Source organism: Bos javanicus, chromosome 8 (assembly GCF_032452875.1).
Source record: "Bos javanicus breed banteng chromosome 8, ARS-OSU_banteng_1.0, whole genome shotgun sequence".
NCBI lineage: Eukaryota > Metazoa > Chordata > Mammalia > Artiodactyla > Bovidae > Bos > Bos javanicus.
In genome coordinates this window covers 65,346,195-65,418,283 of record NC_083875.1, presented here as the reverse complement: position 1 = coordinate 65,418,283, position 72,089 = coordinate 65,346,195, and the positions used below count along the sequence as shown (strand labels likewise).

General features: G+C 42.6%; 1 protein-coding gene across 5 annotated transcripts; it reads right to left on the bottom strand.

Annotated features, from left to right (window-relative positions):
* Window positions 1-16,998: 16,998 nt before the first annotated feature.
* NR4A3 (nuclear receptor subfamily 4 group A member 3) lies at window positions 16,999-59,339 on the bottom strand. 5 transcript variants are annotated; one of them, XM_061425789.1, is made up of 10 exons: window positions 58,842-59,339; window positions 55,372-55,545; window positions 54,232-54,303; window positions 53,173-53,325; window positions 51,541-52,526; window positions 47,798-47,927; window positions 47,165-47,337; window positions 36,859-37,058; window positions 33,942-34,120; window positions 16,999-20,284 (listed from the first exon to the last, which is right to left on the bottom strand). In XM_061425789.1, the coding sequence occupies exons 3-10, from the start codon at window positions 54,260-54,262 to the stop codon at window positions 20,037-20,039; spliced, it is 2,100 nt and encodes a 699-aa protein (XP_061281773.1). In that variant the 5' UTR covers window positions 54,263-54,303; window positions 55,372-55,545; window positions 58,842-59,339; the 3' UTR covers window positions 16,999-20,036. The 5 variants fall into 5 exon arrangements, with proteins under 5 accessions (XP_061281773.1, XP_061281774.1, XP_061281776.1 ...); XM_061425790.1 differs by lacking the exon at window positions 53,173-53,325 and having other exon boundaries at window positions 58,842-59,337; XM_061425792.1 differs by lacking the exon at window positions 54,232-54,303 and having other exon boundaries at window positions 53,246-53,325; window positions 58,842-59,337.
* Between the last annotated feature and the right edge of the window lie 12,750 nt (window positions 59,340-72,089).

The following is a 72,089-nucleotide window of genomic DNA, read 5'->3' as shown; positions in this document are numbered from 1 at the left end:
GAAAGTGAAAAGTGAAAGTGAAGTCGCTCAGCCATGTCCAATTCTTCGCGACCCCATGGACTGCAGCCTACCAGGCTCCTCCATCCATGGGATTTTCCAGGCGAGAGTACTGGAGTGGGGTGCCATTGCCTTCTCCGTCTATTGCTCCTACTTTTCCATAATTGTTTGTCCCTATTCTTCCACTCACTGTGCTGAAAGAGATTTTTTTCCTTCTAGCTGATAACATTTCGTGCAATCAACTTTTCCAATTCTACCTTTTAAAGGAATGCTACCCTGTTGGACTCCCAAATAGAACTTTGCTCATTTAGCTTTTGAGTCCCAGGTGTGAGGGATGTTAAAAGAATTCCCCCAAACCCAGACAAGAGGGCAGTTTGGTAGTGCCATCCACCTGTGGCAGATTATATTTTCAGGACATGACCAAAAGAATAACTCCCACTCCACATGCTCTTACTTAAATGTGACTTTGACCATTCTTCCATAGAGAAGTGGAATCTATGTCCCCTGCCCTAGAAACAGGTGGATTTGTGGTTGAAAGAAGCGACACTATGTGACTTCCAGGGTTAAATTATAATAAGGAATGAAGTTTCTGCCTGGCTGTCTTATGAAGCTCACTTTCAGAACCCAGCCACTAAGCAATGAGGAAGCCCAACCTCCCCGAAGGAGTGTGGCCTCAGCTACTGGTTCCTACAAAAAGAGTTATAGCATTGATAGCCTAATATCAGTATTTCCTTGATTATTCTAAAATGTGTTGAGATATTACTATTTGCCAAACATTATGCTAAATGCTCTACATACTCATTTCAATCCTCTCAACAACTTTATATAGTAACAACGATCATCCCTCCAATTTTAAAATAAGGGAAGTAACAGAGAAGTTAGGTAATTTGCTCAAGGCAAGACAGGCTGTAAAGAGGGATTCAGATGAAGGCAATCTAAGCCCAGAGCCCATGCTCTTAACCACATGCCCCATGTACAGGACACTAAACAGCTCCAGGCATCAGACCAAGCCCAGCTTTTAAAGACTATTCCAGGGTGAGTGAAGATCTTAACTTACATGTCCCTCTTCTCTTCCTCACAGCTTCCTATTTCTTCACATAAGGGCACGTGCATCTCTACCACTTCCAGGTGAAGAACATCCAGTTTAACTTTCTACAGAGAAAATAAGCATTTCTCCCAGAATAAGCAACAAAATATGTAGATGCACAATTTTGGCTGCTAAAACCTAGCCAGGACAATTTATATTATACCACAGTCGGGTTTTAGGCTAAAATATCTGTATTCCCGTTACATCATAGCTCTTCTCAAGAACAGGGGGAAACTGGTTTTATATTTGGGTAACTAAAGGGCCAGTCCAGGGCTTTAGCCTCCTGAAATGAAGGGCAATCTGCCTCAAAGTATATTCTTGCAGGGTAGAAACTATTCACAGCAACTTAATAACAGTGCTTCGCATTGGTTTTTGCCAATATGACAGGAGTATGGCAGGCTTCCTGGGAGCGCCTACAGCTCGAGCTCCAAGCCTACTATTGAGACGGCACTGAGCATTTTGATGTATTCCCACTGTAGCTCCACCTCTTCCAGCATGGATGAGAAATAGGTATTTTACTGAAAATCCCTTGGGACTAGGGGAGGAGGTTCTATATATATTGTTAAAGTGTATTTTAAACCTTAATAAAATCTGTTAAATATCTCTGTTCTTTCCCCAATGTTCCATTGTGGACAGAAGCGTTCTTTTCTCTTCAAAAATTTCCCCCCTCCCTCCAGGGATAGTCTCTAAGCTCACACACCTCTTCAGCCTCTGATTCCAAATCATCACCCCAAAGTACTGGCAGAAGTTGAAATGGGATGCCTGCAGCACTCTGGCTCCACTCAGGTGTGGCTATGAGGACAGTGTTGAGAAATCTTCCCAGCGGGCAAAACTCCAAGCAGTACACCTGGTTGGTTAATTTGCCTGAAAGAAGGGATGAACAAAGGTATTTCTCTACATTAACTCATGAGCAAATCCCTAAGAGTTTGGACTTGGAAGGAAGATGACTGGAGAACTGGAGGCAGTAAGTTCTGGAGAAGTATGAGGATAGACCTCTTTGAAAGAGTACAGAATATGATATTTGTGTCCCAGATGAATGCTAACCAAATAGCAAGATCTGTTTTGTGGATGTCAGTCCATCTCTTTCCCCAGTCATTCCTGTCCTTGCCCAAGGTATTCATAAATAAAGGGGCCATTGGCTGCAGGGACAAAGGTTGCCCATATTGCTGATCTGGTTACCTCCACTACTGGGTCTCTGACTGCCAACACTAATCAAAGATAAGATACTATTTGTCAGGTCACTTGGCATCAGACTGATTATATTGAGCCATTTCCACCATACATAGGGAAGTGCATTGTTCTTACTAAAATAGAGCCTTATTTTGGGAATGGATTTGCTTTCCCCTCCTCACTGATTCTTCCAAAAACACCCATCTCTGTATGGACTTGCAGAATACCCTCTGTACCATCATAATATCCCACAGAACCTTATTTCTGACCAAGGAACTCATTTTCCCATCACCTGGAAACAGCTCACCTGATTGAGTTATGTAATAGCCTTTTGAAGATTCAATTTAGTGCCCAATGAATGGCAAAATTTTGCTCTTCAGGGTAGATGAAGTGTACTTTCGGTATCTTTTGGTTAGGAGATGGTTAGCATGTTTTTCAGTTGTGTGAAGAATAATAATGTTTTACAGAAGCATGGTCTTGATGATTTTATTTGAAAATTACATATAGTTTAAGAAATGTGCATAGACACCAAGTTGACAAGAGATGTACTATACTGGATCGTGATATGTCAATTTGGATAAACTGAGAACTTCATTTCCTAGAATTCCCCTTTTTTTTTTGTATGAGTTAGAGTTGGCCAAGAGAGGAATTTGTGCTAGATTTGAAAGCCTTAAGTCAACCCTTTCTGAGGGTTATTTTGATCAGATGTGATGATGAACAGATACAGAAGTGCCTGGCAAGCCCATCTTGTCCTTTCCATTAGCATTTAAATATGTTTTTCTGATCTTTAAAAATCTCTTCCTTGACCTCAGGTCCCTTTCCACAGGATCCTCTCCTCTTTAAAGCCATGTCCATTTTCACCTTTCTTCTCAATCCTCTTCCACAGGCCTGTCACATTCTTCCCCTTAAAACTTCTCTCGTTGTTCTTTTCCCTAAACTCATTTCCCCCTCCTGGATTCCTATTACTATTGCATGCTGATACTACTCAAGATATATTCAGATGTCTCCTGAGTTTCATACCTGCATATCCAATGATCTATTCAACACCACCACCTGGATGATAGACAGGCAGCTACAACTCAGCATCCAGTTCAGTTCAGTTCAGTCACTCAGTTGTGTCCTACTCTTTGCGACCCCATGAACTTCACTATGCCAGGCTTCCCTGTCCATCATCAACTCCTGGAGCTTACTCAAACTCATGTTCATTGAGTTGATGATGCCATCCAACCATCTCATCCTCTGTAGTCTCCTTCTCTTCCCACCTTCAATCATTCCCAGCATCAGGGTCTTTTCCAGTGAGTTGGTTCTTTGCATCAGGTGGCCAAAGTATTGGAGATTCAGCTTCAGCATCAGTCCTTCCAATGAATATTCAGTACTGATTTCCTTTAGGATGGACTGGTTGGATCTCCTTGCTGTCCAAGGGACTCTCAAGAGTCTTTTCCAACACCACAGTTCAAAAGCATCAGTTCTTTAGCTCTCAGCTTTCTTTATAGTCCAACTCTCACATTCATACATGACTACTGGAAAAACCAAAGCTTTGACTAGATGGACCTTTGTTGGTAAAGTAATGTCTCTGCATTTTAATATGCTGTCTAGGTCGGTCATAACTTTTCTTTCCAGGAGCAAGCGTCTTTTAATTTCGTGGCTGCAGTCACTATCTGCAGTGATTTTGGAGCCCCCTAAAATAAAGTTTGTCACTGTCTCTCAGCATGTCCATAACCAAATATGTCTTGCATGTGTGCGTAATAAGTTGGTCCAGTTGTGTCTGACTCTTTGCAACCCTATGGACTGCAGCCCACCAGCCTTCTCTATCCATGGAATTTTCCAGGCAAGAATAGTGGAGTGGGTAGCCATTCCTTCTCCAGAGGATCTTCCTGACCCAGGGATCAAACCTGTGTCTTACTATGTTTTCTGCATTGGCAGGTGGGTTCTTTACCACTAGCACAACCTGGGAAACCCCAATACGCTTTATTTCCCCTCAAAACTATATCTCCTTTATGTATCAGTGAATAGCACCATTATTAACTCAGAAACCAAGCTAGAAACCTGCTACTCAGGTTTCCTGTGTCTTTTGCCTGGATTATTACAGCATTCATTTTTCCTAAAGTTCCAAAGATCCAGCTCAATAATACAACTATAATGTACCACAAAAGTCTATGGTTAATCTTCAATGTAGATCTGTATTAACCCTGAGAATATGGGGCAATAGATCTCTATGTTATGGGAGAAGTTGCAGTTGATAATGGGCTAAGATGAACAGAGGAGAAACACATTTGCACAATAGTGGACATTGGCAGTGTGTTAGACTTGATGACAATTTTATTCTTTCCGCAAATATTTATTAATTTCCTACCATGAATAGGAACTGTGCCTACAAGAGATGCTTCCAGGGAATTGAGTCACTGTGTACTTTTTCTGGGTCCTGCATATGCAGGGCATACAAAGAGATGAAAAAGTCATCATCTCTATGCTTTAAAGGGCTCTCAGCTCTCTCCATCCATGACCCATGTCAAATGATACCTCAAATGGCCCTATCTAATGCTGAGCTCCTCCCACAGACAGTAAAACTCATTCCAGGGCCTATTATTTTCAAAGAATAAATTAATTTCAGAGGAAAATAAAAAGTCAATCTAGAGACATAAGTAAGCTGTTGTCCAGATGCAAGGATTCTGGAAAACCACTGAGATTTAAAAAACTGTATGTGTGTGCTTAGTCGCTAAGTTATGTCTGATTCTTTGCAATCCCATGGACTGTAGCCCACCAGGCTCCTCTGTCCATAGGGATTCTCCAGGCAAGAATACTGGAGTGGGTTGCCATGCCCTCCTCCAGGGGATCTTCCCAACCCAGGGATTGAGCCCAGGTCTCCCGCATTGTGGGCAGACTCTTTACTGTCTGAGCCACTAGGGAAGCCTGAGAATACTGGAGTGGGTAGCCTATCCCTTCTCCAGGGATCTTCCCGACCCAGAATGGAACCGAGGTCTCCTGCAGTGCAAGGGGATTCTTTACCAGCTGAGCTACCAGAGAAGCCCAAAAAGCTGTCTGCAAGGATTCTTTTTTGATAACATAGAGACCACCTCCTTGGGACCTCAGTTAAAGTGCAAGCAATCTCAGTAATGAATTCAGTCTTGTACTCAGCCCATTCTCAGAAACTTTGGCATAATTATGAGAAGAAAACCTACTTATTCTGGGACATCACCACTTTGGGATAAATTCCTGGAAGCCATCAGAAAAGCAAATGGAAGATCTTTCTCAGAGTCTCTTCTCTGGATTTCTGAGAAAGAAGTGTTCCATGTTTAGCGTGTCAACTTGCTTTTCATTTCAGTCCATGAATTTGCCCTGTATTGAATACTTAGTTCTCCCTGTCCATCCAGAGGCCTGGGTCTCCTATGAGAAGGTAATTCAACCTTTTCTTATGTCTTCCTCATATATCATCTTTCTCTGAGCACATTCTTCATATTATTAGTCACAAAAAATAATGATATTTATATAGTACCTTACATTTCACAAAGCTCTTTCCATGTGTTTTAGTTCATTTAATCCTAAAAGCATCACAGAGAGGCAGAGCCATGAGGAACCTGAGGCTCAGAGAAAAGTAACCTAAGATCACACAGCTGTTGGATGACAGACCTCACCAAGAACCCAAATATTCTAACTCATATCTTCTTTCAGCTATTTCTCCCTATATTCATCCAGTGGCCAAACTCATTTCTAGTCCTGATCCATTTCAAAAGTATTTTAAAATCTGAATACAGCTGTGTTCATACTGGAAGCCAATGAACACTGATGTCTTTCCTGGGGACTAGCCTTGTTGTAAGGACCAGGAAGCCCCTCATAAGCCAGGACTCCCAAGACCTACTGAGAGCAAGAAAATACAGGAGTTCTTAGGCAGTGGTTCTCCATTTTTGCTACACATTGAACACACCTGGGGATATTTAAACATTACTGAAACCTAGGTTCTAGCCCCAGAGATTTATATTTAATTGGTCTTGTGGACAGTCAGGCCATTAGATGTTTAAAAGATTCCCTAGGTGATACTAATATGCAGCCAAGATTGGAAACATTGCCATAAGGCTTCCACAGGTTTACCTGTTCCTTGCAGGACCTGTGGCCTCATTCTCTCTTTTCTAAATGAATATTACATCAATCTTATATGGTTGTTGATTAAAATCTAGAACCTACAATAGATAGGATCAAGACAGAGGAGTACGAAGACCCTGGACTGACCTTTCCATAATGAACTCATAAAAAACTACAACTACATATAGAGCAACTATTACTGAAAATGACAGGAAAACTGGCAGAATGACTCTCCTGTGACCAAGGCTATAAAGAAGCCACAGAGTCTGGTAGGAGGGAAGGAAACGTGATCTAGTCGGGACTCACACCCCTACCTGGTGATGCAGAACCGTACGGGGTATCACAGGCTTGGGGATCCTCCCTATGGAGTGAGGGATTAGAGCCCCATATTACCCCATATTAGGCATCCCAACCCTGGGGTTCAACACTGGGAAGATGAAACAGTTTGGAAACCAGTGGGGCTGCCTGAGGGCTGTAAGAAACTGAGACTCCACTCTTAAAGATCATGCGCACAGACTTGCTTGCTCCCAGTCCTAGTGTGGAGGCAGCAAATTGAAACCTGCCTGGCCCTCTGAGGGCCTGCCAAGACCCCCTAGGCCTGCCCCTCACCCAACCCGAGGCTTCGGCTCCAGCATTTCCTGCTCCACCGCAGCTCTCTGTTAAGGCTGAGGCCACCACAGCTGGTGAGTGTGCCTGCACTTGGAGGGAGATGAATCAGCTCAGTCTGGCCCTGCCCCTACACAGGCTGGAGACTGCCACTGCTGGCCTGCACTTACACTGGGGAGAAAAAAACCAGCTCAGTAGTGTGGTTCCAAGCACTTTGGCTCTAAACTCTCTGACCTCAACTCAGCCTCTAACCATGCCCAAACACTGGGGACAAAGTGGAACCAGCTCAGAAGTATTAGTCACTCAGTTGTGTTCGTCTCTTTGTGACTCCATGGACTGTAGCCTGCCAGGCTCCTCTGTCCATGGAATTCTCCAGGGAAGAATACTGGAGTGGGTAGCCATTCCCTTTTCCAGAAGAATCTTCCTAACCCAGGGATCGAACCCACATTTCTCACACTGCAGGCAGATTCTTAACTGTCTGAGCCACTGGCTCAGAAGTGCCGCCCCAAGCCCTCAGGCCCCAACCAGGCTTCCAACCAAGGTGGAGATTTCCTTTTGGCTGTTGCTCCAGCCCCTAAGGCCTTGGCCCTGTCCATGATAGGGCCACAGGGCAGGGACTGCCACTGAGCCTGGAGAAACTCCTACTGACACTTGGCTCTGGCTCTAGAGCCCAGTGACTCCAGCCCTCCCTCCCACCAAGGTGGTGACTGCTGGTGCAACCTGGGGGGAGATATGGCCCACACTCTCACTTCAGATCCAGCTTTCCCACTAAAGCCACTGGAGACCCGCAGATCACCTGGGGACACCCCCCACAAATGGTCATGCCTTCAAGACTAGGATAGGTAACTGTTTCACCTAATTTCATAGAGACAAACAAAGAAAGGTAAGCAAAATGAGAAAACAGAGGCATATGTTTCAAACAAAAGACCAAGATAAAGTTCTTGAAAAAAATCCCTAATGGAAGAGAGACAAATACTGATAAAGACTTTGAAGCAATAGTGATAAGAATACTAACTGAACTTGGGAAAAATATAGATGGACACAGTGAGGAATTCAGCAAAGTACTAGAAAATATAAACAAGAACCAGTCAGAGGCTGAATATAATAAGTGAAAAGAAAAACATACTAGAAGGGATTAAAGACAGATTAGGTGATACAAAAGAATACATAAGTATCTGGAAGATGCCTGCGTGCTAAGTTGCTTTAGTCATGCCTGACTCTTTGCAACCCTTTGGACTGTTGCCCACCAGGCTCCTCTGTCCATGGGATTCTCCAGGCAAGAACACTGGAATGGGTTGCCATGCCCTCCTCCAGGGGATCTTCCCTGGAGGAGGGATCAAACCCGCATCTCTTATGTCTCCTGTGTTGGCAGGTGAGTTCTTTACCACTAGGGGCCACCTGGGAATCCTGATCTGGAGGGCAGACTAGTGGAAATCGCCTAATCATAACAGCGAAAAGGAAAAAAATTTAAAAAAATGAGTCCCTCTGGGACATCAAGCATACTGACATTAACATTCAAAACAGCATAGTGCTGGCACAAAAACAGACACAGGGATCTTTGGAACAGAAGAGAAAGCCTAGAAATAAACCCATGTACCTATGGTCAGTTAATCCACAACAATGAGGCAAGACTATGCAATGAGGAAAACAGTCTCTTCAATAAGTGGTATTGGGAAAACTGGACAACTACATGGGAAAGAATGAAGTTAGAATATTTTTTAATACCATCTACAAAAATAAATTCAAAATGAACTAAAGATGCAAATATAAGACTGGAAACCATAAAACCTTTAGAAGGAAACATAGGTTGTAGTCTGACATCAGTCTTAGCAATATCTTTTTGGATCTGTCTCCTCAGGCAAGAGGTTGGATCTCCTTGCAGTCCAAGGGACTCTCAAGAGTCTTCTCCAACACCACAGTTCAAAAGCATCAATTCTTCCGCACTCAGCTTTCTTCACAGTCCAACTCTCACATCCGTACATGACCACTGGAAAAACCATAGCCTTGACTAGACAGACCTTTGTTGGCAAAGTAATATCTCTGCTTTTCAATATGCTATCTAGGTTGGTCATAACTTTCCTTCCAAGGAGTAAGCATCCTTTAATTTCACGGATGCAGTCACCATCTGCAGTGATTTTGGAGCCCAAAAAAATAAAGTCAGCCACTGTTTCCACTGTTTCCCCATCTATTTCCCATGAACTAATGGGACCAGATGCCATGATCTTAGTTTTCTGAATCTTGAGCTTTAAGCCAACTTTTTCACTCTCCTCTTTCACTTTCATCAAGAAGCTTTTTAGTTCCTCTTCACTTTCTGCCATAAGGGTGGTGTCATCTGCATATCTGAGGTTATTGATATTTCTCCTGGCAATCTTGGTTCCAGCTTGTGCTTCTTCCAGCCCAGTGTTTCTCATGATGTACTCTGCAAAGAAGTTAAATAAGCAGGGTGACAATATACAGCCTTGTATACTCAGCCTTGATGTACTCCTTTTCGTATTTGGAAATAGTCTGTTGTTCCATGTCCAGTTCTAACTGTTGCTTCCTGACCTGCATACAGGTTTCTCAAGAGGCAGGTCAGGTGGTCTGGTATTCCCATCTCTTTCATAATTTTCCACAGTTTATTGTGATCTACACAGTCAAAGGCTTTGGCATAGTCAATAAAGCAGAAATAGATGTTTTTCTGGAACTCTCTTGCTTTTTCCATGATCCAACAGATGTTGGCAATTTGATCTCTGGTTCCTCTGCCTTTTCTAAAACCAGCTTGAACATCTGGAAGTTCATGGTTCACATATTGCTGAAGCCTGGTTTGGAGAATTTTGAGCATTGCATGTGAGATGAGTGCAATTGTGTGGTAGTTTGAGCATTCTTTGGCATTGCCTTTCTTTGGGATTGGAATGAAAACTGACCTTTTCCAGTCCTGTGGCCACTGCTGAGTTTTCCAAATTTGCTGGCATATTGAGTGCAGCACTTTCACAGCATCATCTTTCAGGATTTGAAATAGCTCAACTGGAATTCCATCACCTCCACTAGTTTTGTTCATAGTGATGTTTTCTAAGGCCCACTTGACTTTACATTCCAGGATGTCTGGCTCTAGGTCAGTGATCACACCATCGTGATTATCTGGGCCATGAAGATCTTTTTTGTACAGTTCTTCTGTGTATTCTTGCCACCTGTTCTTAGTATCTTCTAGTTACCAATTGTTCATTATCCTTATTGAGAATCAATGCTCCAGGCACTGAACTAGGCACTTACTATAAGTCTTCTTTTTGATATCTCTCATAAAGCCTACGCAATGGCATTATGATTCCCATTTTACAGTCTCAATAGAGTGCCTGAGTTCACTTGTTAAAACTTGGATTATGTCATTTTTTTATCCAGCATTGTATAGCTCAGCGCCTTGTACTGTGCCGAGCAGAGCGTAGGCACTCAAAACATGGTTGATGAATGAAGGAATAATTAAATCCCATGCCATTTCATTAATTCATCCTGTCTCTGGTTGATGCAGAGATTGTTTCTCCAGAGGAGATTTACTTCCTGGTCCTTCATTCTTCGGCAATGATTGCTCACCGAGTAGGGATTTGACGGCTCACAGAAATGTGTCTATGTTTTTTTCATTATCTAGGGCAGTGGTTCTCAAACTGTGGACCCTGGCCCAACAGCCCTGCTGTCACCTGTGAGCTTGTTAGAATTGCAAATTCATAGATCCCATTCCAGACCGTTGAATTAGAATTTCTGGGCATGAGTCTCAGGAAACTGTGCTTTAATTAGCTTTCCAGATGATTCCAATGAATGTTAAATTTGGAGAACGATGGGAAATAAATGAATTTTTTCTCTCCAGAGATTTGCAATAATAGTATAGCTTGGCTGATTGGGTGGATGGAGGAGCCATTTACGGAAATTGGGAAGACAGGAGGGAAACATTTGGATGCAGATTTGGGTTTTGTATGTTAAATTTGGAGTACCCATGGGTTATCCAGGTGAAGATATCTGGAGGCATCTGCAAGGACAGAGTAGAGATATAGATTTGGGAGTGGTGGTTGAAGCCACAAATAAGAGTGCCCAGGATAGTGGGAAGCACTGGAGAAGACGAGAACCATCAACATACCTTAAGTAATAGCATTGCTCCCCAGGTGGCTCAGTGGTTAAGAATCTGCTTACCAATGCAGGAGACTCAGGAGACATGGATTTGATCCCTGGGTCAGGAAGATCCCCTGGAGGAGGAAATGGCAACCCACTCCAGTATTCTTGCTGGGATAATCCCATGGACCTGAGGAGCCTGGCAGTACCTGGAGTCGTGAAGAGTCGAACACAACTGAGCGACTGAGCTCACTCACAAGTGTGTGTGAGTTGAACACAACTGAGCAACTGAGCTCACACACAAGCATTACTTAAGGAGGACAGGGAAGAGATGCTAAAAAAAAACAGACTCTGAGGCCAGTCATTCTTCTTTGTGAGTGACTTGCATCGGAATGTTTGTCTCATCTTCCCCTCTGGATTATAAGCTCTTTAAAGCCCGGGACTGTGTAAACTTTAATAGGTCCCTCAAACATTGCTGCACAGCCTGTGAATAATCAATGAATTCCTACCAGGATTCTGCTTTGCAGAAATCCAGTGTGATCAGAGCCATGAGCAAGATGTTTCCCCAAAAAAACATTTATATAATTTCCCAATGGACAGTGTGGCAGATTAAAAATAAGTGAATAAATAGAGGGCATCATGTGTAATCCACTGATATCTATGCTAATCACATTAATCAGAGTGAATTAATTACACCTGAAAACAGATGCAAAGTTAAATTCCTTAGAAAATCAATTCATTAAACTCACATTGGAATGCACAGTCAACAACCTCCATGTTTAGAAACTATCAGCATGATTTGTGACAACTTCTGATTTACTAACGAAACTGCTTTAAACATTTTTAAAGGCAATTACAATTACTGTCTGGCATTTGATGGAAAGAAATCTTGTCAGCATTGTCCCTCGTGTGTCAACTGTCACAATTTTCTAAAAATTTGGAGGTGAAAAATAGGCAGGCTCTACTATTTGCTAGCCTCGATTAGGGTTAATTCAATGTGTGTCTGCAAATAATAGTGTTTAATGTAATCTCTCTAATTACAGATAAAACGCATTTTCAGTCATGCTCATCACTGACAGTATTTTGGGATAAGTTAAACTGACAGCTGCTTTCTACAGGGAAAGGAAAAAAAAATAAACCTTCCTTAGGGTTGTGTTGAATTTTTGCTTTTCTTTCTCTCTCTTGGGCATTGAAATTCAGAAAAATATGAAAGTAGACACTTACGCTCTAGACACCAACTTTGAAAATCATGACACAGTCTATCTCTTGGGAATTTGATGTGGTTTCTGTCTTCCATCTCCATCAGTGAATATCTAACTTGAATTCACTCAGTAAGCATTCTAAGGGTTTGTGCTGACCTGGGCATTGTGCTAGATACTCAGGATGATTCTACCGAAACTACCCTCCACAATGGCTTCATAAGCCAAGTCAAGTTTCCTACTGTACTGAACATGAGAGTTACAGTACCACTATATTTACAGCTCTTTCAGATTTAAACTATTCAAGTCACAATACTTTCTGAAGGGTCAATGCATGTTCTTCTTCAATATCAACAGTATAGTAAGACAGCACTTTCCCCTTTGGGAACCATAAGCCTTTTTTCTATGTCTCTGAGTCCGTTTCTGTTTTGTAAATAAGTTCATTTTTATCATTTTTAAGAATCCACACATAGGTTATATGATATTTGTCTTTCTCTATTTGACTTCCTTTACTCAGTATGACAATTTCTAGGCCTACATATATTGCTGCAAATAGCATTGTTTCTTTCTTTTTTATGGCTGAATAAAATTGCATTGTGTATATATATCTTATTTATCTATCTATTCATCTGTTGACAGATGGAAAAATACAGTTTGAGCAAAGAGAAAACAAGTTGCAAAAGAATATATACATTACAATACAACTAATATAGAATTTTGAAAGTGTAACTCTAAACAATAAGTTGTTTAGGAATATATATATATATATATATGCAATGATAAACCAAAATTCAGGCTGTTGGGGAGAAGTGAGGAATATTGTTAGAGAATCATAGAGATTCCAACAGTTCTTGAATTGGGTGATAAGTTAATAGATGATTGTTATATTATTGTTTTACATGTACAAATAATTTTACAATTATTTTTTCTTTTAAATTAGTCTTATTTTTTGTATATATGAAATATTTTACTTTTTAAATCAGTTTTATTTTTCCAGTTTTATATTACTTTAGTTTCATGTAGGCTCTTTTGGCAATGTAAGAAGCAAAAATGCAAATATATAAGGATGTACTCTTATTTTTTTAAATAAGAAAAAAAAACCTAAATATGTACATATGGACAGTGAAACATATGAAAGCAGCTATGTTAGGATAGTATATTTACATGTCTTTTTTAATATATACTTAAAAACACCTTTGTATAATTCTGAACGATTAGAAACTAGCAGGAAAAAATGGGCAAGGGTGGAATAATCAGAGTGAAGAAATTAGGATTTTAGGAACAAAAGGTGGAAATTGTGTTAGGAACACATATATTCAATGTGCAAAATGAAGGCCTGGCTACTGGGAAGAGAACAACTCTGAGATTGTCAAGGACTGCCTGGTTCTCTGCTTGCTATAGCACCCCTCTTCAGGGACAAAGAAAGTAGGTTCTGGGGATCAGGAGGCCACTCTTTGTGCGTTTAGTGATCATGGTCAGAAGGGGACAGAGAGGTGACTCTAGAATCTGAAGGAGGACATCTTTGAGGCCGTTGACGACAGAGCCTGAGTGTAAGTTTTAAATCAAGTGGAAATTGGGAAGTTGGCTGGGGGCAGGAAAGAGCTGTGAAGCGTTCAATGATTGAAGTCCACTCTGAGGACAGAGAACATTTGTATTTAGAGGGGGAAAGCACAGGAAAGGAACTCCAACAGTGGAGCAGAGCTTCCGTATTACAAGGCTCTGCAGTCTAAGGCTAATGAGGGACAGAGTTCCTGGAGACAAAATGGTGGATACCTTGAGTCAAGGAGGCTGAAGAATTAGTAGGACAGGTGGTAAGTTTGACAGAAAGAGAAAATGAGGTTGTGACAGAGTATAGGCTAGTAGCTCTGTGCTTGGGTAGAGTTTCTTACCACTTGCTGATGAGCAAGGAACTCAGGGTAAATGATCTCTGTGCTCAGAGAGGAGGCAGGCGTCTAAAGACTGTTTCAGGAAGGCTGCCAGAGGTTTTGTAGCCATATAGACATGCATTCAAATCTCACGGGATGTCAGGCAAGGTACTCAACCTCTCCTAGCTCCCTTCACCATTTTCAGACAGGGGATAATGACACCTCAGAAGCAGTGAGCATTAAGTGATGTCATGGATGAGTATTTCTATCAGGATAGCTGGCACACATAACAGATGCCTAATAAGCGTTGAGTCTCCTCTTCTCCTCAAATCAAATACCCTTAGAACCCCAGCCTGGAGGATGACCAGCATCACGGCAGGTGATCAGGTTAAGGGGCTAGTGATCCCTGGGCTGACTGTTAGAGCCATGAAATAGGCTGAGATTTAAAAAAAAATAAAACAAAAATGCCAGTGTGCTTGCAAAACTAACTGAATAGAACACACAAAAGTATTGTTTATAGTAACGTCACAATGCAGTTCAGGATGACACTGAAGAGTAATTTTCTGAAGTATCTTTTGAAGGATTTTGTTCATGGTGAGGGGTGTCAGATAGTAGATGGTATAAGAACCACCCTCTTTGAAGCCTGATGAGATTTTCAACCTACTGGGCAAAGTACAGACTTTTTCAAATATTTGGACAAGATGATAGACTATTTAATACTCTCAGATTTTAGTATTCTCTGTTTTTTGATTTTGTTCTTTTCCATTTTTCTCCTAGTCTTAGAACAAAAGTTTATAAGTAGCTTGGTCACGAAGCTACCTGATAGAAAAAAAATGGGGGAGAGTGTGAAATCAGTGCCTAAGGCAAAAAAATCACATATAATCAAGATTATCTTTGAAAATAATTTGCATTATGCTTTTTATAAGCTCAAAAGTCAATGTTTAGTCAAAAGAATTGAAAGCAAAGTGTTGAAAAGATAATATTTGTACATGCATGTTCACATCAGTATAAAAGGAGGAAACAAATCAAGTGTCCATTGACACATGACAAGGTGTGATATATTATTTGTTATGGAATATTATTTAGCCTTAAGAAGGAAGGAAACTCTGACATGTGCTATAGCATGCTGAATCTTGAGAACATCATGCTAGGTAAAATAAGCCAGACACAAGAGGACTAACTCCACTCATATGAGGTACCTAGGTAGTCAAATTCATAGAAACAGGAAGAAGAATATTGGTTACCAGGGCTGTGGGAGGGAGGAATAGAGAGTTATTGTTTAATGGGAACAGAGCTTCAGTTCTGTAAGAAGAGTTCCAGAGATTGTTTAAACAATAATATGTGGTCTTAACATCACTGTACATTTAAAAATGGTTAAAATGGTATGTTTTCTGTGTGTTTTACCATATTTTTTAAAAAGTCAATCAAAATTGTGCACAAAAATAATTCTTGTGTTATCTTTGTCCATTTAACCTATGGAAATTCATCCATAGGCATATGCCCCTTATCTAAAACTAATCTTTCTTGCCTCCTTCCCCACTCAAACCAGACTTTTGTCCCTAGAGTCCCCAGAGAAAGAGCTTCTCCACTCCCCTTCTCTTTTATCCCTTTGGTCCAGACATTGACATTTGAATTTGTATGCAAGATGGTGCTTACTATATCTCTCATTCTATTCTTACAATATTTTATAGTTGAGGAATAAAGGTACTGTCAAGAAGCAGGGAGAAGTGTTTGGCTCCTAGACCACACACAGCACCTAGATGTCACAGAAAATACTTTATGTATGAACCAATAAAGAAAATCATGAGAACTCCCACATTTCTGTTTTTGAGCTATCCGTGCATTAAAAAAACCCATATTTGGAACTGTGAGATTAGGTTTGACATAAATACACTACCATGTGTAAAATAGATAGCTAATGGGAACCTCCTGTAAAGGGAGCACAGGGAGCTCAGCTTGATGTTCTGTGATGACCTAGAGGGGTGGGATGGGGGTGGGGAGGGAAAGCCAAGAGGGAAGGGATATACGTATACATATAGCTGATTCATTTCTTTGTATAGCAGAAACACAACATTGTAAAGCAATTATATGCCAATTAAAAAATATTTGTACTCACTTGGAATATATATTTGGGATATGCTAAGTCATTTCAGTCATGTCCGACTCTTTGCAACCCTGTAGACTGCCAGGCTCCTCTGTCCATCAGATTCTCCAGGCAAGGATATGGAGTGGGTTGCCATGCCCTCCTCCAGGGGATCTTCCCCACTCAGGGATCGAATCCGTGTCTCTTAAGTCTCCTGCATTGGCAGTCAGGTTCTTAACCACTAGCGCCACCTGGGAAGCCTGTATGTTTCGGCCAGTGTTGAATAAAAGTTGTATTTGCATTGCCCACCGGGGCGTTTCTAAGCAAAAGGCAGAGTACCAATCAATCTTTGAGAACTCTAACCCGGATTCTTATAAATTCTGGTTCACAAATAACTGATATCCCATTAATTTGAAACAGAAAGAAATCCTTTACATGCCTAAATGATACTTTTAGGCAACAAATTGTTAACTCCACTATATACAGTTGAAAGCAAAAGCTTCATACACTGCATGTTTGTATCTCCTCAAAGCGCCCAATTGTGCTTTGCTTGCAGGAAGTAATCAATAGATAGTTATTGAATTTAGAATGTCCCTCTTCCCAATCAGTGAAGTTTAATATATTTCTGATTCAGAATGCCTATTAATTTTTCAGCACTAGTAAGCCTTTAAAAAATCCATTTGAGATATGTTTAAGAGTTCACATGGGGTTGCAAAGAGTCGGACATGACTGAGTTACTAACACTTTCACTTTCTTCACTTTAAGAGTTCACAGCAAATACCATTATATAAATGATTAAGAAAATACCGTTAAATGAAGCGTGCTTATTCAACAGACCAGTAGCCATTGATACAATGTAATTTAATTTAATCATTTAAATCTACATTGTTAATGTACAAGAGCATTTCTTTCAAACACAATGTTAACACCCACTAAAGAGCAATGCTGTTAGAGGAGCAGAGAAACTTTGGAAAACTCTGCTGTCTGAAATGGAAGCAAGGCACTCTCCATTAACAGCTGGTGGATTCCTGATTTCTGCCCACAGAAGGCATATTAGCACTGAGAGAGCTCTCCCACAAGGGAAGATCACCTGCTTTAATTCTTTGCTGTCCTCTTCTGAGCTAGTTCGGTAATCCACTCTGTATAAACTTGTGTGTCAACATTAAGACCAAAAAAAAAAAAGAGAGCTGAATTGATAGATGACTTGGTGGGGGTTTGGGGGGCTCTCATAGTTGTAGTAACTATGGAAGACAGAAGAACACTGGCTATAATCTTTATTTTCAGCACTAGTGTCTGGACCTATAACTAAAAACTTTCTTCATTCCTTCCAACCAATCAATATCGACTAAAAAGTCTTTTCCTTAAATCCAATGGGTGTAAAAATAAAAAGTGACAGCATTTCTCTAGGGCTCTGGTTTTTTGTTTTGTTTCTCCTTTACAGACATGACAAAAAACAAGGATTAACATTCTAAGACTAACAGTGCACAAAGGGGTTATATGTATGCACAGCATTTCTAATTTATTCAAATTCAACTTGAATTTGGTCTGAAGCTACCTTGTATGAAATGTTAGCTTTCCTGATATTTAGTAATGTCTATTATGTCTGCATATAAACTCAAAAAATTACTGCAAAAGTACTACTTTACTCATGGTAAAATGTAAGTATTAGTGGTTATTTTTAAAAGCCTGTTTTCCTGTAGATGAAGTAAATTAAGTAAGAAGACCATGGAAAGAAGAATTAGGTCCTAGTCTTGATTTTGTTACCAGCTGTTTGATCTTGCATAACTCTGCCTTTTGCTGGGCCCCAGTTCTCTTCTCTATGAATTTCAGGGAGGGTTGAACTAGTTGACAAGTCAGGCCCCTTCTAACATTCCAAGATCCTAACATTCCAGATCCTATCATCTTGATATTAATATAAAAATAATCTCTCACAAAAGCTCACACAAACATAAGACAAGATCAAATATCAGAATGACACTTGGAAAAAAACATATACGATTTGCTATCTGGACTCTCCTTTGCAGCAATTAGGCAATCATTTGGCATTTGTTTGATTGTATAATTTAATGACAATATAAACAGCATAGTTTTGTTATGTTTCCTTTAAAAAGACTAAAGCAAAAACGATTCAAAGCTAACAAAAACTACTATGACATCAGTTTGACATTCAAAGTTTGTTTCTTAGCAAAATGGCCAAAGATATTTTGACTTGATACAGAGTATATATATAATATAAAGTTACTTTTAGACCTAAAAATCTTCAAACATTATTTGAATTTAGCAAAACATAAGCAAAATTTTAATATCAAAGTGCTAAACAGTACTGCCTTAAAAGTCACTGCAAATGAACCATAAAATAACCGCATGGAAAGTAACATTTATTTTACAAATGGTTAATAAAAAGACACATTATAAATATATATGTAACCTGCTATATTTATATATATATTTGCTTATTTAATTTCTAAGTGGTGTATCCAAGTTCACCGTGAACACCCCATTTAAGTACTCTGTAACTCAGCTTCCGGGAGCTGGTGGTCTTGCAATAAATACAGGCAAAGCTATTACAATATAACGTGCATACAAATGTTTATACAAATAAGGACACTATGCAACAAATTATCTCATAATAATATGGCATTAACAGTATAAACATACAAAAGGGAGTACGAACACGGAATGTTGAAACGCAGCCCACTAATTCTTTCTAGTACTTACATTCACACTATTTTTTTTTATAATAAGACTTGCCTGTTCTCCAAAATTGTCTCATTAACCAATAACAAAGATTAAATTATATATATTTTAAAAAACCTTATTATCCCTGGTGCTTACCCTGTATGATCCATTCCTACTTATTTGCATGTTCTTATCTAGGGTTCAATATACTTGAAACTTATTGAATGCTCCTGGGGCTTCTGAATGAATGCCAGTCAGTTTCTATAATTGAAGCAAGTTTAGGGAACTCTGGCAGGATTTACAAAACATGACAAAAAAGAAGCTGTGTGGCAATCCGTCTTATAATCTGAGCCCTCTTTAGGACAGTTGGACAGTTAGGGCAGGGGTCTGGATCCATCAAGAATGGCCTAAAATCTTGGATGGACCAAACCTCAGAAGGGTTCTACAGGGCAGGTGGACAGAGCCTCTGCTAGGGAAATTAGCATGTGTCATTTGCTAACCTGACTGCCTCCTTTTTATTTCCATACAAAATAAAGGAGAGTTAATAAACAAGACTTAGTAAGACAGCACTTTAAAAATTGCACTTGTATATGGAAGCGAACAGCCATTATCATTTTGCTATGTCTGATGTATAGGTAATCCTCCATCTTTCACCATTTGTTAAAATAAAGGAAGAAAGAAACTACGAAGAGGAAAGTTCTGCTTTGTTTGCACCACATACATACCCTTGATACAAGAAGTGTATTCTAAAGGGATCAGTCTCAAGACACATCCTACCCTGGAGAACAACCCTTGGCTGTTCTTGTTTTTAAATACAAACCAACTATAATTGTATTCCCCAAAAAGAGTTTTAAAACAGTTATATTACCCTTTTTTTTTTTCCTGCTGGGATAGCATTGTCCAAAAGTGCTTTGTTAGCAATTTCTTAGAAAACCCTCATGAACTATACCCACCTCCCATCCCAACCCCAAAACCTAAATATAAAACACAACCCCAACACAATACTTTGCAAGTTTTCTGGCTTTCAGATGTAAGGAAAAGTGCCAGAAAAAAAAAAAAAAAAGTCTTTCATTTCAACAGGAGCTTGTTTTCTCTCTTAAGGAAGGACAGAAAATGGTAGGTGTCCAGACCCCCTCCCTCTGCTACTTAGCAAGCAGCTGCTAGCAGATGAGGCAGCTCGCTGCTCAGGCTGCTCCTGCTCAGAAAGGCAGGGTGTCCAGGAAGAGCTTGTCGATGATGGAAGGTGGGGACACCAAGTCTTCCAGCTTCAGGTAGAAGATGCGCTGGAGGCCCAGGGTGCAGATCTTCTTCAGTTCTACCAGGGCACGCAGGACCTTGGGCTCAGTGGGCTCCAAAGCCTGGCCCTTACTCTGGTGCTCTTTTAAGCTGCTTGTGATCTTGTTGCATAGCTCCTCCACTCTCTTTGGTTCTTTTAACCCATGTCGTTCTGCAGAGGGATAGAAAAGGATAGGAAAATTTAGGAGGCAGTTACATCTTAAAAAACCCTGAATCCCTAACAGAGGACTGTGTCCTGTTCTGCCAGTTGGGATGGCATTTTACAGTCATAGTGCCCTCCCTCTTAGAGGTAGTTCATGGCCTTAAGTATCAAATGCAGCTTCCCAGGTGGTGCGAGTGGTAGAGAACCCGCCTGCCAACGCAGGAGACATAAGAGACACGGGTCCGATTCCTGGGTCGGGAAAATGCCCTGGAGGAGGGCATGGCAACCCTCTCCAGTATTCTTGCCTAGAGAATCCCCATGGACAGAAGAACCTGGCAGGTCATAGTCCACAGGGTCGCAAAGAGTCGGATACCACTGAAGTGACTTAGCAGGCACGCACACAGTATCAAACAGCACTAGGGACTGAATCTCAGTCCTGTCACTTACTCAGTGTCCCTTAGAGTCCCTTAACGTCTAAGCCATGATTTCCTTACAAAATGAAGATAATAATCATACCCAATTCAGACTTTCTAGGAGGACCAGCTTGGGAGAATAACACAGATGAAACACACAGTTCCCAGCACAGAGCCACAGTGAATGAATAACAGGGTGGTTACTATTTTGCACACATCATCTGACAGAGGCCTTACAAAAGCCCCATGAGGAAGCAACTCTTTTCAGAGTGACACAGACACACATCCAGGTGAATGAAAAAATCTTGCCATCCTGACAGACTCACTTGGTAGTGGGGGCTGTAATTTTCCATTTGTGAATGCAAAAGCTGCCCCGATACAAAGTGCATTCTTGTGTTTTCATGCTAACCAGCATTGAGAAGAATCTAGATTTTCTTTTCTTTATCCCCTCCCTCCCCACTCGCATACTCCTACTGACTTATACCTGGCACATGTTTCTCGTCTGTGAAGATGGAAAAGTCAAAGAGAAGAAGAGGGGGACCTGAGGAGGTAATGCAAGCATTTCATAATGTGGCAAGACATGAACACCAGTAATCTTATATTTTATAAAATAATATATAAAATTATCCCTATGTTAAATAGTATGATGTCTTATTTTGTATAGATGGTTAAATGGTTTTCCCAAAGTCACACAACTGCTAAGAACTGGGATTTGAACCCAGTCTTCTGAGGCAGCCTCTGTCCTCTGGTTCCAGAGCAATGTTGTATCTCCTGTGAACAAAAAGGAGCCTGACATCCAGTGCCAATCAGTTTGCTCTCCCTCAGCGTGTAGATTTCAGAGCCTCTTTCCTGAAAGAAGACGTTGGCCCCTGTTATCTCAGTCACAGTTTTCATCTCTCAGTATGTGCATGCTAAGTCACTTCAGTCATGTCTGACTCTTTGAGACCCCATGGACTGTAGCTCGCCAGGCTCCTTTGTTCATGGAATTCTCCAGGCAAGAATACCGGAGTGTGTTGCTATTTCCTACTCCAGAGGATCTTCCTGACCCAGGGATCAAACTCACATCTCTGATGTCTCTTGCATTGGCAGGTGGGTTCTTTAGCACTAGCGCCACCTGGGAAGCCCTCTTTCTCTCAGTATGCTGTGCTGTGCTGTGCTTAGTCGTTCAGTCATGTCTGGCTCTTTGCGACCCCATGGACTGTAGCCCACCAGGCCTCTCTGTCCATGGAATTCTCCAGGCAAGAACACTGAAGTGGGTAGCCATCCCCTTTTCCAGAGGATCTTCCTGAATCTTCCTAACCCAGGGATCAAATCTAGGTCTCTTGCACTGCAGGCAGGTTCTTTACCACTAGTGCTGCCTATTGTCAACCTCAAGAGCAAAAAATCTGGCTGCAAACTTGGCAGCAAATTTCAAAAGCTATAAAATGTCCAAGGTCTCTGACCAAGTAATCCCACTCTTGGGAATTTATCTGAAGAAAATGTTGAACAAAAGAATAAGACTGTATGCAAGAAGACACTTGGGGTGGCATCACCTAGAATCTAGAAAATTTGCATAGATGAACTTATCTGCAGGGCAGGAGTAGAAATGCAGATGTAGAGAACTGGCGTGTGGATGTGGAGGATGGGGAAGGGGAGGGTGGGATGTACTGGGAGATTAGGTTTGACATAAATACATTACCAAATATAAAATGGATAGCTAGTGGGAAGCTACTGTATAGCATGGAGAGTTCAGTTCGGTGTTCTGTGATGAATTAGAGGGGTGGAATGTGGGTGAAGAAGGGAGGCCCAAGAGAGAAGGGATATATGTATACATATGCCTGATTCACTTTATTGTACGGCAGAAACTAATACAACACTGTAAAGCAATTATACTCCAATTAAAAAAAAAAACAGAAAGGGATAAAGTGAAGAAAAATAGGGAAAGTGCTGAGTAAAAAACAGTATGTCCTCATAATGGAAGATTCTGGAGACATCAAAAAGGACATAAAGGCTGTGAAGCAACATGGGGAAATATATACTATTACATTAAATAAAGAATGGAATACAAAATGGTATCTAAGCTGTGCTACCACCTATGCAAAAATTATTCTGATATCTAGAGAAGGGTGAATGGAGTAGGAAATGGCAACCCACTCCAGTATTTTTGCCTGGAAAAATCTATGGACTGAGAAGCCTGGTGGGCTATAGTCCATGGGGTTGCAAAGAGTCAGACACGACTGAGCGACTGAACACACACAGAGAAGAGTGAATGGAAACAGAAAAGTGAAAATATTCATGAGACTTTCAGATCACTCTTTTCTTTTAAAATATCCAGGTTAATGGTATTGGTATAACAAACAATGTTAAAAGAGAACAAACTGGGATTTGGTCCTTTGTGAAACCTTTTCGTTGCTGTAACATGATCAAACAGTCATCCTGCTGATAGTAAATTCTATTAAATCCTGAGATATATCAAATTAGGTTCATAATGCAGGGAGAGATGCTTTTCCCAGAATAAAATACCAATCCATTGATTTAAGCTTTCCCTTCCCTTCCATGCCTCATGTCTTGCACTATATTCAGGATCCTATATTCATTATCAGAAGAAAGAAACTGAGCAATGTGTGGGCTGGATTTCAGGAGGGGGTTGATTATGGAACCCTGTAACCAGACTTTCTCGTGGCCAAACTCGCAGAAGGTGCCTCAGAGTTTTCCCTGCTCTCCAACCAGTTGTGACTGCTCGATAACTATGGCAACCATTATTTATTCAGTGAATTCAAGTGGAGATCGATACCTCCTGCCAGCTGGATCAACCCTAGGCCTGGAATTCCTTGAGGAATTCAGAGACACTCCTGTTAGAAGCCAAAGGCACCTTCTTTGTTGTGTTGAACAGCTACTGGATTTGTGGCTTCTTTACTCTTTCAAAAGGGTTGAAATAAAATTCAGTCTCCAGGCAAACTACTGCCAGCAGTCAGTAAGATTTTCAGATCTCTAGGGAGTCACTAAGTGTCTGAGACCTTCCCAATAATCTGAAATTCCTGAAAACCCCAATCGCTGACATTTTAGTTTAAGGGAACCTCCCTTTCTTATTGCAGCTTGGTAAACATGGCTGCAGAGCTGATATACAGAGAGTTCATAAATTGTAGGGGAAATTAGACATTTGGATTTTCCCCCTTCCTATATACAGATTTCAGTTTAAGATCTTTGTCCAATTAAGTAAAGCAAGCTTCTCAGTATTTCTTGGATTTTGATCTACATCATTTTTATCCAATATGTATTTTAAATCAGCTTCATGTACTCATAACTTTAAAATACAGATTCTGTAAAGAATCTGCCTGCCAAAGCAGGAGATGCCAGAGATGTGGGTTCGATCCCTAGGTCGGTAAGATCCCCTGGAGGAGGAAATGGCAACCCACTCCAGTATTCTTGCCTGGATAGTTCCATGGACAGAGGAGCCTGGCAGGTTCCAGTCCTTAGGGTTGCAGAGTCGGAATGAGCATGCATGCCCACACATATGGATTTATGTGTCATAACCATAGAATATATGAATTGGAAAGCATTTGAGTCATTTAGTTCAAACTCTCTCCTAAGACAAGAGTCTCCACTACAAGATACCACAAAGAAAGTGCCTGACACCAGCCAGCCTGGGAGTTTACTTTTACACCCTGATAATAAAAATATATTTAATAGTACTTTACATTACATTCTAAAAATTTAGATTATTTTATTGTTTTATTATTTTATTCACCATAACTCTATGAACTAGGCAGGGCAAAGATAATCTTTATTCAATGAATAAGAAGGTTAAGGCACAGAGAGTTAGGTGATTTGCCACAGTTAAAATTAACAAGTGGCTCATTTCTTTCATGCCAAGTCCAGAGATATTTCTATTCTATCTGGTTGCCTTGAACATTGTTAGAATGTCCCTTCTCTTCCTGAGATGAACTCAGCCTCCCTGTAACTCCCTCCTACTTTCTGTGTATCTAATTAGCTAATTGACTAATTGCTTCTTTCAACAAATATTTGAGTATCTGTTCTGTGCCAAGCAGCTTTATAGCCACTGGGGTTAGAACAGTGTACAAAGCAGAGCAACAACTTCCCTGGTGGCTCAGATGGTAAAGAATCTGCCTACAATGCGGCAGACCTGGGTTTGACCCCTGAGTCAGGAAAATCCCCTTGAGAAGGGCATGGTAACCCACTCCAGTATTCTTGCCTGGAGAATCCCACAGACAGAGGAGGCTGGTGGGCTACAGTCCATGGGGTCATAAAGAGTTGGACACCACTGAGCAACTTTCACTTTCTGTGCCAAGCAGTATTATAGCCACTGGGATTAGAACAGTGAACAAAGCGAGCAACAACAGATTGCACTCCTAACCTGCCTCGTGTTAGTATCTAAAGACACTGCTGGATTCCTGTGCATTCTAGCTAGCCATGCAGTAGACATCTCTGCTAGGAGAGAGAGGAAGGCAGGGAGGCAGGGAGACAGGCAGTGGGGAGAAGGGGTGGGAGGGAGGGAAGGAGAAGGTACGAAACAGGGAGAGATGGGGAGAGACTGAGTGAAAAAATGAAGCTATTTAGCTTTGTGCTCCTGTTCTTCCCTCTTCACCAGGTTAACATGTATTCATCCTGTAGATTACAGACCAAATATTTCTTCAAGGAAGCTTCCCTTTTTACTCCAAATCTAGATCTTGTTCTCCCATGGCATTTTCTCTATTTTTTTTTCCCTTTGAAGGATATAACAGGTTGAAATCAGATATTTTTTTGTGACCAGTGCCTGCCTCTTCCATTAAATGTAAACCCCATGGACTGTTGCTCACTTTCTCACTATTGTATGGTTCTTATTTGCAGTTTAACAAGATGTCCAATAATGTGCATGCACGTGAAAGTTGGAGAAGCTGTTATTACAGTCAATCCCGGTCCCCATAAGATGTTTGATACAGCATACAACTAGCATTCATTCAATCTCTGTAAATCTCACTCCTCTAGGCAGGAACTCAGCATCGCTGCTTATTCCAATTTCAAATAGTTCTGTCTTTTAGAAAGCTTTCCTTATGTTGAGCTAAATTTTGCCTTCCTACAGTTTACAGTTCTGCCTCTTAGGCCCACACAAGAAATGCCAAATCCTCTTCCTCATGGCAAGGATCAGGGGGTAAGGAAAGGAGTGATGGTACCATTAGCAGCCTCAATAAGGAAAAGTAACTTCTTTTGACTTTGAACAGGCCCTGGCACAGGCCAACTCAGTAACAACAATAATACAGGTCGAGCCAAAGGGGAAGGATAAGAGAGCACTTGGGGAGAGATGTGTGTGTAACTCAGACACCCACTAACAAACAGGACTTCCTGCTCAGAGTTCTACTTCTTTCTCTGGGAAGTCATCTCACTGCTACTTCTCATGTCATAACATCCTTTCCTGATGGGCAGTCCCATAGACGCTGAGCCCACACTGATCAGGAAACCACAAGTCAGTCAGCAACCTGTGCTCAGGCTGTAATAGTGCATTTCAGGCTGTCTTTGATTTATTAGAGCAGGTGTCTGTCTCCCCAGTGAGACCACAGATTCTTCAAGGATAAGGGATTTTATGCCTGGCACATAGCAGATGTTCAATAAATATGGAGCCACTCTGAATTAAAATAAGGTAGTTCTCAAGAATTCTGACTATCTTCTAATAATAAAGTAGTGGACTAAAAATAAATAACACAGATTTTCCTAATTTGGGACACTTTCTGCAATTCACAATTAACCCATTCATTCAAGCAATATTTACCTTATGCCAGACACTTTTCAACGCAAAAGTAATTATAAAGATGAATAAACCTCTCCCTTCCCTTAAGAAATCCTGACTCTAGCTGGAAAAGAAAGACCCAAAGAAATTGCTTAATGTGATGTGCACAAACAACTGTAGGGAAGCATCAACATTTTGGGGGACTTCAAAGGTGGTGCCAGTGGTAAAGAATCCACCTGCCAATGCAGGAGACATGAGAGATGCGGGTTCGATTCCTGGGTCGGGAAGATCCCCTGGAGTAGGAAATGGCAACCCACCCCGGTATTCTTGCCTGGAAAAACCCACAGACAGAGGAACTCGGCTGGCTACAGGCCACAACACTGCAAAGAGTCAAACATGATTGAAGTGACTTATGGATTCTTAAAACTGCCAGTTCTTCTTGGAAGTAAAACTTGTGCCATTTAGGGTAATAATAATAAAGATTTGTCTAATTTTTTTTTCTGTAAAGTACACATTAAGTCATTCAATCTTTATAAAAAACCTACATGTAGACATCATTATCCCTGTGAAAAAGGAGAAAACTGAGATTCAGAGAGGGTAAGGAACTTGCCCCAAATTGCACAGTTAGGAAGTAAGCATGGTGAAGACTTGAACCCAGTCCTCCAATCTCCAACTGCCATGACATCCCTTCTCCACTACCATTTTTTTTTTTAATATGGCCCTGCCAAATTTTACATTTAGTTTTCCTTGCAATGTAGCTGATGGCTATATGCGACAGAAAAACAGTAACCAGGTAACCATTCTGAGTGAACAGGGGAGCTCTGAGAAGACAGGTGCTGGAGGGTGTGGCAGGATCAGCCACCTACTGGGTTCTGCCATGTCACTGTTTCACTGCTTTCTGCCCCCTCCTCAATCTCAAAGTTCACATTCCCATAAGACAAAAGAGAAAGATTACAGAAAGAAAAGAATAGTTTCTACCTGATGGAAGATGTGAGTAGGGAATGAAAGCCATGGGGAACACTGATTTAATGTAGTGTCTTGCAAAATGGCATTTGGGCACTCAAGATTCTCTCTACTAGCTGGTCTAAATCTGCCTTTCCAATGTTCTTCCTTTTTAACTCTATGTGCTGTGCTTAGTCACTCAGTTGTGTCTAACTCTTTGCGACCCCATGACTGTAGCCCGCCAGGCTCCTCTGTCCATGGGGATTCTCCAGGCAAGAATACTGGAGTGGGTTGCCATGCCCTCCTCCAAGGGATCTTCCCAACCCAGGGATCGAACCCAGGTCTCTTGCATTGCAGGTGGATTCTTTACTATCTGAGCCACCAGGGAAACCCGCAAATCCTGGAGTGGGTAGCCTATTCCTTCTCCAGGGGATTTTCCTGATCCAGGAATTGAATCCAGGTCTCTTGCATTGCAGGTAGATTCTTTACCAGCTGAGCTACCAGGGAAACCCCTTTCACTCTATGGGAAATGCATTTTACTCTGTGGTTAGATCATAATCATAAGCCATAAGATAAATATTACATAGAATCAATATTTTTCCCTGAAAATTCTTTAAATTTCCCCAGAGTACAGGACATGCTGTCAGCTCTCACCATCAGAAGCAGGGAGTCCTTGGCCCACAGTGGATTCATGTCTTCTTTTTCATGCTCATTCTAAGATATAGCATCATCAAGGGCAGTAGCTTGTACTCTTTTAGTTTTTCTGTTCTTTCTACTGAGATTACATATAGGATTTAAAAGACCTACTGTATAGCATAATGGCCTATATGGGAAGAGAATCTGAAAAACAGTAGATATATGTATAACTGATTCACTTTGCTGTATACCTGAAACTAACACAACACTGTAAATCAACTATGTGCCAATAAAATCTTTAAGAAAAGGAAAAAATAAAAAAAATACATAATGCAACTCCAGCTCCTTGCTTTTCCCCAGACTGTGAAGAGTTCCGCTGCCATGCTCCTGCTGTGCAGTTTCCTCCACTGCACAGCGGAATGTCCTTCCTCTAAACGGTCTCATTTCTCGATGCCATCTGCTTGGGAAGCCATGCATGACCAGTACCTCCATTTTCCTTTACCCCCAAAGTGCTAGCAGTAATCTGAACTTCCCCTGCCCTGAATCTATCCCTTTTAAGGACCTGAGCACTCACTACCATACACTGAGTTCACTACATCAACACATATGACTTCCTAGTAGACCATACACTTTTCTGCTGTGAATTCTGACAGCAGAATTCACACATGGCTCATCTTTGCATCCCTAGAGACTGTCACCGTGCCCCACATACAGTAGGGCCTCAATATTTATTTAGTGAACAATACTTATAAAATGGTAATTCCATACTAACTTTTTATTTGGGAGGGGGCTTCTTATTTATTACAAATACTTAACTGCAACTAGATATCACCTCATTGGTATTCTATCAGAAGCAAAGTGTTTCCACTACTCCTATGTCAGAAATATAGGAGTGGTTAGGGTAGATAAAGTGAGGACGTAAAAACACGTAAAAACATGTGACAACCACAACTGTGGGGAACTTCCTTTTACTGTGCGAAAGGAGAGTGATCTGAAAAAAACCATTTCCTGCCCCACCTCGCCACCTAGTTTTTTATCAGGGCACAGAGACAGAAGTGGAGGAAGAAAAAAAAAAAAGAATTAGGAAAAAATGTCATGTTTATACAAACTACCATTGTGGTACAGATTCTTAATAACTTTCCTGGAAGCAAGACTGATTAAATGTCTAAAACCCCATTTCCTTTTGATGAGTTCTGTGTGGTTTGGAGCAGACAATCTGGGGACAAATTTTCTCCTGCCAGTAGCCCGACTGATATTCCACAATCACCTTTTATGATCAATGGAGCTTTCTCAGAGGTCAAGATTTCAGGGAAGCCCACGTTCAAATGAAAATTAATATCCATGACAAAGTGCACTGCTGTTGCTCAGGCACTGCCTTTTCTGCCATTTCCTGAAGTTTTCACACATTTCAACCCCTCTCCTAACCAGCAAATCACAGAGAGAGTTCTGAGAGATCCAGAAATGGAGAAGAGGCCTTGTTTTTCTTGTGTATTATAACTATAGCACCTGTAGCAACCAGCTCTGCACAGGCCTTGGGACTGACAGCAGGGCCTGGAAGCACCCCATCAAGGACTGGGCCCTTTGTCAGTGCCTGGTAAGTGGAGCCGAATTTCTTTAATATCTCTGTCTTTCTTCCAGCCTCTCTCCAGCGTCCTAGGATATATTCACCAAACACACTGTCTTCTAAGGCTACCACCTGTTTCCTCATGCTGCCGAGTTTGATTTTGGACTGCTAGGGTTTGTGGAAAGGGCAGGCATGTGCCTGTTTTGAGGGAGTCCCTGTCACTATCCCTCCAGGATGGAAGATAAATGGGGAGAGCACCTGTTCTGAAACCAGTTTGGCTACATCACAAACCTAGTTACCTGTCATCCTTGCTGCCACCAGAGGGAATAGATATTACTATCCCCATTTTACAGATGGGGAAACTGAGTTCAGAGAAATGCATTTCTCAGTAACATGCACTTATTAAATATGTGATCTCAGATTCAAACCTGGGGTGGTGGTCTCCAAAATCCTTGCAATTTCTGCCATGCCAACCTGCTGCCTCCCTGAGCAAGTCTCCACATAAATGGGCAGAGGCTGAGCAGCTATAGTTGGCTCAGCAGCAAAGGATCTGCCTGCAATGCAGGAGATGTGAGTTCGATCCCTAGGTTGGGAAGATCCCCTGGAGAAGGAAATTGCAACCCACTCCAGTATTCTTGCCTGGGAAATTCCATGCAAAGAGAAGCCTGGTGGGTTACAGTCCGTGGGATCACAAAGAGTTGGACATATCTTACTGACTAAACAGCTGCAGCAGCAAAGCATCTGTAACTGCTGTACACACAGCAAACTGCAGGCAGAGATGGGACTAGCACCACCTTCTCCTAATTCCTAGTCCATATTCTCCACACTGAACTGCCAATCTCTCGAGGTTGGGATTGCCTGGCACTCACATGCTGTGACCTCACTGTTGTCTATTAATTTCTACTTAAAGGGTAAAACAAAAAAAGATGTCAGCCTCAGGACCACCTCTTAAACCAAACTTTCATACCTGGACTGGCTTTTTCCCTCTTAGTCTCTTTCCTGCTAAAATCTGTGCTCAAAACCAGCTGTCAGGGTCAGTTCAGTTCAGTCGCTCAGTCATGTCCGATTCTTTGCGACCCCATGAATCGCAGCATGCCAGGCCCCCCTGTCCAACTCCCGGAGTTCACTCAATCTCATGTCCATCGAGTCGGTGATGCCATCCAGCCATCTCATCCTCTGTCATCCCTTTCTCCTGCTCCCAATCCCTCCCATCATCAGAGTCTTTTCCAATGAGTCAACTCTTTGCATGAGGTGGCCAAAGTACTGGAGTTTCAGCTTTAGCATCAGTCCTTCCAAAGAATACCCAGGACTGATCTCCTTTAGAATGGACTGGCTAGATCTCCTTACAGTCCAAGAGACTCTCAAGAGTCTTCTCCAACACCACAGTTCAAAAGCATCAATTCTTCGGCACTCAGCTTTCTTCACAGTCCAACTCTCACATCCATATATGACTACTGGAAAAACCATAGCCTTGACTAGATGAACCTTTGTTGGCAAAGTAATGTCTCTGCTTTTCAATATGCTATCTAGGTTGGTGATAACTTTCCTTCCCCAAGAGTAAGCGTCTTTTAATTTCATGGCTGCAATCACCATCTGCAGTGATTTTGGAGCTGTCAGGATAGACTTTTCTAAAATGCAAGCCTGGCCATGATGCTCCTCTCTATGGATGCCCACTGCTCTCAAGATAAACCCCAACCTTCTCATCCAAGTGTGAAAGGTTCTCCATGCCGTGCCTCACCTTAACCTATCACACCTGTCTCACTTCTCATCACTCTGGTTTTTAGACTTGAAATGTATGACAGCCACATTTTCAATGGCTTTAGCAAATTTATATTTATGCCTAGAATTCTCACTCCTTCCATTTTAGCTTGGAGATATCCTATGTTTTTATCAAAGACCAGCTCATGCTGCCTCTTTTTTTTTTTTTTCCTGGTTTGGATATATTTACATCTTAAAAAATTTTTTTTTGTAATGGAGTATAGTTGATTTACAATGTTGTGTTAGTTTTAAGTGTACAGCAAGTTGACTCTGTTATACGTATACATGTATTCACTCTTTTTTAGATTCTTTTACACTACCTCTTTTGAGATGACCATCTCCCACCATGGGTCTCTCAGCACCTTGTACCCACTCTCACATCCCCACCTTGGCACTCAGCACTTTGTATCACATGGATTCTTTTGCGTGCTCTATCTCTTCCAGGGATATGTGTTACCATCTCTGAAAATCCACTGAATTGCAGCAGAGTGCCTAGATCAGGGAATACTTGTCGATGAACTATACTCAAAACCCATTTCCATAGAGATGTGCAATGTGTTGGCTTTACTCACTGAAAGCAAAGGTTAGCTGGCTCTGGGTTTTGTGTCTGTTTTTCTAAATTAACTAAATTTCATACTTTCTAGCTTTGAAGGTTTAACTGTCCTAGGAAGAGTTGAATGATTTTAAAACTGAACTGGAGAGCTTCAGTGGAAAGCTAGCCTTTGACCCAGGTTCATTCCAGTCCTGCTGGAGTGAAACGTTTGTGCCTTCAATGTGTTTATTTTCTTCAGGTGCTCCCTTATGTGTGCCATTTGAAAGACCCCTCAATCAAATCCGTACTCTTGGAAACTGTTACTTTTTGTTTTGTCAATGGTTTCCTTGGAAGCCTCTGGCAGGGAGACTTCTCATTCAGGACCAAAGACCAGGAGGAGTCAGTTTCCACTTGGAATCCTGAGGGAACTGGTGTCCTGTTCCTCCCATTGCACACACCTTTACTCTTCTTGGCCTTCATGTAAATCATCAGATGATGAACCAGCTTAGTCTATTAATGTACTCAGACACATCTCCCTTTAGCTAACAGGAGACGTCCCAAGGAGGTGTGTGTAAGCATATTTCTGATGCATCAGAGAGAAGGGCACGTGTGTGCCCCAGGATGCATTTGGCCCTCTGTGAAATGCATCACCAGCCTAAAAAAACATGTTTTCCACAGCCAAGAGCATGTCAAGAATCTGAAACTTAATCCTCAGTCCAATGACCTAGCCTATACTTGAGTCTGATGAAAAGGATGGGAGGTGAAACCCGCTCTGGCTAGCCTCTTCTGGAGCCTCCATCTACTGTTACTACCTCACCAGGCCCCAGTTTGAGCAAGAAGGATGAGATCGAACAGGAAACTCTGAAAGTATGAAGGAGCAGAGGGGAGCTGGGACCTCAAGCAGCTACAGGGAGATGGTGTTCCCTTTCTTATCCACTATGCCTTTGTTTTTCTTTGTCATTCTGCCTTGGAATCATTTACCTCCCAAAAGATAGACAGGAAGAGACATCTAGGGGGAGAAAGGCATAGCAGAGAAGCTGAATGTGTTCCAGGCTTCTGGTTTAAACCCTTAAAGTAGTTGAGCTGAACCATTTTTGCTGTATATGAATACTCTTTTTCCTCAGTCCTCTGCCAATTAAAGCTGCTAAATAAAGCTGTAAATAAATAAATGTGTGTTTTATGTGTATGTAGTTCTTTGGTTTTACTTTGGGTTACTAGCCAAGGACTGGAGAGAAGCGAAGACCCACCCCTCTGCCCCAGAGAACCAGGCTGGTTACCGTAATCTTCCTTCAAAAGCTGCTGTAAAAATAACCCTGAAGCAGTGAGTCCAACTGCCCACAGTGACCCTGTGGAAATTTAGATTTTCATATAACTGGGTTTACTGACAATAACCAAACCCACTGGGAATCTTCTTTCCTGGAAGTTCATGACAATAAGTTGCAGCTGTGTGTCTCCTGTTTTAAACTATGATAAACCTAGTGGGGCGGAGAAGGCAATGGCACCCCACTCCAGTACTCTTGCCTGGAAAATCCCATGGATGGAGGAGCCTGGTGGGCTACAGTCCATGGGGTCGCTGACAGTCAGAGACGACTAAGCGACTTCACTTTCACTTTTCACTTTCATGCATTGGAGAAGGAAATAGCAACCCACTCCAGTGTTCTTGCCTGGAGAATCCCAGGGACGGTGGAGCCCGGTGGGCTGCCGTCTATGGGGTCGCACAGAGTCGGCCATGACTGAAGCGACTTAGCAGCAGCAGCAGCAATGGGGGACCTCTCTGGTGGTTCAGTGTAAAGAATCCCCTGCCAATACAGGAGGCGTGGGTTTGATCACTTGGTTGGGAAGATGCCCTACAGAGGGAGATGGCAATCCACTCCAGTATTCTAGCCGGGGAAAGCCTATGAACAGAGGAGCCTGGTGGGCTACAGTCCATGGGGTTGCAAAGAGTCAGACACGACTTAGCGTCTAAACAACAACAAACTCAGTGGATTTCAGCAAAGTGGGGCAATCATTTCCCTAATTTCCTGTGTTTGTGTGATAGCCAAAGCCAGAATCAAACATAAGCCAGGAAGAGAGAGAGGGGGAGACACAGTCCCTTCACGTCATGTCAGGGTGGCGCTTACCTGTGACCATGCTCAGTGCTGACAGGCAGGCTAAGGCTTGGATATCAAGGTTCAGGCTCTGCAAACTTAAGGAAAAGTCTTTAATGGAGTCGAGCCACTCCCCAAATCCACGAAGGCACTGAAGTCGATGCAGGACAAGTCCATTGCAGAACACAAACTTATCTTCAGCAGTGTTTGACCTACGAGAGAAAGTCGTCAGGGGGTGAGGATAGAGACACAAAAATAGGTCTGTTCAATCTGTCCAGTGGGATAACATCATAATGCACTGGTACCCGCACAGCTTTGGGCAGCCTTCACAAACCCAGCGTGGTGCTGTGAAACCCGCCCAGACACCCTCAATGAACAACCCTGGGATACACAACCATTGCTAGTGGTCTGCTGACTTCCCTGGTAAGCCTCAGCCCTGGACATGCTCAGAGTAGGGTGTTTGCTCTCTTAGAGTTAGAAGCAGTTTCTGGCTTGCCCTGGGATGGATGCTGGAAGCGAAGCCCAGTGCCCTATCTCTTCGTGCCATGAACATGAGACTGTTCCCTTCAGTGCTCCTTCACCAGGACTTCTCTTTCATTTTCTTAAATGTCGAAAACTGATAAGGCCCGAGGTTAGACCCTACAATTCCATTGTGCAGACTCTAAAAACGCCAAGTCCTCTCAAGCGCCAGAAATCAATCATAAACTGAACAATGATCTAAAGTAAAAAGAGTCCTTGTTTTGTACTACATTCTCCGCTTTTAACAGTGGGGCTGTAGACGGCTATTTCTCAATCCATCCTGATAGTTTATGTTATGTCCGCAGTGATCCCGTTCTTTTCTCAGGAATGGCACCCTGGAACTTCTAGTTAGCACCACTTCTCTGTGGAGCCTTGGGCACTCCTTTAATCTTTCTGCATTTCCTTATCCTTATCTATAAAACAAGAATTCTAATTGCTACCTCCAAAGAATGTTGTGGGAATTAAATAAAATAAAGAATTTGAAAGTCTATGCACAGTGCCTGAATACAAGAGGAGCCCAACCAGTGTTAGGTGTAACTAATTCTGAATTTTAGGTGGACCTTAACTTAATCCTTTAATTTTCAAATCTCTTGCTACATATTTCTCTCTCTTGGCCCATTGCACTAACATGTTAATGTCTTTTAAACTGTGTTTTTTAGAGAAATAACTTCATTCATTCATTCACTCAGCAAATATTTCTTGAGCACAAAACCAGTGCCATTCCTTGGCTGGACACTGGAGAAAACCTGATGAATAGGCCTACATGGTGTCTGCCCTCATGGAGCTGACCATGGACTTAATCCTTTGCTGCCTGCCTAATAGATAGTAGTCATATTGCTGATTCAGCTTGGCTCCTGCACATGCAGGATTGGCTGTAATTATGCTAATTACTGGCAGTCTGGTTGTAACTCCACTTTGGTCTCTCCCACAGATCCCTCCCCAGAGGCATGCATGCACAGAACAAAATGATTCAATCTCAGGGTTTAAAACCTGGACCTCAGACCAGTGGCATCAGAATTGCTAGAATATGACTTAAAAATGCAGATTTCTAAGTTAATATGTCACACATGATTATATATATTTTTTCTTTTCCCTCATATTTCTTCTAATTTTTGCTTTATGTATCTTTGTTTCTTTGTTGTTAGGTGTCTAATGGTTTACGATGTCTATCTTCTTTGTGAATTGTACATTTCATCATTAAAAATATTCATCTTTCATTTAAAAAAATTAATAAATACATAAAAAAAGCAGATTTCTAGACTTGCTTCAATGTAGATCCAAACCAAAACAGCTGGGAATGACGCATGGGAATTCGCATCTTAAATGAGAGTTTCTGGTAACATGATGTGAAACTGGGGAGTGGGTAGCAGGGAAGAGAAAGAGGGGAAAAGTGATGGTTTTTCCTATAATATTGGTAAAATGTTGGTACCATCTCCTATACTGAAAGGAAGCAAGGAAGATAGAATTTAAAATGCTACATGTGAACTTTATGGCAGAAGCTGAGATTCCAGGTTCTAGCTTTTTGAAAAATTAGTTTCTGTTTGTTTTTGATGTCACTGAGTGCGGTAAGGTGAACCAAATTTATTGATCCAGAAGCTGCTGCTGCTGCTGCTAAGTCACTTCAGTTGTGTCCAACTCTGTGTGACCCCATAGACGGCAGCCCACCAGGCTCCCCCATCCCTGGGATTCTCCAGGCAAGAACACTGGAGTGGGTTGCCATTTCCTTCTCCCTCTTGGAATAAATACTGGAGGCTGCAAAGCTGTGGGAACTGTTTAGCGCCCCCTCTGGTGTATCAGAAAGTAACACTAAATAGAAACCTGGGAGGTAAAGGCAAAGCTGAAAACACTTGCTCCCAGGAAATACCTTATGTACCATGAGAATCTTCCTGGAATCACAGAATGATGGCGCTGCAAGGGGCTTTGCTGTGTGTCGTGCTTAGTTGCTCAGTCGTGTCCAACTCTTTGCGACCCCATAGACTAGCCAGCCAAGCTCTTCTGTCCATGGAGATTCTCAAGGCAAGAATACTGGAGTGGGTTGCTATCCCTCCTCGATGAAACCTTCCTAATCCAGGGATCAAACCCAGGTCTCCTGCAGTGCAGGCAGATTCTTCACCAGCTGAGCTACCAGGGAAGCCCATCAATTGCCAAATCCAACCTTCTCATTTTATGAAGAAGGAAACTAGATTTCTGGTGAAGCAAATGATCTGCTTAGGCTCTTACAACAAGTCTGTTAAAACTGAGACTAGAACCCAGGAGAACTGGCTACCAGCCCAGTGTTCGATCCACTGCTCAGTTTTTTTAATGCCTGGTCATATTACATATGTACTTCTTGAGCAAACTTTTCACCACTGACTTAGTTAAAAATCCAGCAGGTTTCAAACTTCTTCAAAGGAAGGAGTGGACTAAAGGAAGATAAAAGAATAGTAATTACCTGATGGAAAGTCTGAGAACAAACAGCTCCAAAAAGGCTGATTCTATAAGTAATGTCTGATCTTCTTTGGGGAGATCAGTAAATCCGGGAATCTTTTCTGCCCAGCTTCTGGATACATCAATGGAGGCTGTTAGAAGGTTGTAGAACTGTTGTACATGCTCAGCATCCGTGCCTGCAGCAGCCTGGTCAGTGGGACAGTACTAGAATGCAAACCACAGAGAGCAGCGTTATCTCAGTCCAATAGGGCTGACAGCATCATTTGCTAATTGGCTCTTGCAAGATTGTCAATGCCTTCTCTTTTCAGGAGGGCTTTCTTTGACCACCAGAGCCCACTCTTAGTGTGACTGACAGCAGAAAGTGCTAGAAATTAGCATCCTCCCTGGAGAACCTCAGTCAGTGGGTTGGTGGATAAATAACCAAGCCGTGTATCCCTTGGGTGGGGTAACTACAGTTCAATGCAGGTTCTAGGACTGTCTCCTAGAGTATTCCTTTGGGACCAAGTGTCAGCCACCCACATGGTGTTTTATGTTACACTGCACATTTTATTGCTTGCTTCTCTTACAAGTCTTAGTCCTCATCCCCTTAATTTCCAGCACCTTCTAATAAAACAATTTACACTCAAAAAAAAAAGATTATCAATGCCTAAATCTTTACTCTTGGGTCCTACAGTTTATAAAAGCTTTTTGCATTCATAGTCTCATCAGATTCTCATGATAGCCCTGTGACATAAATAGAGTGGACTCTGTTACCACTTAATAGGCAACGAAATTTGCTTAAGTCCCATGAGTGCACTGGTTTTCAGTCCTGACTGCAATCATCTGGGGAGCTTTAAAAAACACTCATGTCTGGGTCATATCCACAGAGATTCTAATTTAACTGGTCTGGAATGGGGACTGGTCATCAGGAATTTTTAAAAGCTCCCCAGGTGATTCCAAAGGGCTGCCAGAGTTGAGAGTCATTACCCTAGGGGGTTGTCTTTGTGAGCCTCCAGGATCCACAGAGTCCCTAAGGCATAGCTGTCTCCAAACAAGATGTTTAATTAACCCCTGGTTCTCAAACTGTGGTCCTTGGACCAGCAGCATCAGCAACACCTGCGAATGTGTTAGAAGCAAAAATCTCCAGCTCTGCCCCAGACCTACAGAATCAGAATCTCTGTGGGGAGTAGCCCAAGAAACTGTTTTATCAAGATCTCCAGGTGAATTCTCATGCACAGTGAAGTTTGAGAATCTTAGAATTAACCAGTTCGAGAAGATGAGTGCTTACTGTTGATGGATTTCTGAGAGATAAAACAAAAAAGGAGGGATTGGGGGAGGAATGTGTCCTTGGCACGGCCCAGGCAGTAGGGTGCCATTAGACTCAGGACTTGTGGCTACTTAAATGAGTGAAAATCCTCTATCACACTAGCCATATTTCAAGTGCTCAATATCCACCATGTGGTGTAGAACGGGTTCTTTTGGACAACACTGACCTAGAGGGCTCCAGGAGAAGGAAGGTACAGGCAGGATTAAAGTCTCTACCCAGCTTTTAGCTATGCTGGTGGCCTCAGCGTTTTGCTTCAATCATTGGAGGAAAATCTTTCCTGCTTCAGGCAGAAAGATTGATACAGCAAGGTAATAATCCAGGGACAACCAACAACAGAGACTTAACAGATATGCAAAAACCTTCATGTAAATGTGCATCATTGCCTTCACAGAAACACAGCTGATGGTGCTTTTGTGTCTCCTTTCTCAGTTGATTTTCCAGGGGCATGGATTTTAATCCTTATTTTACAGATGAGGAAACTGAGACTCAAAGAAGCTCAGAAAGGCTAACAGACTTTCCGAAGTTACATAACCAACAGTGGTACAGCCAAGACTTAAACACGCCTCTGTGATTTCCAGTCCTACACCTCTGGCTATTAACAGTTCTGATATTACTAGCTGGTGGCCTAGGATAGTTTTTAGAAGTATTTTGCTTTGATCAATGGAAGACTAGAGTATACGTGTATATGAGAATTTACTCTGTAATAAAGGTTGCATTTCAAAAAAAAAAAGTATTTTGCTCTCCATGTATATATTCATTGGTCTCATATTTTGTCACCACAGTGACTGGCACATAATTGACTCTCAGTGACTAAATGATAACCATAACAAACCGTTGTTGAATATTGTTCAATGAAAGAACAGTCAGGGGATGGAGGACAAAAAGCCAAAGAGCAGACAGGTGTTGACTGTAGAATTACATAGGTCTGAAGAAATAAGGCCCTTGTCTGAACTGCGTCTCCCCTCATCCCACTGTGTTTTCCCAAAAGGCATCATGAAATAACAAAAGAAACTTCAGACAAGGTGCCCAATTACTTCAATCCTAGATTTCTCTAGGCCCCTAATTTGTGAAATAATGTAGCTCTGCTACTATAGTTATCTAGGGTAAATTACTTAGCTTTTCTGAGCCTCAGTTTTCTCCTCTACAATGGTGGTACTATCTTCCTCAACATTTTGTTGCAGTGATTAACTGTGATAACATATGTGGAAAACCTGGCACAAAGAACATATTTAACACATGAAGACAGTAATGATACCGATAATGATTTTGATATTTAGAATTATCACTGTCCCTCAGCTCCCATTTATATGATGAGGGATGAGGTTGAACTGGAAGGTTCCTAATTTTCAGCCTGACTTTCTAGGATCCCATAATATCAGGTCCAGTCCAAAGTCCTGGCTCCTCTATTCCCAATAATCTTCCCAGGGCCAGGATTCTATTAATATGAAGCCCTGGATGTTCTGAGTTGGAATGGGAGGAAAGTAGGGTAGAAGGAAGCAGTCATCTCTCCTTTCCATCGCTATTCAAGGATGACAGCATGATCTGGTGTCACGGACACTCCCCACCACCTCCTTTTAGCACATGTACTATTAACTGGAGGAGAGTGGGGAGAAAAAGATTTTATTTTTAAACTTTCTCTTCTTACATGAATCTAATTCCAAATGTTCCCCACAGGCAGCATGAAATTCAAGGCAGCACCACGTTTAGAAAACCGATAGCACTACCTGTGAACCTCTCAGGTAACGGAGAGTTGAGGAGAGAATGTTGGATCAGACAGCAAATCTTGGGTTCCTCCTCCAGGCTTTGACACTGACTTGCTGTGAAGCCCTAGATTAGGCACTTAACTTCTCTGGGTCTGTTTCTGCCTCTGAAGTAAGAAGTGACTAGACTAGCCAATCTCTAAGATTCCTTTGGCTCTTGTATTCAGTTGTGTTTCTGTTATTCATTTCTAGTTTAATTCCAGGGTGGGTTTGATGGCAGACACTGTATGATTTCTATTCTTTTACAGCCCAGACCATCATCTATCCTAGTGAATGTTCCACATGATGGCTCTTGCATTCAATGATTCTAAACGTTACGTTGCTAATCACATCAGGTATGATGGTATTGCCTAGAATTTGATACTAATTCAGCCTTATTGTTTCAAAGTAGGGTGTTAAATGGAGAGAAAAAGACTAAAGAAGGTCAAGGAATGGGACCTAACAGCTCCCTCCTGCACTGTTGTCCCTGAAAGCAGGGCTCACAACTCAATAATCTCCCTGCTTCCAATATTTGCTCAGAAGCCTCCAGAGCACTTAGCTTTCACCCAGGGTCCTCTGCAGGCCTCTGCCCCTGCTGGGCTCACATTTCATGCATCCTGAACACAGGGAGATGCAGTGGCTGCCTGTGTATGCAGTTCTCTCTGATGGAGTCCAGCAAGGAGGAGAGCCAGCAGGCCCTGTGTGCCAGACTCCAGCCAGATTCTCTGGGCTTCACCTGCAGTGATTCCGGTTCACATTCCAGAATTCTGGAGCCAAACTGGATTCAGTCTGAGCCACCAGTAACTAGGAGGTGACTGGAGGGTCAGCATCCACTTCTGGGGGTGAAAAATAAATCAACTGTCCCCTCTACTGAATATAAGGTTTAAAGAAACAGAACAAAACGTATTAGAGTCTCTCTCTGCCTGGGCTAGAAGTTTATAAACAGCTTGCTGTGAAATGCTGAGCATGGGGTTGGAAGAACCAGACCCCAAACTCTGCTTCTGTACTCCCCTATATCGCTCCATCTCTGGGCTAAGCAGTTTGGGGTTCACCAAAGAAAATCTGGAATAATTTGTTTATTGATCATTCTAATCAGATATAGACTGAACAGAGAAAGACCTTAAAAGTCAATCTTTTTTCCTCTTTATGCTAACGTTGTATTCCAGCCTTTATGGATAATTGATCCATCAATAATCAGATTTTACCACTACTCAAAGACACAGGATTGCATTTACTGATAGCTAATGTCTAATGCAGATTTCTCTGAAGGACTTAGATTGAGAATCTAGGACTGCAAGCAACAAATATTATTTAAATGAGTTGACACATTTCAAATGGTAATACCATGTATGTACAAGTCAGATTTCAGCCACAGCTAGGCCTAAAATAAATTATGCAAGACCTTTGGTGAACACCAGACCTAAAATTTAGCAATGTGATGTTTTCATAGCAGAGTGGAATCTGATACTCACTCTATCTCACTGTCAGTTGAGGCTAAATATGTAAAATGTCTTAAGAACATTTTATTTTCTCTTACAATGTTACTTTTCCCTGGGTCCTTATATTTCAGATGTTACTATTCTATGAGCCAAACTATGTATACATAGACTTAGGATCTTACACTGTAAAAAGTGACACTTTAAAAACAGGCAATTAATACAGTTTTCCCCCAAATTTCTTCTTTTCTGATGTAATTGCCTCCCTTCTCTAAAAAACAAAAACAAAACCCCTAAACCCTCATCTCTTCCCAAAATGGCACCACTGGAGTTACATATGGGTTTATTTTCTGTCTCCCTCACTGGGCTGTAAGCTCCATGAAGACAGGAGTTGCATCTTGTTCAGTAATGTGTCCACTGCTCTGGAAGAACTGTTCAGTGAGTCAGTTACTTTCTGTTAAATTCATGTCTATTGCTCATTTCTTCTCAATGCCAGGCAAGTTGGGAAATAGGAGATTTGGGGTAAAATTGAATTGTTCTTATTAAATTATAATGATGGTTCTTAAACCTTAGTGTGCCAAAGAACCATCTGAGGCCTTTTTAAAACTATAGATTCCTGCCTGCTTTCCCCGTCCCCCAGTTCTGAGTCAGTAGGCCTGCGTGTAGCCCTGGGAATATGCATTTTAAGCAAACACCTTGGCTCCTTCTGATACAGGCAGTCTGGGTACCACACTTTGGGAAATGGAGACCGGTACTGATAGGGGAATTGTAGTAGGTATAATGGTCACAGGGTCAGGGAATGAGAAGGCTGGAAGGGATTGTGGCACTGCATTTAGTCCAATCTCCTTGTCATTCAGATGAGAAAACTGAGGCCCACAGAGGGGCAGAACTGGCCTGAAATCATCCAATGGGTTAGTGGCAATTTGAGAGGGTCTTTGAAGTAGCTTTAAGAAGGACTCTGCAGAATCTTCATGTAGTTTATACTTTGTAGGTCTAACATGTGCCAGCTAAGTTGTTTCTTAGGCTATTTTGTTAACATATTTAAATACCACTTGCTGGGGCCTGGTTGTATCTGTACTGTATCTTGTTTTTGGAGTCTGTTACAGTGCTAAGTGATACTTTTACCAGAAAACATCCTAGTTTGCTGGCAAATACTTAAAATGACCAACAAATGAGGATGTGAAGTACACTTTCTCATTAGGAATTACACAGGCTCTGAAGTCAAGTCCGGTATCTATATATACTTGTAATGCTAAATTAAAAGCAACTGTGGGGTAGAGAACAGCAACATTTTGAGGCGAAACAAATCAAATCTGACATGTTTTGACTGCACTGATATATAATGATCTGAGCTCACTTTTGAAGGAGAGAAGTTTGGCCCAAAGGAGAAGAGAAGGTCTCAGCGCCAGGAACGTTTCACAGAGGGAGGAGCAATCTTTCTGGCCTTGAAAACACCCTTCCCTCTGTGACTTGGAACAAGTCCTCCACCTCCCTGTCCCACAAACCAGGAAAACACTCACTTACTACCTTAAAGGCACATAGGCTGGGACAAGAAGATTAGAATGAACCTGTCTGGCAAATGTTTTCTCATTTCTCTGATTCACTGGGGGAAGGTAGCATCTTTAATAAATTGTTTTGGTCATGTTCAACTGTCTGACTTGAAACTGACAGTGCATTTTCTTATTTAAAATGTAATAAATTATGTCTACCACTATGGTATGGTTTAAGCAGGAATAAATGAAGAAGATACTTTCATTTTTCACCTGATTCACTTCTAAATGGTTTGCCTTTTTCAAACCATGAGTATATGTTACTCTTATTGTAATTTAAAAAATCTAATAAAGACTTTTATTAGAAAAAAAAAACCAAACTAGTAGATTTCCATTAAATAAAAGGCAATATGGTGAGAAACATACTCTCTTGAGGGGTGAGATTTGGGTCTAACTGTTTGCCACTGACTTTAGGCAAGCCATTTAATCTTTTTAAACTTTTATTTACTCTTCTGAAAATATGAATGTTGGATTAGATTACCTCAAGATCACCTCCAGTTCTCTGAATTCTTAAATAAAAACTTTAAAGAGAAGGTAATATGAAAACGGAATTACAATGAATGATATTTAAAAAATGACTGAAACCATAAATTATACCACATAAACTAAATATATGTGATGGTAACTGACTCAGGGTAGACTTTCAATAAATTTATTTTGCTTCGTTCACTTTATGTTAATTTTTTTTAAGAAAATGAAGCAAATTCAATCTTGTGAAGTAACAATTACTTAACAGCACACATTCTTATATGTATATGTATACCTATTCACTTGCATTTAGGGACAATAAGGTAGACCCTAGAATCCTGAAATCTTAGAGCTGGAAGGAACTTAATATCAGCCAAAACAACCTGTCTCCTTGTGAGGAACCCTTAAAGAGTTCTCCTTAAGTTTCTTCATACTTCCATAGCAGTTCTTGGAGCCAATAGAACTCTTTCTTGTCCTCAGAATGGACTGGAAAGGCCACTTCCTTCACCCTCTAGATCTGCCCTTGGGAGAACAGTCCTCTTGGTAACATGGCAAAAGTGTGACCTAGTCCCAACACATTTCTTCCAACTATCCCTTTCAAGTTTTCAGAAACAGTGTATCCACTGCCCTCTTAAATCCCAGTTCAGTTCAGCTTGGAACTGAACTCCATCCTTGAAGTGTGGACTGACAGCACAGAGCCCATGGGGCACCACAAAGTTGGTCCTGGTCCTATCCTTCTTCTGCAGAGGCCGAAGCTAATTTAGCATCCCTCCTTCTACCACCTGAACACACTGGTGGTTCTTACTGAGCATAGGGAATAGACTCCTGAGATCGTCTCAACATGAACCACTGACAAGCTAAGTCTCTCCCATTTAAAAAAATTCTAAATGCTGAGCTTCACATTTATTTTTGTTAACTTTCTCCATGATGGTTTCATCCATCCTGTTCCAACCTGTCGAAATCACTCTGAATGTTGATACTGACATCCATCATATTAGCGATCCCTCCCAGCTTTCTGTCATCTGCAAATGTGATCAGCATGCCTTCTATGCCTTCATCCAAGTTTTTGATGAAAACTCACTGTATTTTTTAAAAAAGACTTTTAATTTAATTGATTTGGGTCCAATTTTTGATAATTTTGTAAAGCTATCTAAAAGCAGGAGAATCCAAGCTATGAGGTTCGATATGATTCCAAAACAATGCAATTAAAATGAATATGCTTTGCAAAATTGAGCCAGGCAGGCCCCAAAGGTAATATCATCGTGACCCAGACTCTGGCATGGTCAATCTGCTATTTTGGACAAAGCTAACAATTAAATTGGATAAATGTTTGTTGATGAGGATGATGACTCTAGTCTAACACACTGAATGGTGCAGAAGCAAGCAAACACAGTGGATTGATTTTTCAGTGTGGAGACAGTTCCCAGCTGGGACAACTCAAAGTATGGGACAGGGTTTGCCACTGAATAACTAATTAGGCCATGTAGACCAATAATTGGATGATTTGTGCCCCCACCATCATCACTTTGTGAACAAAATTCTTTGGACTGGCCATAGTCATTGCCAATGCCCTAGAACAACATCAGATTGTGTGCTGTAGCCTCAGTGGAGGCAGTGCCAAGAAGCTTCATTAATTCAGACAGATTGCATAAGGGAAGGCCAGAGTTGGTTCTTGAAAAAGTCTCTATTCCCAAATGCTTTTCCATCACCCATTCTCACTGAAACCAGAGAGGCAGGGAATTTTGGTCTTAGGAGCACAGACTTTGAGGGGCAAATTGGACCCATTGGCTTCTAATTCTATCTCAGATACATATTAGCTAGGTGACCTCGGAGAAGGAAATGGCAACCCACTCCAGTACTCTTGCCTGGAAAATTCAATGGACTGAGGAACCTGGTAGGCTACAGTCCATGGGGTTGCAAAGAGTCGGACACGACTGAGCAACTTCACTCACTCACTCACGTGACCTTGGGCAAGTCAGTTCTTTAGCCTTTCTCACTTTCAATCTCCTCATCTATGAAATGGCAATCATCACACTTACCTTAGTGGTTTTTCTACATAGCACCTGACATATGTAGTGTTTATACTCATTAAAGCATTCAACAAATGACAGAATAAGAAGGTATGGTCAACGAGATAACATACAGGGTACTGAGCTAAAGCTCTGACAAGTATCTTATTTAAATTTTACAAAAACAATCCTGGGAAATAGATATTATTATTATTATTCCATAACACAGATGAGGAAGGTGAGATATTAAAAGATTTAATCAGTTGCTCAAGGTCACCCAGCTTGGAATGTATTGGTCATTCCAATACATGATGGTATTGGAATTTTACTTGAGGCCTGCACGGTTCCAAAGCCTTAGCCCTTTAACCACTGCATTATTCAGTTAAACTATTATTTGAGACTTGACTTCAGTCAAGAGATGCTACTTGTAATCAGAACAAGAGTCCTCAACCTTTGATGCTAAGGACCTACCATGCTTCTCATAGGAAGTCTTGTGCTCCAGAGTGCAAAGGAGGCTTCACAGCCTGAAAGGAGGGAGGGGAGGAAGGCAGGAAGATCACAGCAGGTATACCAATCACCCTTTCATTTTTGTCAATACTACAACCTAAAAAGAGGGCAACGGCAGACACACTCACACTCTTGGCCAACCCTTCAACCAGAAGTTCAAGACTCTGATTGGACCTGGAGAAGGCAATCTGGTAATTGCTACCAAGCCAAATCAACCAACTGGGGATCCCTTGACTGGTTTCTCTCTCCTCTGTGTGGAAACTGTGTTTCTAAGTTTTCTTGTCTTAGAGTGGGAGTAACTATTCTTACAGTTTATGGTTCTTTAAATGGTTGTTAGATGAGACAAAGTACCACAATGTCTAGCATGTAGAAATGGCTGAATAATTATGATCTTTTTCCTTTCTTTTTTTCTCTGGTGAGACCCTGCCTTACTAGAAGTTTGCTTTTCTAAGTCTCTTTTAAAACTGTCTTCCAGTAATATTCATACATTTGCTCAGAAAATCATTCTTCTTCATGTTATCCAAATTTCTGGGAATTTTCAGGTTTCAAACTGATGATATTTCACTATATCCCATATCAAATAAAAGTGTTGATATATTTTGGTTGACTTAACAACACTCGTGGTCATTTACAGTTTCAAATGTTTTCTCAACCATTGTTCCTACGTGACTGATGTTCAAAACATCCCTCTGAGGTTAAATATTGTAATCATCTCCACTGTAAGGATGAGAAAGCCAAGAGCAGGAGCCAGGTGACCCAGGCAGGAAGCAGCAGAGGCAACATTCCATCCCAGTTCTCCTGACACCTCCTGATGTCAAGGCCAGAGTTTGCTCCTCTCCATCAATGGTCTAATCCCTCTCCATAAGCAGTAGGTCAATCAATGCCAGTGCAATTGGGTAAACTGTTCAAGGATAACTTGAGGCTTACCCAGCTGGTTTGGTCACAATATGAAAAACACAGTAGTCATGTTGTCTAAAGCATGAAAGAAACGTACAAATTGTAATTCACCTGTGCAGATTTTCATTGGCACAACCATCAGGAATCCTGCAACAATGGGTATGACAGGTGCAGCACTGTCAGGGTCATTTGTTAAGGCATTTAGAGATTCAATAAGGCAAAAATTATTTGGTGCAATGGATGCACTGGAATTGCTAAGTGAAGTGAAAAAATAGAGAAAAGATATGAAAATGGTTGAGCACAGTGCCAGACACAAGTCATTCAATCCAAGCTTATTACTAGCATCATGAATAGAGACCCTGATCATTCACTCAAAAGCAGGATATCATAAAACTTACTCTGGAATAATCAAGATCTCTGGGCGTTGAGTCTGTTAAAGCTCGGACAAGGGCATTCATCATACAGATCGGAGGAGAAGGTGGAGAGGGCTGAGAGGCTTCCTGCTGTAATGGGCTCTTTGGTTTGGAAGGCAGCCGACCTCTCCTCCCTTTCAGACTGTCTGTACGGACAACTGATACCAAGAGAAAAAAAGAAAAAACGTCTCCAAAGATATCCACAAACAGCCATAAATCACAGAGAGGAAACAAAACACTTTACAGTTGAGCAAATCGTTAATGAGACTGACCGTTTAAAAGTGGAAAAAGTTTGGAGTAATATCCCCACAATGATTTAAAGAGAGTTGAAACAGGCAGCATAACAGCCACCCCATACGTACATTTGGTAATGAATTAGCCCTAAAAGTCTCCTTCTCAAATAGAAGAAAGATGTATGTACACAAGCTCTCTATTGATTTTGAGAAATTAGAATAAGCAGACCTCTGCTATTTTTAAATGTAAATACACCATAAAAATAAAATGCTGAAAGGAAATGGAAACTAGGAAAATTCACCATCCCAATGTAAATATTAACTTTTTTCAGGGATATCTGAGAATATTTACAAGCAAGTTGGATAAAAAGCATTATACCCATACCTTCTTTAACCATTCCGACACTGAGACACTTCTGAAATCGACAGTACTGACATCGGTTTCGACGTCTCTTGTCTACGGGGCAGTTTTTATTTGCCAGGCAAACATATTTTGCATTTTTCTGCACTGTTCTCTGAGGAAATACAATAACAGATAGTCAACTAATAGTTTCTGGAAAGAGGTAGGACCTGACAAGATGTATTTTAATTACAATGTGAAAAGCGACAGTGCAATTCGTATAATTAGATAAATTTAATTTCCTAACACACTAGCCTGCAGGAAAAACAATTTTATTAGTGTTAGCTGCTGACAATGAAAATCATCTCGGATTGTTCTGAAGCAAGTCTCAGGAGACATTCAAGTCTGAATGATAAAATCATATCTGAAATTACCAGGTCAACATATCATACCTTGGAGGATTAGATTATCTTCACTTTTAATATCCCCTTGGGAACAATTTTCTACTTGGTCCACTCCCCTGATTATTGCTGACCTTATTAAAATAAAATCAAAATTATCTGGGATATACTTTGTTGCCTATCACTATTGTGAGTCAAATATCACAGAAACTGGCTTTGTCCACCAATAGAGATGAAACCATAAAAAGCAAAAAATGAGGACTTCTCTAGTTACAACATATAGGAAATAAAGTTTTAATGCAAAAACAAATCACTTAATCAGCGTTTGCAGTGTATTTTATTTTAAAAATAATGGTAAACTGTCCATTTCTGACTTTTGAAAGTAAAGATTTAAAACTGGATACTAAAAACCACTATCATATCCAAGAAAAAACAAACAAACAAAAAAGAATGAGATAAAGGAAGGAATATGAGGGCCATATATTTTCAAGGAAAATTCCCATTAATAGGTTATGTCATAAATGACTATTGACATGAACAAAATAGCCATATTGTAAAAGATGCAACATTAAACTTGGGTCTGGATATAAAATAATGTTGTATTCTTCAGAATCACATACAATTTTAAAAGTAAACATGAAATAATAAAAGATATTTTATGCTCCAGATACAAGAGAATGCTTGATTTAAAAAAATAAAAATAATCTGTGCAAATGGATGTATATTCATCATTCATTCAGAAGTTACCTGAATCTATTCAACTCCAAATAGAGCAGAAAGGTGAATTTATTTGGTAAGCCTGAGCTACATGAAAAAAAAAAAATCTAGGTAATCTAGGATTGGTGATCTATTTTGTGTCTAAAATTCTAGATTTACTTTCTATCTTTTTAAATTTTCAGCAATTCTCAATCCTCTTGTATCAGTTTTCACTCTATCACCTTTTAATTTCATTTTAAGGGATCGTTTCTAAACTGCTTATATAAAATTTAAAGCCAGATACATTTTCCCTGCTTTAGCAGGTGATTTTAGTTCAAAATGAGAAATTTCAAAAATACAACATACTTCTGATGTTTCCAGCATTTAAATTTGCAGCAGTCTGTAAGGGTAGGAAACTTGTGTTTCCTGAATGAAGCTCTCTTTCATTGTAATTAAAAGCTCTCTTTCAAAGTAATTTTAGAAAACTGTATTTCTTGTCATTATCCTCAAGGATATACCAATTTGAGTGCTGGTGGCATTTTGCTTCAGGTATATGTTTTCCCAATAACCTGAAACCTTCCTAACATTTGTGTGTGCCTGCACAACTGTTTAAGGACAGGGAGAGATCGTTATGGTTCAATCACTGAATTCCCATCATTAACTGCACTTCATGTCACATTTTTAAAGAATTCAATTTAATGGTAGAAAGCCACTGGGTAAAACCTGCTCCTGCTCCCTTAATTAACAGATCCGTGGGGTGGTTCTCCCCTATCCTACTCCCACCCATTCAAGTATAGATTTGTTTTCAAGGTATTGCTGTAGAACAAGGATGCTTGTTGGAGAACACAATTGACATTTCTAGACCAGAAATGTATTATCACTCCTGCATTTAGGTCAACTCTCAATTATTCAGGGGTGGTTATATTTATGGATTACTTATACTTCTCATAATTGTTTTTCTTTCTTTTCCCTCTTCTGGCTGCCTGTTTCACTGCCTTTCAGTATTTTCACTGAAACACTGTAAAAATCAGATCTGCTGAAGAAATGGAGTTACTTGACAGAAAAAAATGACTAAACTGACGGTTCTACATTTAAGACATCATAATCTAGCATACCTCTTGTATGGCGCTTAATATACTGTAAAATCTTTCCACAAACATTTTCTCATTTGTCTGCACAATTTAATTAATCACATGATTCCTATCTCCAGATCAAAAATAACTGTTGCTTGTTGGTATGTATACCAATGTACACATGTGCATTTTTCATAAATATTTTGTAGTTTTCATTTACAATGTACTATTCTTTTATGACCCTTTAAAAATTATATTTTCATAAATGTTTTATCTCATTTAAAACTAACACTTCTTCTCTGTATTGTATTCACCTGATAGGGAAACTGAGGTCTGGAAGGAAGTGTCCTACCCAACATCATAAAATTAATAGGTGACAGATCAAGGATTCCTTTCTGGGTGTTCTGAGTCTTAATTCCAGCATGCTCAAAGACTCAGCCTATTGGCCTCCCAAATCCTCATTACCCAGTCAGCATCCAGCTTCTCCTCTCTCTCCACCCTGGCCAGCACTGGAGGTTAGGAATTGAGAACTGTGGGAGAACATTCTTGGGTTTGGAAATACCTGATGCAATGACCAAGGCAGTGAGAACAGGGAGGGTGGTGCAGAATTAAGTGTCTGGGGGTCAAGAGCAAAAGTAGAGCTGCAAGAGAATAAGGCCTTTTCTCTTTGAGTGGTGCAAAGAGCAATGAACTCCAGAGTAGCAGAAACTAGCTGGAACTGTCCCCATGTACCACTAAATCACCTCTTTAACCTTCAATATCCTCATGGGTAAAATATGGGGGAGGCTGAAGACCCTTCCCACTGTAAAATTCTCCTTTGGGTCTATGAGCTAATGAAGAGTGTCCACATCTGGCCTTGTGTGTGGCACAGAAGTGGAGCAGATTGATGAGACTCCAGCTTCTCTCTTCTGCAAGGGGAGCTGCCCCAAGCTGCATCCCCTAGATGTCCCTGTCTCTTCTTCAGCTGCTGAACTGTGAAGAAAGCATGCACTTTGGGGTCAGACAAACACCAGTTGGCATCCTGCCTCCATCTCACTTTCTGAGTGTGTGTCCAGGGGCACTTGAATAACTTCTCTGAGCCTCCATCTCCTCATCTATAAAACAAGGATAACTAATTTAACCCCTCAAGATGCCGTTCATAAAACTAGCTAGTGGGTGGCCAAAATTCAATCTCAGTTCTGTCTGATCTAGAGTCCTAGCTCTCACTAGGAGGATTAAATGGGATACAAATACCCAAGGCCTGGCACACAAGACTATTCCTTCAGACATTTGGGATGGATAGAAGAGGAATACAGAGAGGTGTGTGCATTTTTGAGGTCACAGATCCCTTTGCGAATTTTCTGAAAACTCTCCAGAAAAAATTGCAGCCGGTAAAGCCAAGTCGGGAAGTTCACAGTCTCTGCAAGCCCACCTGGGGCAGCCTCCTGTGATGGACATCAAGTTAAAAGGCCCCAAGAAAGTGGGTGTGAAGGTGCTAGTAAAGGCTACAGGAATGCACAGTGTAACATCACACCTCTAATGGTTAGGACCGGGAAGGACCCGCTTAGATGCTCTCAGCGGGTGGCTGCGGAGGCAGGCAGTGGAGGGGAGGGGAGCCGAGAGGAGGAGAGCGTCTCACCTTGAAGAAGCCCTTGCAGCCCTCGCAGGTGCGCACCCCGTAGTGCTGGCAGGCGGCGTTGTCCCCGCACACGGCGCACGTGCCCTCGCCCGAGGCCGAGCTCCTGCTGGGCGGCGACGGCAAACTGGGGCTCTCACCCAGGAGGCTGGACGCGGTGGGGGAGGCCGTGAGGCCCAGCGGCGGGAAGGCCAGGGCGGGCGCCCTCTTGGACAGAGGCAGCCCATACGGGTGGCCCTCGAGCGCGGCGGCCTGGCTGCCCGCGGCTGCGGCGGCGGCGGCAGCGGCAGCGGCGGCTCCCAGCGGAAGGCTAAGCGCGGCGGCGGCCGTCGGGTCGTAGCCCAGGTGGTGGCCGCTGGCGGGGCCCGGCGCGGGTGGGTGCGGCGGCGAAGGCTTGAAGTGGAAGAGTGGGAAGCGCGCGCCGGCCACCGTGGGCACCGCCTTCATCGGCGGGTCGAGCAGCGTGCCGGGCGCGATGCAGCCGGGCGCCGAGGACATTGCGTCGTCCCACATCGCCCCCGCCTGCGAGGGGAAGCCGGGCGTGGTGGGGGTGGACGGCGGGGACTGCTTAAAGTACATGGAGGTGCTGGGTAGCACCTCGTCCTCCGGCCCGGAGGGGGGCGGAATGGATGGCTGCTGCTGCTGCTGCTGCTGGTGGTGGTGGTGGTGGTGGTGCTCATGGTGGTGATGGTGGTAACCGTGCGCGCGACCCTCCTCCATCTTAATCAGCGGCCGTGGCCCCGACGGCTGCATTTGGTACAGGCAGGAGGGCTTGAGTTCGTAGTTGCTGGAGTAGCCCTCCATGAAGGTGCTGAAGCTGGGCAGGGACGTGGTGGCTGTGGCGGTGATCTCGGTTCTGCCAAGGTCCATGGTCAGCTTGGCGTAGTCAGGATTCATGATCTCCGTGGTGTAATCCGAGCCATATGTTTGTGCTGCATAACTGGAACCTGGCGGTGAAGGGCTATACTGGGCTTGCACGCAGGGCATATCTGCAGGGAGAGGAAAAAAGAACTCTCAGAAGCGTCTTCCTAGCTAATGGGTGGCAATGGATTCATTGCTCTCTAACATGGGAACTAGGAAATGACAGTCTTTCCACCTTTCTAGCAGCATTGATTCCTTCCTTCCCTCCAGTGCTCGCTCTCTCTTTCATCCCTTTTTTATTTCTTTCCTCCTTCCTTCCTCCCTCTCTCCCTCCGTCTCCCCCACTTTCCTCCCGTCCTCCATGGGCAGAAAACGGAATCCTTCAGGAACTGTCAATGGGGACACAGACTGTCAAAACCTAGCCTCCTGGGGACCTCTGTGTCCACCTTCCTTCCCTTGCCCTGTCCTCCATTAGATCTGGGAAGTTTGATGTCTTCCCTCAAAAGCCCAATTGTGTTTTAAAAAGTGATTTTGAGCCCTGGAAATTTAATGGAGTGACCTCAGCTATCAATTTAGGAAGACAAGAAGAAATCCAGTGAATGCCCTGTTGGTTTATTTTGGGAGAAAGAGACCACTACTCCCCCACCCCCCAAGTCAACTCTCTGATTTGTAAACCTGAGTGTTAGTAAAAGAAAGAAAAATAGGTGTCCTACTTGGGACTTACTGACCCAGTGACATTCTAATATTTTATGAGTGCCAACTGAGGGTACCCACACACTTTGTGGTTGCTTTCTCCCACCCCCTCCCTACTCCTCCAAACAGGACTGGCAGCCTGCTCAAACTGGACCCCTGTTGATGATTTCAGCCAGCTAGGTGGTGAGGTGGGAACGTAGGCCCAGGAGATGGGCTCGAGGGAGTTTGCACCATCTGCAAAGAAAAAGATCGGCAGCTGCAACAAAACACCCACCAAACCTGCTCTGTGCCATATACACCTATATATAGGTTCCCAGGGGGCACTAGTGGTAGTGGTAAAGAACTCAACTGTCAATGCAGGAGACATAAGACGTTTGGGTTTGATCCCTGGGTCAGCAAGATCTCCTGAAGGAGGGCATGGCAACCCACTCCAGTACTCTTGCCTAGAGAATCCCATGGACAGAGGAACCTGGCAGGCTATAGTCTACAGGGTTGCACAGAGTCAGACACAACTGAAGCGACTTAGCACATATATGTAAGCAAGTGTTAGTCGCTCAGTGGTGTCTGACTCTTTGCTACCCCACGGACTATAGACCTCCAGGCTCCTCTGTTCGTAGAGTTTTCCAGGCAAGAATACTGGAGTGGGTTGCCATTCCCTTCTCCAGCACTATATATGTATATGTATATGTATAAATGTATATGTAAATATATACATTTCTCCATCTAAGTAATAAATATATCAATAGCTGCTTAATAACTACCATTTGGTTATGATAAGTGAGTTATCTACATATTTTCTTATGATAGAAAAGTTAGCACCTCTAGAAAAGAAAACATTTTCTTAATAGATATAGTTTCCCTCAGCCCCAGAGCACTGATATCTGGAGTACTTATTTCTGTTCAGAGAGGTTGAACTAATGAGAAAGCCCTAAGATATATTGGATCCAGTGGATAATGTATCTAATTATTTCCTCTCTTCTATGGCTAAATATAAATAGTAAACTGGGCAGTTTCTGGTGGTTGGTTTTTCTGAACCAAAGGAAAACCATGTGCTTAACGTCTCTTTGGAGTCTATGGTGTAAAAGGTGTGACTAATAGAAAAGCGAATACTTCACATTTCCTTTGACATCTTTCTCTTACCCACATTTCCAAATCTGATTGAGTCATACATGTATGGGATGAAATCTTGACTTGAAAAAAGGTGTTGAGGGCCTGTTGGAAGAAGCAGTGATAAGGAGAGGCCAGTTCAAGCCTCTATTTTCCAAGCAAGGCCCTACAAATGATCATTAGTTTCAAGTTAAAAGAGCATTTACCCTGTGAAATGAAAGGCTAGTCATTAAAAAAAAGAACATTGCCTGATGTTTCATTTGTTCTCTTCCCTTGGATTTCTCTATGACTCTTTTCTATCATTCTTCACCAGTCCCTACCTATTGTTGTTCTTTGTTACTTTCTGAGGTTTCCAGATAGAAGGTGAGCTTGCTGGGACTGAGTTCTATTTATTTGCATCTCTTTGGCTAGGCACCTGGTATCCCTTTGTTGTTGTTTAATGGCTAAGTCCTGTCCAACTCTTTTGTGACCCTATGGACTATGGACCCACTAGGCTCCTCTGTCCATGGCATTTCTCAGGCAAGAATAGTGGAATGGGTTGCCATTTCCTCTTCCAGGGGGTCCTCCCAATCCAGGGATCGAACCATGCCTACTGCATTGGCAGGTGGATTCTTAACCACTGAGCAACCAGGGAAGTCCTTTACCAAATGCAAACAGAGGTGCTACAAGCTAAACCTGCAATCCTTTCTTTTGCCCAACTCAAATTTCCTCCTTGGTTTTCAGCTCAAATGCTTTCCCTCTTTCCCTCTGAGCTTCAATAATCCAAATGTCTGCACTCAAATGATTTGGGTTTTATACAAACAAAAATGCTTTGTATTGTTCGAAATGATCCCATAACTCTTAAATGCCTTAGCATTAAAAGGAAAGCAAAAATGAAGACATTAAAATGTATAAAAAGATCCCAATCTATTGGTGTATTTGCATTTTTCTTAGGAAAAATATCTTTGAGAAATGCAACGCTTAATTTAATCTGGCTGCTCCACTAGGTAGCAACAGCGTGTGGTATCCAGAGGAGCTTCGTGCAAAGAAGCCACCTGTGCCGTGAAATTCGCGGCCAGCAGTCACTCACTGTCCTGGCGCTGGGCAAGTCCACCAGCCTGCTTGTGGGTGTGTGGCTCCCCCACCCACATCTCCCAGCCCAGGAAGAATAAGGGGTCGTGCCTTGAGACCTACCTGGAGGGTATCTTGCGCGCTGAATGGTGGGGCTGGGGGTCTCTCCAGCGGAGGCCGAGAGTGGAGGAGGCGGGGACGTCCGGCTGGGTGAAGTGGCTGCGGTGCTGCCCGGCTCCGCTGAGGGTCCAGTCTCAGCGATGGGGCTTGCCGGGCTGCGCTCTTCCGCAGTAGGCTCTGGGGGGACGGGGGCAGGCACCAGGAGAAAGGATAAAGGTCACAGTGAGACTATGCTGGGTCACCGAGGCCTGGACTGGGCGTACGGGGGTGGGGGTGGTAGGGATATCTAGAAATGACACAAAGAATTAAAAGGCTAAGAAAGCAATGTTTAAGGTGACCGGAGTCCCTGGGCAAAAGGGATCACAGCGCCGTGAAGAAGCCGAGGAAAGGTTGTCCGCGCTCACGGCGGTTTTGTGGTTCCCGAACCGAGGCTAGAAAACGCGCAACCAATTGTGGCCCAGATATTAATCTGCCTGACCCCCCCAAGTGGTTCCGAGCTAGCGATGTCAGGAAAACCGAATGGGAACACTTGAGGAAAGAGTTCCGCCGGAATCGGAGTCTGTGAGTGTGCAGGAGCGGAAAATATTTTCCAACTTCACCCGCCCCCACCCCTCAAATACAGATTTTACACGTTGCGTAGGAAATGCACAGGGTCCGGAACGAATGCATGAATGCCCCGAGGAATTAAGAAAGTCTGCGCTTTTCATTCTAAATGCTAATGGAGCTTCGCTTCTATTAGCGGAGAGTTTCGGGGTCCAGGGGTCAAGCAAACAAAAAGGACGCAGTGGAAATAGGCCGGCTCTGGAAGCACGGCACAAGGCTGTTGGCGTTTGCCGCTGCTGGTGCCAGCGGAGGGAGGCCCCCCTGCGCAGACCCACGGGCGGTATCCCAGAGTGGGCGACTTCGAGGCTCGGGGCCATAGGGCGACCCGGAGGGAGCACGACTCGGAGGGGGCACTCTCCAGAGGGCGCCGAGAGCGGCTCTGGGGCAAGTGTCTCTGCGCAAAGCCTTAGCGAAACTTTGTACCTGGAAGCGCATTTCGGTGGGCCTCGGAAAGGATCCCATGGCCCCAGTTCAGTTCAGTTCAGTCGCTCAGTCGTGTCCGACTCTCCGGCCTATAGCGCCCCCTTTGCCCGGACCCACTCACAGCTATAAGAATGGGAACCGGCACCCGGAAAAAAACCGCCAAAATCCCAAAAACCTCCGGCGTGCGCGGACCGCGGGTATAGAGTAAGTTTGGTCTCCCGCCGCCCCTGCGCCCGCGGCTTGCCTGAAAGGAGAGGGGATCGGAGCCCCCAGATCCGGGAAGCCCTTGACAGCCAGGAAGTGGGGGATTCCCTTGCCACCCCCACCCCCAGCCCCAGCTGATACTACAGAAAGCTTGCGCTCGCCCTAGCGCAGAATCTTCCCACGGCTGTAACGTGCGCTTCGCGTCCCTCCGCATCTTCAATGGGAGTCTCCAGCAACCTCCCACCACCTCCTCCAGGTGCCCACGTTCCCGCCCTTCTTTGGGGTCTTTCAAGCGGAGTCGTTCTCCAAGGATCGACCTCTGGCTAGGGTGGGTGAGGGAAGCGTCTCCCCAAGGAAAGGGAGGCTTCCCTCGCGCGCCCAGCGTTCGCGGGGGTGGGGTGGGGTGGGGTGGGCAAGCCACACCACACCTCCTACAGCAGAGCCTAGTGCCCCTCGACTCTCTCCGCGCCCCCCTCTCTCCCCGCCCCGAAACGACTGGTTACCTAGGCAAAGCCTCCGCGCCTGGAAACACGTTTCTCCGCTCCCGCTCGCGGCCGCCGCGGCCGGGAACACGGAGCCTCGGGGTTGTAAATTAGGAAGAAATAACTACCTCTGTCAAAGCCCCTTTCTTTCTCGTGGGCAGACGAAAGGAACACCCCCGTGTTCCCCTCCCCGTGGTGGAGTGTGTGAAGGAAACCGTGAAACGCACCATTGTGACCGGGGCTCCTCCACGGAGTTTCCAACCCTGGGGAGCGGGGGCGGAGGTGGGGCGGGGGCAGGAGGAGTGGAGGAGAGATCGACAGAAAGGGAAAGACAGAGATTCTCAGAAAGACCGAGGGAGAGGAGGCAAACCGCGGGGGAGAGTTTCTGCGAGCGCAGGGTCCGAGGGAAGGGGGAAGGGGGCAGGGTGGGGTGGGTGCGGGGGTTGGGAGCGGGTGTGAAGTCTGCTGTGGCCCTAGAGGTTTTTGATAGTCACATTATGAGCATCTTGTTAAGGTAAGAGAACTCGAAAAAACTCAAACTTCATTGACTGTGCTCAGAAGCCACGTTGGGCAGCTTTTCCTTTACCCAACTCAGTTCTGTAAAATATCTCTCCGTCTTGGGAAAAGAAGATTCAGGATTGGGTTCGTGATGAAATGACTGAACGGCGCTCTGTACCTCTCTCCCGGCACTCTAGGACTCTGGGATAATAGCCTGAGATTTCTGATTACCAAACTCCTTGCAGCTCTTCCCTTTAGACAGTCCGTGGGCACAACAGATAAATGACAATCTCCCAGAACGTTCTTTAGAATCAAGGGACAAATGCCTTCTCCCTCACGATTGCCCCAAGCTCCCAAAAGGTTTGAGAGGTGCCCTTGGAAGTCAGTCTCCGCAGGCTGCACTCGCTTGACCGTTCTCTTACCACTGAGAACTTTCATTTCTATCAAGAGTAAAACACTCTGAGCAACTTCTCCAAAAGCGCGAATTCTGTCAGTTAAAACATGCCTTACCCATACCAAGTCAAGGCCCAGAGGAGGGGGGGGGGACCACTGTCCCCACGCATGTTGGGGCACGGGGGTCGGCAATTACACCCGATTACCTACGAAGGGAAAAGTGTACACGGGCAAGTCGGCGACGCCAGGCAGACTTGCCTGGTGGAGCCCCAGGCTCATTTCAATACAATAAGCCACATTCCTACAATTACGCCCTCTTTCCTGAGATCCTCCGAACCCGGCTGCAAACTCCGGCCAGGTCCCCTTCCCTCTCAAGCTTCCTCCCAGTCAACCATCTCGGAGTCACCATTAGGTAGATTAACCTGGACGCACTGGAGCCCCTATTTCCAATCCTAGTTAAAAGGCAGGAAAATTACTGCCGTTCATCACAGGAGCTGCAACTCCCTGCCGCTGCCGCCGCCGCCGCCGCCTAGAGCATCATTACCATGACAACTAGAGCCGAAATACCCTGAATTACATCGCTGGAGCTGCTACTGCACAAATCCCGGTCCTGGTCTTTGTTAGAGGCTTTTCGCCTCTTCGGATAAGGAGAGGAATCCCACAAGCTCCAGAGATCCCCGCAGGCCCGCTACCGGAGGGAAAAGTCTCAGATCAGAACCCACCGGCGACTCCGCGAGCAAAGCCAGAGCGAGAAGGCTGGGCGGAGGGGGAAACCCCAACTCAAAAAGTTGTCCATTTCAGAAGCTGAGCTTCTCAGCGCGCCAACTTTTTAACAAGTCCCCCTATTAACTGAGCGAATCTCATACGTACTTGAATGCTGTGGCGGTTCCGTCTTTAGTGCGAGTTTCTAGAAAGCTGCCCCGAAATCTGCACTGGGAGGGGAGTCAATGTTGCTGTCCCGGAAGGGCTGCGGTGTACAAGTCCAGCGGCTCCCAGAGGCAGTGAGCTGCTGGCAGGGGATGCTGCGATCCCGACTCATGGGAGAGCGCCGCCGAGGGGTTCCGCGGGCGTCCCGTCTCCGGCCGCGACCAGGGGATAGGATGCCGCTTCTGTTCCCACCTCCACGGCCACCGCCGGCGCTGTCAGCGTTGCAAAGTGAGCCCGGGAGGGGAGTCCGACTGCGGTGTTGCGCTGCACCCGCGAGGGCGCAGGGCGAGAGGGGTGTGAGCGCGCGGGAGAGAGTAGAGTGTGTGTGAGGAGCGTGTGTGCGCGCGTGTGTCTGTATGTGCGAGTGAGGGAGCGGGTGTGAGCTTGTCTATGTGTGGGGAGCGGAGGAGGAGCAGGAGCTGGAGGGGTGGGGGGCGGGAGGCAGGAGACTCCGCTCTCCCGGCTGCGCGTTCGCTCGCTCTCTCGGCACGTCATTTATGCCACAGGAGCCCTAGCGCCCTCTCCATAGAGTGCCTGGAATGCGAGACGTCAATGTGACGCCATGGGACGCTACGTCACCCTCCTCCTCCCTCCTCTGGCCCAGTCGGTTCCGCGTGTGCGAGGGAGGGTGTATGTGTGTGTGTGTGTGTGTGCATGTGCGAGCACGCGCGCGCGCGTTCCCCGGCCATTCGCAGGGCAGCACAATGGAAACTGTGCGGCGCAGCCAGTCCTGGCGCGGGGACCTTTCGGACTAGTGCTGCCAACCCCTTTGCAACCGCGCGGCTCGCCCGGTCGCGAGTCGGTAAGAGGGTGCAGCGGCCCGCCCGCAGGTCAGGCGGGACCGCCCAGCTGTCAGGCTCGGGTGGAGTAGAGTTGGAGGAGTGCTACTGGCACGCCTCCGAGGCTGCCCCGGGGCAGGGAGCCAGGGCGAGGGGGTAAGAGAGAGGACAGCTCTTCCGAAAGGCAAGGCTCGGCCAAACAGCTTCTCTGAGTGACCTGGCAGCCAGTGCAGGAGTCAGGCACCAGTCCGAAGACTCCCTGAGGTGCAGTTGCGCTTTCCCCAAGCAACAGCCTAAAGCTGTTTACGTCTCTCGTCTCTCTGGCTCTTAGTGCCTAGGCTTAATCCCTCTCCTCCTCCGGTCATTTGCTGGATGCGTGTTTTGCACAGGGATACCGTTGGCTCTGGGAAGATAAGGTTTTCTTTCTTTACACTTAAGGTGTGAATTTCCTAACTGGACCTTATAACCCAATTTAGTGCACATCCACCATCCGCGCGCGCTGTAGCAGCAACTACTTAATGTGTGTAAAATAAACACACACGTGTTGAACAGCTGAGCGGGTCTGACTGTTGCAAATCACCTTCTCCCGTCAGAAATGGAACTCTCAGCTTGCACTTTCACTTTTTGATGGTTGTAGATGGGCCTCCCCTCCACCTCCCAAATTAAACATTTCGAAATCAATCAACAGGATTTATTAGTCAGTCATTCGTTAGGGGATTTGTTCTGGTCTCCCGAGACGCGTTTGTTATGAAATGGTGAGCTGAAAGCCTGCGAGATTCTGTTACGGAGAGCAGTTTCTTCCTGGAAGTGAAGAATTTAAGTGTGAATTTCTTGCTGAAAATAATAACAAAATTTTATCAGAGTTAAAGTCTTCTAGCTCCATAAGTTGCAGCTGGATGCAAGCAACCACTTTTAGAAATGAATTTTTGAGGAGGAGAAAATATTTGAGTGAATCTATGCAGACAGACAATGGTCCCATGTGGTCCGCTTGAATCAGACATGACATTTATGTTTCTGACCTGTCACAACCTTTCCGTGTGTGTTGGGGGTGGGGTGGGGCGGAGCACACAATTCAGAATCGAAGGTTCGAGCTAGCACAGGAAACTTGAAAACAAAACTAAAGTTATATATATGATCTGGGTATATTTCTTCGCCTCCACTTCCACTTCAGACAGGGTGGTGTGGAGAAGACCTGGAAGGGTGCTACGAAAGTTGACCTAGAGGACAGGAACAGAGTCTCTGCACTGCCACAGGTTCCAATCCAGTCTCGGAAGGAAGGAGGGCGCTGCTACATTGCATCCATTCAAAGACTGGCGGGTGGTGGGGGGAGCAGGACCTGGAGCCGCGCAGCACTGACGCACGCGAGGCGCGTGATTGACGCAGGCGATGTTACTAAATTCGGCGGTTGGCCCGGCCCCGCCGCCGGCGCGCGCCGCAGATAGCGGAGTAGGTTCCCCTCGGTCACCCCCGCCCCTTCTCCATTCAGCGCAGCGCCCCGGCGGGGAAGGGCGGGGCGGGGCGGGGCGGGGCGGGGTGCGCGCGGGGCGGGGCGGGGCGGGGTGCGCGCGGCCGCGCCGGGATCCGGCCGCACCAAATATAGTCGGGCCTGGCTATTTTTAGCCGGGCCTCGGGCGCGAGCGCGCCGCGTGAGGGGGCGCCCTGACCCCGCGGAGTGCGGAGGGGGCGGGGGTGGAGTCGCCATCTTGGACTCGGCTCGACCCCGTCTGGTGACCGGCGACGCTGGGCCAGGCTCGGCGCAGGGGGTCGGGGTGAGTGGGTGTGAGCTGTGGGAGAGAGTGGGGCGCGCGGGCTGTGACGGGAGCGGAGGGCGAGTCAGGGCGCGGAGACCGCCATGAAGGGTGACTCGAGGGAGGGCCCGGGGCGCGCGGCCCGCGGGGCGTGCTCGGCTTTCGGCCGGTGATCCCCGTCCGTCACGGGCCCGGCCTTCCCGCCACCCGGCGTCCTCGCCAGCCCAGAGTTGCCTGGGGGCGGAGCCGCCCGCGGCCACCACTTCCTGAGGGCCGGGGATACCCCTCCCGGACGTCACGGAGGAGCCGAGGCGGCGGTGGCGGCCCGGGGCTCATCCTGCACTTGCATCACGGGTGCAGCAGCAGCTGCTCGGCTCCTTTGTGGCTTTTTCCCCTGTTGAGTAACTGCTTTGTTAACTGAAAATACCATGACGGGCCAGTGTGATCACCAGCTCCAGACCTCAAAGAAAGTGAAGCTGTCAGGCAAAAAGAGGGAGACTCCCCTAGCCGGCTGCGATGGTATCTGGTGGGTGGGTGTGTAGAGAAGGACTTGACAGTTTCCACGTATTACCTTTTGCCTAACTTTTCACCCCAGGAAGGTTTAAAAATACTTTTATTTCCATGCTGTAAAAATTTCATGTATTCTGCACCCCACCTATTCCCCCTTCAATTTGAAATCGCGTGCAGGACTGGAATCACTCAAAAGGACAACTGTTAGGTACAGTTTTTAGGAAATAGGACATCTTTCAGTGAATTTGTTGAGTAAACTACGTTTTGTAAATGTTAATATGTAAAACTTGTTAGTTAAGTTTGTTCATATGACTTGGATTTCCTCCGTGACAGTTTCGATATTCTTATTTATCTTAAATTAAAAAAAAAAAAAATCCACCCCTAGCAGAATGTCTCCAGGTAACGCATTTTTCTCTTTGACATGTTGAGTGGATGTGACTTTCTGGACGCTTACGTTGGTTAATTATGTTCTCTCCTCGTCCCCTTCCCCCTCTCCTGCCTTTTCCATGCTTTTTTCCCCTGAATATCTGGTCACCAATCTTTGTTCCTTGACTGCTTTGAGGCTGAGGCCTGTTGTCTGATTGCTCTGAACCAATCAGCTGTCTCAGTGCTCCGCTGGGTAGGAAGCCGAACTGACTGTTGGAGAGGTTCCAGTGGTCACTGATAAGTGGCAACATTTTTGCACTCAAATGGAAAGTCTTGGAAGCAGAGACTAGGCTTTCTTACAAACTGGGACACCACCCCTTGCTTAAACTTAGGGCCCTAATCATATGCACTTCCTTCAGATGACCTCAAACCAAGTGAATGTTTTCAGTCTTCTTTTTCAAATATCTGTTCCATACTGTTTCAAAACTCTGATTTACTAAAAATGAGGCATAATTTTTTGTAAGGCTTATGTAACTTGACCATTTCGGTGTACCTTTTTGATGACTTTTTTTTTTTTTTAATAAAACGGTACTTTATAATTAAATCTCTTCTTTTGGGAAATCCAGTAGAATAAGACTATCTTAATCTGTGAAATGTTGAAAACTTAACCTGGTTTGGTCCTTTTTCTAGAAGAGGGACATTCATGTGTGGCCCAGTTTACACCCAAAGCAAAGAAAGCAGTTAGTTTCTGCTTTCATGATACTTGGTGGCAGCCAATCTATTAAAAAACTCTATGAAGTAACTATTACACATTCACTGGATAATTACGTTTTGTTTGTTTTGATTATGTGGTTGTAGTCTGCAAGAAAGAAAGTGCTCTTTCTCTTGGAAAATAAAATATGAAATTTGAGGGAAATTTATTGTGTATGATATAAAGCAAATTCTTTAACAAAATAGGGTTTAAAAATTGCTTTAAGTGCTCTTCTGATTAAGCACTGATAATGTACATCTTGTTGATTTTGCTAATATGTAAAGATGATAAGGAGTCTTATTGATAAAAAACTTCAGTGAGGTAAAGTGAAAATTCCAAGCCAGAATTTGTTACTAAGGTGAAGATAGGAGGGAAAATTAGGAGATTTGTGTGTGAGTCCATGTTTTCCTGAATCACTATAGAAGTTCTATATTACATTCAAGATATGTATATAAAATGTGGTAGCTTGGCATAACATTGACTTATCCACTTAAATTACTCGGCTTATGAATGTGGGACAATTGTAGTATTCTGTCTGACCTGCCTGCATACTATCCCTTCTCTGTCAATTCTATTATTGCCAAAGTTTTCTTCCTCAAGTATGGCTTCTGTTACATCACTTTTTTTTTACGCTTATGCTAAATAACACTGTAGGTTTAATAGTCTCTTCCAAACATATGAAATGTAGGCCTTTATTATATCACCCTTGGGTTCAAAAGTCTTCAGCAGCTGGGTATTGTCTCCAAAATAAAACCCCAAAGGCTGCACACCTTGGTTTCTTTATTTCCAAGTAATTTTCCTGTCCTAGTCAAATTGATATCCTCTCTGTGCTTCAGAAGACATCCTTTTATCCTGCCACATTTGTTCATAGTTTTCTTTTTTATGGAGTTCTCTTCTTCTTTGTCTCTGCTTCTTGAAATCTTACCCTTCCTCTAAAACTAGCTCAAGAAATGAATTCTGATTGTGCTTTAGTCTTTCATAAAGTTCTTATTTCACTGCTTTCTTTTTGTACTCTTGTGTACATTGCTTATTCTCCTGTCAAACTGTAGGCTTCAAAAACATGCCTCATATATCTTTGAAATTCCTGTGGCTCCTAAGTCTAACAGAGATAGTAAATACCCATAAAATATTCCCCCATCTAAATTTGAATATGAATAGAGAACATCTATAATATAAGTAACCAATTATATGGATTAGGATATTCTTGGAATGAATGGACAAAATGATATCATACATTGGTTCTTTTCTTTAAGTTTTAACACTTTTAATTGAATATACCTTGTCAAGATGCCCACCACAAGGCCGGACGGCTGCATGGTGATACAAGGAAATTGCAGCTTGACTTGTGTTATATCTGTGTAGGAAGATTTGCTATGATTTTTTTTTCCTGACAGACTTTTGGTTTGACTCTTCTATGATTTTCCCCTCTATTTTTACTTTCTCTTGTGCTGCTTCCTCTCAATGAAGAATGGGCTGCTGTAGGTGAGGAAATATTAATATCAACTTCTTTTGGGAAAATTTCTTAAGGTTCAGGAAATAGAACCATGGCACCTATGTATAGCCAGTTAAACATAAAAATTCTTAAATTTCTTATCTTTTCTAAAATATATGTAAGTAGATTTGTGTGACACTACATATATGTTGAAATAAGCTAGGCAAAGAGATTTTGGAATTTTGGTTTCTTAGAAGTTTTAGAAAGAGGCTCATGGGAATTTGAATATTAATATTTAACAAGGAAAAAGTAAATAATAAAGCAGCATAGACTTTCTGTTATGGAAAATTTCAGAAAAGAGTAAAAGCCAGAGATGGAATGATTACTTAATAGTATAAGTGCTAATATTATTTTTTAATCTCATTAAATAATATTTTTCTCAGTGAGTGAGTAAAGGTTGCTCAGTCATGTCTGACTCTTTGTGATCCCATGGACTGTAGCCTACCACATTTCTCTGTCCATGGAATTCTCCAGGTGAGAATTCTGGAGTGGGTAGCCATTCCTTTCTCCAGGGGATCTTCCCAACCTAGGGATTGAACCCAGGTCTCCCCCTTTGCTGGTGGATTCTTTACTGTCTGAGCCACAAAGGAAACCCCATTAGTAAATAATAGGATAGGCTTGCAGTCTGTTTGAAAAGATAGTTTATTTCTTTGTCATGTTTTTCGCCAGTTGCTGGTAAACTCTGGAAGCCCACAGTAATATGGGGGAGAAAAGTTATTACTCATGTCTGATAAATAAATTCAGGATATTATTTAGGGCTATGAAATAAGATCTGCATTTTATCTTGGGTTGATGGATGAAGTAAGTATCTCCTCACATGTAACTAACTACATAGCCCTTTACTATCACCCAACTCTGGGAAAAAAAAAAAAAAAAGATTGCCTCACATGTACAAGGTCAGTCCTTCAGCATTTTCTCCAAGAGTGGGATGCTGTATTTTGCAGAGAGCACTAGATGGCTTCTCAGAGGCCTTGGACTGGTTTTGCCGCTGTGAAACTGCCGAGCCTTGGGTAAGTTAAGTAATCTTTTGGGGGAACCTAAGTATCATCATCTGTAAAATAATAATGTTGGGCTTACCATGTGATCTTTAAGGTTCTTTCAGTTTGTGAGGTTGAATGCTTGTGTCAGCTCTGACTTAGCCTCTTGTCACTACCTGATTGCTGTAGTCAGGTGGCTCAGAACTCTTTTGTATACTATACAAATAGTAGTAGTAGTAGTAATATCATGCTTAACATTTTTGGCCTATGTGGTAAATAACTGTAGCCATTGAGTGAGATCTTGGTGACCTGAGAGAGTCAATGGACTGCCAGCTTCACAGCCTTGTTTTGTCCATAAAGTGAAAACAAGCAGAAATCTGGATAGTCCAAAAGTCATTTTATATTTAGCTTTGGAATTTGTTTTTGTTCATTCATTTGAATATGGATGAATCACAAATTGACTTCGTACAAATTAATAAACTTTCATTGGAATAGACACTGTTGTTTGCTACTCCGGTTGCTTTCTGATTCTTACTGCATGCTAAGCATAAATCATTTCTTCTTAAATGTAGCAGCTAAGGTGAAACTGTCCTTTTTGCTTTTTCCTAGAGAAGGACTGGTGATGGTGGGCTTGTAAGTCTTTACATTTCCTTTTAGAGTGTAAATAGATAAAGTGAAATATTGAGAAAGCAGGTCAAAAGTAAAGTACCACAAAGGTATTAAGTTGGAAAAATGTTAGCAAATCAGGCAGGAAGAATTCAATAAGTTCTGTTTGCAAACTTGTTAGATTTGCAGTTGGATACATTTTTATGGATAAATACATGCACACACGCTAAGTCGCTTCAGTCATGTCCAACTCTGTGCGACCCCATGGACAGCAGCCCACCAGGCTCCTCTGTCCATGGGATTAGCTAGGCAAGAATACTGGAGTGGGTTGCCATTTCCTTCTCCTTTATGGATAAATAAGAGCTGACTTTATAGGCATTGGGGAATAGCCAAATTTTAACACATTGCAGGTTTATGTATTATCTGAGTTAGGTTTGAATAGTAAAAATATGGTTTGTCCATTAATTTTAAATGCCTCTTCTAGGTATTTAGGTATCTGATTTACTACTTGGATCGTGTAATTAGTAACTGATTCTAAATTTTACCATAATACATTTTTCATTATTTGCTTCTCATGTTTATAGTTCACTACTGGAAAAATTCTTCCCTGACATCTGTTCTGAATTAGTTCCCTATTTATGTTTTCTTGTTTTATCAATTGTAGTGATGAGAATATGAAGCCATATTTTAAGTTTAGTAAAATTCCTCATTATAATTTCTAAAAATGATTGTCTTATTTAAATTCACATGTTGTCATTGATTTCACTTTTTTAAAAAACAATAAGATATCCTGTGTACATTTTGAAATCTGTTTACCATAGTTTCTTAGCACTTTATAGTTGTCAGTTAACTTTTAGCGACTTCTTTTTTAAACTTTTAAGCTTCTGTTTATCTCAAAAATCTTTTAAAATGCCATTTGGTTTAAATTATTTTGGACATATTTATTTGGGGGGATGAATTTATTGAGCCCGTGGAGAAGTTCTTGGCACAGAGTAGGTGTTCTGTAAACATTTGATGAATGAATGAAAGCAGTTTTCAAGAAACTTCATTCAAAATACTGTTTCCTTTATTGTAACCAGCCTTGTGGCCTTATTTGCTTTTCTCAGAGGGTTTCACTCGGGTTCAGCCTGTGAGCAGCAGAGAAGGCCTGCTGTTCATCACTGTGCTGCTGCGTCTGCACTGCCCTTCCCTCCATTGCAGCTGCCCACCTGAGGGCAGCACCCCTGAGTCACAGCATTCTGTGACATCTGTGTTTGAACTAACAGATTCAAGTACCCTATGGAATTATATCACCTTTGATCCTGAACCGTCTCAAGAGTTAACCTCTGGTTTATCTCTTTATCTTGATGTGACACTTTTGCTCCGATCTTTCACACGATAGTATCCTTCTCTCTTTTCTTTAGTGTCTCTGCCTTGGTTTATATAACCTGTTCGTTGGTAAGTTCTTCCCTTCTCCATATCATATTTCCTTCTGTAACATTCACTGTGCTTTGAATTTGAAGTTCAAGGCCTCAGTCACTTGTCTACCATCTATAACCTATAAATGGAGGGGTGCAAAATGGAGGGGTATAGAATATTATCTAGGAACTCAAGCTATATTTTCTAAACATTTACTATATTAAACTGTAAGATTTAACTTTTGCAAAGGAAATGCATTCACATGAGTCTACAATATGTTTAAAAATAAAAAGTTTCTCTTCCACTTCTATCCAGCATCTACTCAATTCCTATCCTTTCAGAGTTTTAAAATTTATATCCAAGTCAATACAAATATAAATTCTGTTCTGCTTTCCTTTTTTTAACCAGTGAAAGCTTATGCATGTTATTCTGCTCTTTTCACAAAACAGGGTGTTTTAGTGTTCTTTACATAACAAGGGAGAAATATATGAAGTATATTTCACTTTAACAATATGTCTTAGAGATCTCTTGCATGTTGTTGTGTGGATATAGGATCAGTACCATATTGATGGACATTTGGGAAATTTTCAGTCTTTGCTATTAGAAACAGTGCTGCAGTGTTACATAGATTATTTCACACTTGTGCAAGTATTTTTGTAGGATAAATTACTGAAAGTGGAATTTCTGGTCAAAGACTGTATCTCATAATAATTTTATAGGTACTGCCAATTTGTCCTTCATAGAGGCAGTTTATATCCCCACTTGAGTCTGAGAGCACCATGCTACCCGTCTTCTTGCCAACAAAATGTGTTCTTGAACTTTCGAATTTTTTTCCAATCTAATAGGTGAAAATTTCTTAGTGTACTTTTAATTTTTATTTCTTTTTATGAGTGAGTTTGAATATTTTTTCATATGTTTAAAATATTTTTGTATTTCCTTTTCTGTGAAGTATCTCATATTCTTTGCCTTTTTGGGGGGGAGTCATTTGAACATCAATTTGTGGTTGATGTTTATAATACGGAGGTTTGCAAAGTGAATTGCAATATCCCCTTTACCCCCAATTTGTTATTGGTCTTTTGTCTTTGCTTGTGGTGTTTTTGCCAGGTAGATTTTTTCCTAAGCTGTAGTTGAATTTGTCAGTCTTACCTTTTATACTTTTTGGATTTTCTGTCCTAGTTAGAGAAGCCTGTCTCTTTACAAGGTTATAATTGTCTTCTACTACTACTTTTATGGCTTCTGTTTTACACATAAGTTTTGTGGTGTGTTTTTCTTAGTGTATGGTATGAGAGATAGGCCCAAATTAATTTTTTTTCCAAGTGGCTACTCACTTGCCCCAATACCATTTGTGACTAGTCCCTCTCTACGTTTTTACTTCTTACTAGAAACAGATTGATTCATATGCCTTGTTTTTTCACACCTGCTTTGCTGTGACTGAATGTAAATGCAGTTCTCCATTTTCCTTCCTAGAGAACACCTTCTTTAATGGCAAAGATGTCTTTGCCTTCCACCCTGCTACCTCTCTACTTACCTCAGCTACAGCAGCGGTTTGGCAGCCAGTTAATACTTGAATGAATACAGGCTTCTAAGAAAGCTCTCCAGGATTTTCCATTGAGCAATAATGGACTAAAAAGAAATCTTAACTATAATCAGGTTCCTTTGAAGATTGTTGAAACCAGAGAGGGCTCTAGCCATGCTAATCAGCTGTTCCAGAAGCTGAAACCCACTACCTGGGTATTTTACTCCTGAGGCAATCCAGTTCAGGTTGCTTCTTTCTGTGCAAATTCACATCATTTGCCACCTCTGCTTTTTCTGACAATTTAGGATATTACTGTCTATAATTTGGGAGAGGGAACCATAATATGCCCAAGAAGTGGTTTGGGTTCCCCATCATGCAGTAGTCAGTTCCAGAACCTCATTTACTGGGAAAGTGACTGTGGATGAATAATTTGGGGAACACGCCTCCTCATTTTGAACCCCAAACAGATTATAAACTTTTTTTTCATCTAGGGAACCTAGGGAAAATCCAGCATTGTTCCTAGGGGAGCGTGTCCAAGCAGGCAGCTGAAACTGAATTTACTTGATATGCATACTAGCACTTTCTAAGTTATTTGGGCTAGTTTTATAGCTCCTTGATAGACATTTCCTTCTACTTTGAACCATTGCCCTTGGTGATGTTTCTGTTTCAGACTTGCCTGTTCTTATTAATGAACCTTTTGGGGAGCCTATTTCTTATCTCTGCCTTCAGACTTCCCCCCTAATGCTGGTAGTATACTCTGTCCAATACCAATTTATCTTAAAATCATTTTGGTGAAAATCAGTTTTATCCAAATACAACTTAGTTGAAAGCAAACTATTCAACTGGAAAATTTGGTTAAAACAATTATTTAGTAGAAAGTGAATATGCTAAGTTACAAATTTTTGAGTGGTAATACTTTTAGTATATTATGAGTTGTTTAAACACTTTTGGTCATTTTTCTAGAGATTTTTCTAATTTTTCTTCTTTGATATTTCAAATTAATTTTCAACTACAGGAGCACTATGTTGCTTGTGATACCAAAAGATTAAAACAACCTAGCTGCCCAACGATAGCATAGTTGGACAAACTTGATCTTAACTAAAAGTCAGTAAGAGGTTATTGGAACAACCAAAACATTGAGCGATAAGATAAAAACATGTTTCCTTTATTGCTTTTTTCCCCTCATTAAAATGGCAGTGCGTATGTGGTACAGGACACTCAGAAAAATGAAGATAAGGAGTAGAAAGACTTAGTAGAAAAGGGAAAAAAAAAAGCCATAAATTATAATTTACCGAAGAATAACTGCTGTTGTCCTTTTCTCTCTTTTCAAGTGCATTTTATACACATAAACTCTGAATGCTGCTTGTAATCTGCCATTATTTAAGCATTCTGCAGCTATTGGTTCATCACCTTTGTCCAGTTTTAGACTTTGGTTCCTTTCTACTTTTTGACCTACAACTATGGGCCAGTCCACCTTAACTGAAAATAGACAGCCATTCTCTTTTTCCTTCAGTCCCTGAAGCCTCCTGAGGTCCATCACTAGCCTGGGCCCCAAAGAGCCCCCCGCTTTCTTTAAGTGAGACAGTTTATAAATTAAGTGATTCTGTCCATCCTTTCTGTGTATTTACAAAAGGGTCTCTGTGGAACTCTAATCATCTACAAAATAATTTTCGGTGTTCATGCTTCATGCTTAATGTATATTATGTGTATATATGTAAATTAGATGGAAGTTATAAAGAGGAATTAGATTGGGTCCCGACTAAAATAAAAATAAGGCAGAGAAATCCATTTATCATTGATGGGAAATTATTTAAATAGCTTTTCTCTAAATCAAGGCTGGCAGATACATGTTGTGTGTTGTGCCCAAGATCTAGTACATGGTAGACATCACTGATCAGTCACGGTACTGTTACTCATTGGATCCAAACTCAGCTTTGGGTCTTTCTTAAAATGGGATTCTAGGTAGATGTACCTACTGGAGTTGCTGTGACAAAACTATTTACCATTCTTGCTATAAGATATTGCATTGAAGTTTTTTTTTTTTTTTTTTTGAAGGACAATAGCATGTGGTTTTATTTATGATGGAAGGAGGGATAAATGTGAAAAAATGTTTGAAGTTGGTATATTTTGCATTGATGACATTCCTTAAAGTCTTGAGTATGTAGAAAAGAATTCGGCAAAAATCACTGTGTGATCCATGGGTACTTCTTTCATAGAGAAGAAATTAACCATTCATACTTGAGAGACTACAGAAGGAAATTAACTTAATCTTGCAATTCTAGAATCCTTCACAATAAGGAATTCTTAAGTTCTCATAGAGTGAGGGGGAAAAAGGGGAGAGAGTGAACATTTAGAACAGTGTTTTCCAAATTTGGCTATTTTCAGAGACATATTTTTGGGGGAGGGGGATACATATTTTCCACGCAACATTTAAATTTTTATGTTTTTCTTTTGTTTGTAATCTAAATAATACATGCTTGTTCAGGATTCTCTGGAACACCATCTGACCTAACAGTGTTGCCATATGATCACCGCATCTAGATTTAGACCTCTGATCCTGTAGCACAGAGTGTGGACCAACAATGTCTAACTTTTTTATGGCATCTCTCAGATTGGGTGCTCAGCCCCCTCACAGAACTGTTGAACATTTCCTATGAGATCTGTGAGTTGTCAAGGTTCAGGACAGTGGTTCACAGCAGTGACTGTCAAAGTAGGAGGCGGTGAGGTGGGGTAGGGATGGTGGCCTGGGAGACACCTTTTGAAAAAGCACATTCAAAATACCTATTGATTTCATAATACAAATTCTAGGAAGTCAAACTCAACAAAATAATTTTCAGGCAGTAGCAGAAAACAAACTCTAGCTTCATCCTCGGGGACCTGAGATATACTTGGTTGAGAAACACTGGAGTTAGAGGTAGCAGTGTCCCAGCAGAAGGAGAACACTTGCTAAGAACATGTGCCACAGAGATTTGGATCAGTGAGTGAATCCTAAGCATACCTTGTCATGTCCCTTTGGAACCCAAAGGCCAATCCACATGAAAGCCGAGA

Bases quoted from the DNA above. Each gene is read 5' to 3' on its own strand.
- NR4A3 (XM_061425789.1), bottom strand. From the start codon at position 54,262: ATGTATGACTCAATCAGATTTGGAAATGTGG. The intron at 37,059-47,164 runs GTAAGTTTTATG...TTTGCATTCTAG, and splicing joins GAGATCTTGATTATTCCAGA to TACTGTCCCACTGACCAGGC. The intron at 20,285-33,941 runs GTAAGCGCCACC...ATCCCTCTGCAG, and splicing joins AGCACTGAGCATGGTCACAG to AACGACATGGGTTAAAAGAA.